Consider the following 72,089-nt stretch of genomic DNA (forward strand, 5'->3'; position numbering starts at 1 on the left):
TGATTTCTTCAATGATTGTATGATGAATTCATTTGCATGTGTTAACATTGCATGCAGTCTTTAAAAGAGGTAGAGAAATTGTCAGAAGTGGTACTTTAAAGAGAATCTGTCAAGCTTTATCTGTGAGAATTTTTACTTGAGCTCATTGCACAGCATGTCCTTCTACATCAGCTGCATCTGAATGGATTCTTCATGTATCAGGAAAAATATATAAATCAAGATTTTTATATGGTGAAAAGGAGTCTGCAATTTATATGCTGATTTGTCCTTATAATCTTCTTAAAGTAGGGTGTACAACCCCCCCAAAAAAAACCCCAATTAGCAGCCTTATTGCCAAACTGCTGTAAAATATTTGGTTACCATGGTTCAGTGTCAAACTTTATTGCAGGCTAACTGCAAATTTAGCACAGTATCTATTCCTATTGTATTTTATTGCACGTCAGTACCTGCTCACGATTAACTTAGAAGTATTCTATTTAGGTGGTTAGTCACTGAGGCGTCCTACAGCTGTTTAATCAGCCAATTGGGATGCACGTTTTTAAAAAAAAATGCTCCCCAGGCAGGCTGCCTATATTAAAGGCACCTCTGGGAGCCTAGGGAGGCCCGCAAGACCAACTAAACTCACCTAAGGGCCTTAGGCAAACCTAGGCAGCCCTACGTGTCTCCCTAGTAGAGCGAGAGATGCTTGCAATGTAGGCCAGCAAAATGCTGGCCAACATTGTAAGTAGACGCGACCGCTATACTTATCGTGGCAAAGGATCTCCCTGCTGGGATAAGTATAGCGGTCACCTATTGTCGTCCTCCGATCGCCGGCAGAAGGGTGCCCAACCTTTCCTGCCAAAGGATGCCCTCGATGCCCCTGATCACTGGCAGGAGGGTGCCCATCCCCTTCTGCCAGAGGATGCCCCCCTCCAAATCCCCCCACACTAACACCCCCCATGGACCCCCACCCCCTAACCTCCCCCTGCACTAACCTCTAATCATTGGCCAGCCAGCTGGGTTTTGCTGCCGGCCGGCAGACAGGCCTGCCTCGTCGAAATAAGGCAGGCCCACTCCTTTCCAGCCCATCCCTGCTAAGTCTAAGGCCTGATTGGCCCAGGCTCCTAAAGCCTGGACCAATCAGGCCTTAGGCTTAACGGGTCCGCCCCTTACTGGCCCATCCCTGTTAAGCCTAAGGCCTGATTGGCCCAGGCTCCTAAAACTTGGACTAATCAGGCCTTAGGTTTAGCGGGGATGCACTGGAAAGGGGCGGGCCTGCCTCATTTCGACGAGGCGGGCCTGCTGGCTGGGAAGTTAGCAAGACCCGGCTGGCTGGCCAATCATTAGAGGTTAGTTGGGGGGAGGTTAGGGGGCAAGGATCTGGGGAGGAGGTTATCACGGGGGGGGGGGGGTCCGGAGGAGAGGCGTCCTCCAGCAGGATGGGTTGGGCACCCTCCTGCTGGTGATCATGTGTGTGTGTGTGGGGGGGGGGGACAGATGGCCGCTATACTTATTGCGGCAGGGAGATCCCTTGCCGCAATAAGTATAGCCATGTCTATTCTAACCCGATTCTGTAACCGGCGTCTGTAACATGGATGTCGGTGACAGAATTGAGGTTAGTGTAGGCCTGATTCTGTATAGGATGCCCCTTCCGGGCGTCCTATACAGAATCCTGGCGTGATTCTATAAATGATGCCTATAGTTAGGCACCTTGATTGGCATGCCTAGCTGATCTTGTCACCTAACTTAATTTTTTTAATTGGCTTAAATGGCACTTATCATTGAAAGTGTCATTAAAAACCAATTAAACATGATTTAAATATAAATTAGACTATAAAGGGTAAATTTTGTAAAGGACGTCTAAATTTAGGCATTGTTTAGACATCCAGGTGAGCACGTTTCTATAATGCATAGATGCACTATAGAGAGCGCTGCTCAGCAAGTCTAGATGTATCTAAATAGTTAGGTGTCCTTTATAGTATTGGGTCTAGATAGTTAGGCATCCTTTACAGAATCTGGCCCTAAGCGCCTAACTTGGTAGGCGCCTACCACTTCAATGTAGGCATCTATACGAAGACGACTACTGGAGTCTACTGGCATGTAGGCATGATTAGGAATGGATTTGGGGCAGAGTTTGGGCATGGATTCAGTTAGGCACCATTATTTTAGGGCAAGCAAACCCTGGCTTAATATACCAGCACCTAAGGTGTACACATCTACCGACACCTAAGTCAATTTAGGCTCTACTAGGTACAGTTCTACAAGTGGCGCCTAACTATTTTATTTTATTTTTTATTTAAAAAATTTCTATACCATCTAAATCCTAAATGGTTTACATGATAATACATAAATTTATTACAAAAACAACAACAAAAAATCCCTCATGAACATAAATAGACAAATCCTCGGAGAATCAACAATAGAGGATTCAATGTCAAAGGAGGCCTATGCAGCTCAGAGATCAACAATCATAAAGAATCAATATCTAGAAAAAGACATTTACAAACAATTGTGTTTTTAGTGATTTCCTAAATGTGCCCTTTTCACAACATTTCTGTATTTGACTCACAATTCCACAATTTGACTATGATTGACATGCAGTAGATGCTGCTTTTCTGGGTGCCTACCAAGTTAGGCAATGTTTATAGAATCTGACCCGTATATGTGGCACCAAAAAATTAGGAACTGACTAGTGCAGGGCTAAACTCAATTCTATAAATGTTAGGCATAGAATCAAGCTTAGCGTTGCCTAATCAGCTTTAGGTGTTGCTAGGCATCCTAACTTTTAGCCATACCCTAATTATGACAGGGTTTTCTTGTACTAAATGCTTGTGCCTAAATTTGGTGCTTACTGTTGCCTAAGTCCAAGATCTGTACCTTAACCAGCCTTTGAAGTAGGCACCTAACAGCTAAAGAAGTGTAATTTTTTCCAAATTATTGGTGCCAATTAACCCTCAACAGGGCACCTGGGGTTTATATGGGCCCCAACCATGTATGCATGTCATTTGCATAAACGCCGTTCAAGACTGAACAGAAATATTTTATGTATTTGTCACTCTGGCATTCCTACATAGATTGATGCAAACCAAATTGACATATGACAGTCATTTATTTAAACAAAAACAAAAACTGTGGATACAGATGTTCTGGAGATAATTTATTAAACACTGACATATAAAACCATGAAAATTCAATTTAAAAAGTACAATGATAAAAAATACTGTGATAAAAATCCAACTGGACCCTACACAGTCCGTGTTTCGGCGAACACGCCTTCCTCAGGGGTCCAATGCTTTGCAAACTCACATATAAAGAACTGGACTGAAAACAGTCTATTGTCTTTAGACATGTGAGCAAAGAACACCGCAGACAAGCTGAAGTAGCAAAAAATGCTAAGAAAAATGTTTGTTTTTTTTTGTTTGGGGTCCAAAGGGACCCCAACAATTTTCAATAAATGAATGCTAAAACTTAATACTGTTGGCAGTCAGGATCAATGTACAATAAGAAGGAAACCCCCAAATTGAACTGTTGGGTAAGTGGCATTGTTTACCTATTGCTTTTTTGACGCTTTTTTGACAATTTCTTCTATGTATAAATATTCTCTGGCTTATATTTATGTTTACCTTTGGACAACTTATATTTTACAAATATCTTCATTAGATTGGTAACAGCATTACTTTATGTGAATTCAAACAGTATAAGATCACATGAATAATGGGAGTGTGACAATTGAGCAATTGTGCAGATATTTTGGATAATTTATCATCTATCACAATAGCTGCTGTATCAATACTACTACTACTACTAATAATAATAATAATAACAGTTTATATACCATAGGACCGTGAAATTCTATGTGGTTTACAATGATTAGAAAGGTGCTACAAATAGAGTAGAACTTACATAGTTGAAGAATAGTGGCTAGCAGTTTAAGGGAACAGTTGTGCTGGGGGAATTGAGGTAGGAGATTGTGATGGGAGAGATTGTGCAGATTCGCTACCTAGGTATTTCAAGAACAGGTATGTCTTTAGGTGTTTCCTAAATTCACTATAGTTATTTGCATTTATAATTAGTTTTACCAAGTCTGTGCCCCATAATGCCGCCTGATAAGAGAGAAGATGTTGATGGTGTCTTTTAAATTTACATCCTCTAACCGGTGGGGAGATGAACTTCGGGTGCGTACCTCTCTTGGTTGAGAAGTGGAAGAGGTCATTTATATATTGAAGGGCTAAACCGGTTAGTACCTTAAAGCAAAAGCATCCCAGCTTGAACTTCGCACGTGCCTCCATTGGTAGCCAGTGCAGGAGTCAGTAGGAAGGGGTTATGTGATCTGACTTCTTCAACTCAAGGATCAACCTGACTGCTGCATTCTGCACCAGTTGCAGTCTCTGCATGTTCTTCTGGGAGATTGCCAGATGGGCGATGTTACAATAATCGAGATGGCTTAGTATTAGGGATTGTATGAGAATTCTGAATGATGAAAAATTAAAATATGCACTAATAGACCTAAGCTTCCAGAGAGTAAAAAAACCCCTTTCTGACTAGGGAGCTCACTTGGTCTTTCATGGTTAGGCCTTGGTCCAGTATTATCCCCAGAACCTTCATTGTAGGTTGAATAGGGTAGCTGAGTTTGTTGATGCATAGTGGTGTTGTGGTGACAAGTGGGTGTGGCGAGGTCACGAAGAATTTAGTTTTTTCTGGATTGAGCTTCAGTCTAAATTCTGTTGTCCATTGTTCCATCAAGTTTAGTACTTCTGTAGCCATGGGGGTAGCTTCAGAGAGAGAAGTGGGGAACGGGATAATGATTGTAAAGTCGTCTGCGTAACTGAATACTTTTATACCTTGCTGGGCCATCTGTGCGCCTAGTGATGACATGTAAACATTGAAGAGAAGTGGGGATAGTGGTGACCCCTGTGGAACACCAGATGGGTTTCTCCAGTTATTAGAGAGGTTGGAATTGAAATGTATTTGATAGGTGCGGGACATAAGGAAACCTTGGAACCAATTTAGAACCTCGCCTCTGATGCCAATTGCGTCTAAGCATTGTATCAATTTCTCGTGATCGACTAGGTCAATCATATCATATCAAATTGCAAATTGAACTCATATCAAATTGCATTATCAGGGCATTATGGCCCTTGCTGAATAGGAAGCGTAAGTAATCCAAGATTGCTGCTATCACTGTTTCGGTGCTAAACAGAGGTCTGAAGCTAGATTGGGTTTCATGTAAAAGAGAGAACTGATCAAGGTATTCCATCAATTGGGTATGTACCAGACCTTCCATGATTTTTACAAAGAGTGGGATGAATGCTACTGGTCTATAGTTGGTTACCAATGGTAAGGATTGTTTACGATTTTTTGGAATTGGGGTAATTATAATGTGACCGTTATTAGTTGGAAATTTTCCAGTTTTAAAATTATCGGTCAGATAATTCCACAATGTTAGTTTAAAGTTTAATGGGGCTGCTTTCATAATGTCAGGGGGACAGGGATCAAGAATGCAGTGTGATTTAGTGTACTTGTTATATAGTTTGATGTAATTATTCCATTCTAGATCTTGAAAGGAATTCCAAATCATATTCACTGGTATTTCATTTTCTTGTATGTTGGCTATTTGTTGTACACATATGTTGTTTGTCAAACAGTTGTTTCTTAGGTTTATAATTTTTGAATTAAAATGTTGGGCTAGATAGTTTGCTGAAGGTGGCTTAGTATTATGCATGGATTGAGTGTGGCGTGTGGTGTCAAATAAATTTGTAACAAAGTTGAACAGTTCTTTTGTGTTGATTCCTTTAGAACTGTTATTGGATGTATTAATTTTGGATGAATAGAATGCTTTTCATTTTTCTTTTATCAATAGTTTGTAGTTCTTTACGTTGCATCTCCAATTGTTTCGGTCTGATAATTTTCCAGTTTTTTTTTCCAGGTCCTTTCTAGTCGTTTAACTAATTGTTTCATTTTTAATAGTTCAGAGTCAAACCATTTATTATATTTATTTGAGCAGTTTTTACTATTTCATTTAGCGGCAATTTTATCCAGAATGAATGTGCTTGTATTCATCCAATGATCCCAAAAATCATCCCCTTCTCCTATTTCCTCTCATAATTCGTAATGTGCCCAGTATTCCTCTGGGTTAATATGTCCCCTTGTGAGATGTTCTTTTTTTATCTATAGGTGTGTTTGGATTTTAGACAATTCCAGATTATGTTAAAATAGTAAGTAAAATGATCGGACCAGATATCATGACACCAGGTACCGTTGGATAGACATATGGAAGGATCTAGGATCTCCTATGTGGACATAGCTACCACGTCTAACTGATGGCCTTTTTCATGTGTTTGTGTGGGTAAAGGGAAATTGTAATTGAGCGAAGATATGAAGTTTTTAAAGTCCTTCTCGTCTTGGTTGTCCTCTTCTCTAAATGCAGGTTTATGTCTCCTGCTATAATATTATATGAAGGTGTAATTGAATTATGTAGAATGAACTCGTAGAAGTCCTCTCTAGCATTTGGCCAACTTTTTGGTGGGACATAAAATAGAATACAAGAGAGGGATTCTTCTAGTTCCTTGTTACTAATTTTGCATGCTAGTATTTCTAACTGGTTGGTTATTTTAGAGTCTAGTAAGTCAAGTTTGAATTCTTCCTTAAGGATGACTGCTAATCCTCCCCCTCTTCTGTTCTCGCGATTTAGCATATGGATTTTAAAGTTATCTGGTAGAAGGTAATTTAATATTGGATCCTCTTCAGACAGTAGCCATGTTTCCGTTAGAAAGAGACAGGCTATTTGTTTGCTGATGATCCAATCTTTGATTAAAAAAGCTTTGTTCCTTACCAATCTAGTGTTTAGGTAAGCGCAGGGAATGGAAGTGGATGTGACGGGTCTGGAGAGTGTGGTGGTTCTGATAGGTTTCACTTCCCTTATCCTTTTTTTAAGGGTGCGATGTTGTCTTCCGTTGTTTGTGATTACTTTAATTTGATTTACTCTTTCTTCCTGTTGGTTAATTAGACGTCTAATGGGTGCATCAGGGTGATATACAGAGTGAAGCTGTGGATGGAGTGAGTTAACGTCATTAATGTTATTGCTTATTAAATAGATCAGTAGAATCAATAGGAGATTAATGTTTGTAGATTATTGTGATTCTTTCCTGTGACAATAGTTATATTGGTTTCCCTGTCATTTGTTAAGTTTGGTTGAGTTTTGTTAGGTTTGGTTCAGGGCCACGGGGGGGGGGGATGCCGGGGGGTGGAGCTGGACTTCCACCCCGACCCGGTCTGTCTCTCCAGCCGCGGGATGCTGGAAATCCATTGGGGCAGCTCCCGATGGCAGTGGAACTGCCCTGAAGAAGAAAGAATTAGATTTGAAGCCGTGGGGGGCGTTGGGAGGTGGAGCCTATATCAGTTGCAGCAAATGATAGTAACGATAACTGCAAACTGATAATGTTTCAAAAGCCATATTAGTTATTGCTAAACTTTCATTTGATTCTGGGAAATGTTCATAGCACATCTGCAAAAGTATTACATTCCTGGTACAGATCTCACAATAGATGAGCAACTTGTGGCTTATCGTGGCAAATGCCTATTCAGACAATACATCCCAAGCAAGCCAGCAAAGTATGGAATCAAAATTTGGTGGGCTTGAGATTCGGCTACATGTTTTCCTCTGACAGGTGAAGTCTACCTTGGACGCCAGCCTGGTCATGATAAAGATAAGGGCCAAGGAGCAGCAGTTGTAAAGCGATTGACAAAGTGCTGGGTGAAAAATAGTCATAATATTGTGACAGACAACTTCTTCACATCAGTTACATTGGCAGAAGATTTGCTGCAAATGGACACAACACTGGTTGGAACTATTTGGAGAAATAAGCCTGATATTACAAAGGAGATGGCTGAAACAAGAGGAAAAGAAGAAAAGTCATCCACTTTTGGCTTCTGTAAAGAACTAACACTTGTGTCCTACGTCCCAAAAAAGGGAAAGGTTGTTACAATGCTGTCATCAATGCATCACGACAAAGCAATTGAAGGGGAAGATCGCAAACCACAAGTAATCCTTCACTACAACTCTTGGACAAGATGGCAACTATATATACTTGTCGACTTAAGAACAATCATTGGCCAATGGCATCGTTCTTCAATATGCTAGATGTTGGTGCTATTGCAGCCTTCATAACCTGGATATTCTGCCAACTGCAAAATGAGGCTAAGAAGACCTGAATAAGAAAATCATTTCTGGTGCAATTAGGACACCAGTTAACTGCTGATCATATACAGGAAAGGCTGCAGAAGGGAGCAAAGCAGTCTCTGATCAGGCTTGGTTACTGTCAGTCAAATCCTGCCAAAAAATGCTAGTTGGAGCCGCCAAAGAAAAAGCAATATTATATCTACAGTAGAACGCAGGACAGAAAAGTGAAACAGATGTGCATAGCATGCAATCACAATGTTTGCAATGAGCACAGCACACCGTCAGTATTGTGTGACAATTGCATCTGAAACTGAAGTATAAACATTGAAGCTGAGTATTATGTTGACATTTTAAAGATAATTGTTAAAGTTATTTATTAAAGTTAAATTCAGTCAGAAAAGTATGATTTAATAAATTTTTTAAGTTTATAAACTGCTTGTTCCTTGTCTGTTTCAAAATCTTATGGCATTTAACCTCAATAATTATTTACATTCAATTTATTTAAGCTGTAATATGACTTTATGGTGCTGGGGTCTATGTGGACCCCGGGTGTCCTTTAACTTAACTTTCTTAACATGCCCTGTTGAGGGTTGTCTATTAAGCAATTAAGTTAGGTGCCTACATTGACCTGATATAGATGCCTAACCTTAGGTACCATGTAAAGAGTTTTCTCTGTTAGTGCACAGTAAGTACTGCACATTAACTTTCAAATGCCTTCCATGACCATTAACTTTCAAATGACTTCAAATGCCACCCACTCACATTAATTTTCAAATGCCTTCCACTTAAGTGCCACTAGGCATGATTCTATAAATGGTGCCATGCAGTTGATTGACAACCTTGCTGACCAACACCTACAAGTTAGATTCTGTTTATAGAATCAGGCCCTAAGGCGCCTATTGCATGTCAATCACACTTAGGCATCCATTACAGATTCACGCTTAGTGGCGCCTAACTTAAAACTTAGGCACCTGTAATATAGGTCAGGGTTTAAAAGGCTTACATTATAGGCACCTAAGTTCTTTAGCGAATCACGCCTAGTGGTACCTAAGTCTTTCTCCACCTCTAAACATGCCTACATTGGTGTTAGGCACCGTGTGATAGGTGCCTATCTTTTGAAGAATGGTGCCTAAGAGGATAGGCAACTATCTCCCAATTATAATTATTTTTTTTTTCAATTATGATCTTCTTAAAGCTGATTATTGAAGCCAATTTACTAATTAAGTTAGGCATACAACTTTAAGCACATTTTATATAATTTCCCCCTAAGTGCTTAGCATGGTTTAGTAACATGGTCTCCCCCTTAGACTTAATCTAAATCAACATCAAAGTTGACTGAAAACCATTTCCTTACCAGTATCTAGTAATGAACACTGGCAGTAGCTCCAGCACAATTTTACTGATTTGTGGTGGAGATTTATTGATCATGTAACCAAGTTTAGGTGGGGATAAGATTATTAAAGGTTGCTGGCATATCATGAATGGTTCAGGCAGAGGCCCCTAACCACCTAACAAAAGTAGTTAAATTAAATAGAGGCTAGGTGAAAGTGGGCCTCCTAATGCTGTTGGCCCTCAGGCCCTGCCCTATTGCCCCAATGGTGAGTCCTTTGTTGGATTCTGGCTAGGTCTGCCAACAGATTGAATAAGGAAATTGAACAGATGACTATTGTATAGATGGCTCCTGGCATATTATTATTTGATTAGCCAATCAAATGCCATGTTACTTAGGATTAGTATATAAATGTTGCAGAGTATTGTGTTAATGGATATCAAACATGAATTCATGTCCAATGTATGGAATCAATTAAGGAATTTTTGATGTGGCTGCATGATTTTTTAATATTCACTCTATGGATATAGATTGAGACAAGACTTGCACGAGCATGGACTGAGATTTAAGAAACGTAGTAATAGTGTTTCTTGTCATTTTTATGAACATTAACACTTGAAGGATTTCATTTAAGATTTCATAAAATTGAAAGATATTGAAGATTTCTATATTCATGACCAATGATTGTATCTAATTGGAAGATAAGTCTTTGGTTTGATTCTTTTGTTGTTGACAACCATTGTATATGAGTATAATAATCAGCCGTGGTCATCAGTGTGCACACTATCAATTTAACATGTATTAACCTATGGATTTAGTTTGTTTATTTATATTTGTTATCCACCTTTACTACAAAATAAAGGCCAAGGTGCTTTACAAGTCAAATCAATATAAAGAATTCAATAAAACTAAAGGAAAGATTTATAAAACATTCATTACCAGCTTCCATACAAAGAGAATAAACTGTGTAAATTGTCTTAACAAGAAAGGTAACCAGTGTTTTTAGTTGTGTTTTAAAATTGTACAAAGATAATTCACCTTGAATCTTAGTGGACACATTATTCTACTTAAAATGTGCCTCAAAAAAGAAAGCACGTTTTCTGGTTGACTCCAACCTGTCAATCTAGGACCAGAAAGTACTAATCAATGTTCAGTGAAGAATATTAGGGTTCTACTTGGAGTATAAGGTATTGTTGCATTAGCCAAATAATAAGGGTCACATATTCTTAAAGCCTTAAGAATAAAGAGTTTAAACATTATCTGTTGCATATCTTAATTTTGTTTCCTATGAAATTTCTAAGGTTTCACTTTTTGTTTTAGATGTAATGCTTTCTGGTAGCTGAGATCTTTAAATAACTTGCATGCAAAAAAAAAAAAAAAACCACTTGTATTTCTTTTAAAATTCTACATGGTATCTTTAATCCACTTATTCCTTTATTTTGGAATGTTTACCAATTCTCCTTTGCAAGAGGTATCCAACAATTTAAACTCTCCCTTCCTTCTAAAAAAGGGATTAAAGGAGTCAAGATCTTCAGTCAATCTTTGGTCTTTAAATTCTCTCAACTCTGGAATGATCTCCCCTTTTTTTAAAGGAGTTCCAGTTCATTTTAATTTTTTCGTAAATTTTTAAAAACTACTCTATTTTGTCAAACATTTTGAAAACTAATTCTTTTGAAATTTTGCTATTATCTTCTATTTATCATTTGTAAATCATTCCCTGTTTATTTAATTGCTGTAAACCGAGTTAAGCCTTCTTAGAATGATGACTCGGTATATAAAGTTAAGCTTTAGTTTAGTGGTTCCTACAACCAAATCTTGCCTTCAGAGTTTCCACAATGGCCTGATAATCCTGCCTGATTATCTATGGGCAGCTCCACTGATTATCTGCTCTTATCACCCACTCAAAAACCAAGCAGTAGAGAGGCAGTCTGGAGACGGAGTAGGGGAGATGGTATTTAGATTGGCATTGGCCATATTCAGTGTGGCCATATTCAGTGTCTGTACCCATATAACTAGATAGGACTAAAGGCTGTCCTATCTTTGGTTGCTTAGTATGTTGACGTTGGCTCTAAATATCAGCCAGCAGCTACATAACTTCTGAATTGCAGCCTTCAAGTTACTAATCTAATACTTTCCCCACCCACCCCCATGTTATGAGCCTCCATCAACTCAGCCGTCACTGTTCTGATCCTCCCTTAATCTGATCCCTTCCAATGCATCACTCCTCAATGTTCTTCCAGCCACCCTTACTTCCCCCCAAGATGTACTAGGGTCATCCCTGGTGGTCTAGCAGGAAGGGAAAGGAGTGGAAACCTTCAGCTGCAGTCATGTCTGGCTCTGGGTGCAAAAGGCTTACTTCCTTATAAGGTAGAGGTGGTGGAAATGAAGGCTGTAGTTGAATTCAACAAAGCATAGAACAACCACATAGAATCTCTATGGAAGAAGAAGCATGGAATGGATAGGTAAAGTGAATAGGTCATATGGTTGTTATGAGTATAAGCCCATCTATATGTAGGGTTACCAGCCATCCGGATTTTCCCAGACATGTCTTGAGATTTGGATGGCTTTACAAAACCCGGTTCTTTGTCCAGGTTTTGAAAAACTTCCAACTAGCAGCAACGTAGGGAAGGCATCTGTGCATGCACATATGCAATGTGGTGATGTCACGCACATACCACATGCATGTGATGTCATCGTATCACACTAGCACATGCGCAGATGCCCTCCAGACAAGTGAACAGGTTGAGGGGGGTGGAGCTGATGCAGGGCCAGGGGCAGAATGGGGCATGCCTGGGGGCAGGGCCATGGCTCCGGATTTTCTTTCAGGAAAATCTGGTAATCCTATGTATATGTCCACCTATAAAATATGTACTACCTTCAGACTAAAAATTAGGGGTAATTTTGGCATATACCTTCAGACTAAAAATTAGGGGTAATGTGGCATATATGCCACAGATATGCCACATTCAGCAACTTAGAAAATGTTAAAAAATGTATTTATTAAGTATTTGTAGATTATGCTGTTGCTGTAATTGATCTAAATGTAATTCACTATTATTGTTTATGTACACTGCATTGAACCGCAAGGTATTTGTGATTTAGAAATACATTTTTATGTTATGTTATGTTTAAATGTTAGCAGCACCTACTTCATAGTTTACCCCCAGAGTGATCTAAGAAGGGATTCTCTATCTCCATGAAAGTTGTAGGACTAAGTTGAAAGTTGTTAGGTGCTATCGACTCGTGCTGAATACAGATCATAAATATACAGTATATTTTAGCCTGTAATGCTGAAAAGGTGAAAGAGACTAAAGGGGGGAGGGTTAGCTTGTGATTACTTATTTCATACTGGGCGAAGGTGATTCTGTGTGTATGAAAGACATGGTTTTCTGTTAGCATTGGCCAGCCATATTTGGAAAAATGCATCAGGTATGGTTCTTGGGAGCACCTTGAACGAACCTGATTTGAATCTCCTTATTGTCTGCTGATCTTTTGTTCCATGTTAGATTCTTTGGTGGACTGCTTGCCTTATTGTTTTGTTACAAGTTAATATACATGGAGTGGGATGTACTAGAGGAGTTACAGATTTGGTTGTTTATATATACATATGGGTTACAGTTGGATGACAGAGTGAGACAGTTGAGAGGAGTTGCAAACTTGGTTATTAATATAGACTTATGTTTCTGATAGTATTACTGCTTTACAGTGCATTTAAACAATGTAAAAAATTCTGGTTGTAGACCTGATTGATGTCCAGAATGAGTTTGACATGTAAGCAGTCTAGCATAACAAGTTAGCTTGGTTTGTAGAGTATGACTATTGACTTTAGTTTATAGATTGTAGATTTGTTTGTAGCGTTATATGGTTATTGGTTATATGTTTATATGATCATTGCTTAGTCTATGTGTATGAGTTCAAAGACTGTGATTGGATCATCGTAAGAGGTAGGTTTTACTGCTTTCCAGATGTTCATTAAACCTTCCAATGATCGGAATATAGCTCTGAGAACTGGGTTTACTGTTCCTAATATCCTTGCCTAGCAAGGACTGTGTAGAATTGGTTTACCATGATGGTTTTACTTCCTATAAGTGGAATTTTGAAAATGTGTGGTTCAAAGAAGGTTCAAAAGAAGCCTAAAACGTTACTGGACATGTTTTGACTGCTGTAATAAAGTAAAGCTGCTATTTATAGAGGTTGCTCTTGAACTTCCTACCTTTCAACCCACCTTCAACTTGCAGTCACTTGTATGGTGCTCCATCTCTTTAAACAATTGGTCTGCTTCTCCCTTCTAGCTTTGTTTTGCATATTCTGGTAGTCTTCTATATCCTGAGACAGTTCCAATAACAGAAATAAGACTGTGACTGAGTGCTATATACATTGAAATGATGTGTAGGAAACTTCACCTCACTGGATAGAGATGTGTCTTTTTGTTCACAGGAGACATATAAGAGCAGCAGGATACACCTTGCAAAAGTTACCCTCTAACAAGGATAGAGCACAATATGTCTCTCACGGGAGCAGCAAAGCGCATAAGAAAAAGGCAAGAAGAAAAGAATAAACGACAGCGGGGAGCATTGGAGCGATTTCTGTCATAGTCACCATGTTTAACAGAAAAGAATGAATCACAGGTTGATTTCCTGGTAAATGAATCAGACACAAGTGAGCAACATTCAACAGCAGAGGAGCAGGTCTCCATGGTAGAGGAGACAGAGGAGCAGGTCTCCATGGCTCAAGAGCAAGCTACAATTTCAGAAAGTACATGGGAAATTATTGATATACAGCAACCCTTTTCAAACAAAGCCATTGCTAGCTATTCTAGTGATCCAGCCAAATGGTTTGTTGATGAAAACCTGTAAAACTATTTTTCATTAAACCAACCTGTATGCCATATATATAAAATGGAAAGGACATTAGCTGTCCAAAAAGGAAATTATAGCAAATTTCAAGATGTGTGGAGGCCATTGACATACTATTGTAAAGATTAAAAATATTCTTCCCTGAATAAAATTTTAAGACAATAAGGGGGGAGGGAATATTTGATTATTAATGAAATAAATTATTTACATGTATTGAATGAATGAGGGAGGGGGATAATATTTTGGAATAACATGATCAATTGTAAAAATTCAAGTGTATTTGAATGTTCAATTGTTAAATGTCATTATTGTACTTGATTTAAGATATGAAATGAATAAAGATTTATAAAAACAAAACAAAAAAACCTAGTCAAAACATTGGTGATTTCACTGCTTCTTTGAAAAAATATGGAAACAAAAGAAGGAGCTTAACAAAGGAGCATTTCTATCTAAGAAAAAGAAACGGAGAAGTATCGTTAAGGGAATGGCTAGTATATTCTCCTTCTATAGAGTCACTTTATTGCTATTAATGCAAATTATTCTCTAAGAAAGAAACTGCCTTCAGTTCTGGATTCAATGACTGGAAAATAGCTCTACTTGTTTATGTGATCATGAGAAATCAGCTGATCATCGAAATGCTGTGCTTAGTATGTGTTCACATAGAGATGTCAATGCAAAAATAGATTCTAATTTAGTTAATCAACTAGAGGAAGAGAGAAGATATTGGCAAAATGTCTTGAAACAAATAGTTGCTACTGTTCAGTTTATAGCTGCAAGGGGGTTGCCTTTCTGTGGTCATAATGAACTGCTCTCATCACCGCATAATGGTAATTTTTTGGAGTGCTTAGAATTAATTAGTTGCTTTGATCTACTTTTGTCAAAGCATTTAGCAAAATATGGAAATGTTGGCAGAAAGAGCACTAATTATTTGTACTCAAACATTTGTGATGAGTTTATACACATGGAGGGGCATAATCGAAAGGAACGTCTAAGTCCGTTTTCGTCCAAGTCGCAAGTTGTCCAAAGTAAAAAATAGCTTAGGACACATTTTCAAAAAATACGTCCAAATTTTTTTTTCATTTAAAAAAATCGTCTAACTATACATCCTGCTGATCTGATCGTCCAAGCCGCTAAATCGTCCATCTTTATACCACATTTTCATCCAACATTTCATCCAAGTCAAAAATGCCTAGAACAAGCCCTGTTAGACGTGGGAGGGGTCTGCAAAGTGATGGACTGAATACCCAGACATGGCACCTAAATAGTGGGGTACCTTACAGGGCACTGCTGTGAACTTCACAGAAAGGGTGCCATGTCTTCATCTCACTACAACTCCCTTATAGGTCATGGTGAGCCCCCCCCCCCAAAACCACCTCCAGAATCCCCTAGACTCACTTATCTATCACCCCAATAGCCCTTATAGCTACAGAAGTCACTTATATGCTAATAAAAAAGGTTTTTGGGAGTGTATAGGGGAGTGCACATTTTCAGTATCAATGCAGTTATTACAGGGGCTTAAGGGCATGGGTCTACCTCTCTATTGGCCCCTAACCCACCCCCAAGATGGTTTAAGATGCCTCTGTGCAGCACGACTAGGCTTTCCTATGCTAGGCTGCCAGGTGATGTAATGGAGGCACAATTTTCAAGTTGTGATTAATATTTTTATGGAGGGGGGTTGGTGATCACTGGGATAGTGTGTGTGGGTCTGTATTATGTGTTTGCAATGCTTATTTGGCCATTTTAGGTGAGTTTTTGTGACTTAGACCATGTTTTAAATGGTCAAAGTCACAACGTCCAAGTTCCGTCGATCCTGTGCTATATAACTTTTGGTTATACATGCAGTATGACTAAGTCTAAGCCTGCCCATGTCCCACCCAAATCCCACCCTCGACACTCCTCCTGAAATGCCCCATTTAGCTATGGTCATTCAGCGGCACTATGAAGGCCTAGGTCATTTAAAAATATGTCCAAAACCTGATTTTATTATCGGCACTTGGACGTCTGTCAATTAAGATCATCTAAGTGCCGACTTAGGCCGGTTTTTGGACATTTTTCTCTTTCGATTATGAGCCCCATAATGTCTGAAAAAGTTTTGAATGCCATAATCAATGAAATAAAAAGTAGCAAGTACTTTTCTATAATAGTGGATTCCACCTCTGATATTGCTCATACCGATCAGCTCACTTTGATAATTCGATATGTCCAGCAGCAGAGTGGCGAGTCTGTTGAGCAATTTCTAAAATTCATATCCCTTCATAGTCATACTTCTCAACATTTAGCAAAAACTGCCATATCAATGCTGAAAGAACTGGACATTGTTTGGGAGACTGTCGTGGCCAGAGCTACGATAATGCCAGCAACATGGCTGGCAAATATTCTGGACTTAAGGCACGGATTAAAGATGCAAATCCTCTGGCTGACTTTGTTCCATGCTCTGCACATTCTCTAAATTTTGTTGGCTCATGTGCTGCAGAATGTTGTCTGGAAGCCATTTCATTCTTCAGCTTTATGCAGAATCTCTACAATTTCTTCTCTGCTTCAATTCAGTGCTGGGAGATTCTCACATCCCATCTCCAAAACAGCAACCAAATCATGTACCAATCGGTTTGTGACCCCTTTGCGATCCGATTTTCCTCCGGCCCGATTCACTTACCTCTCTGCCGACCATCCTCTGATCCACACATGTAAATGAGGGGAACGGCATGCAAAGTAGGCAATGACACAATTCACTAATCAAAACCCTGCAACTCAGACTGGCCTGTCTTTAACTAGATGGTCAGCTAGAGCTGATGTGACAAGGGCTTTAAGATATGGCTACAAAGCCATTCGGGATGCAGTGGCGAATATAACTTTTGATAATGGGCATCTCAAAGTAGCTGAGTATGAGGCACATCAGTTAGGAGCCATAATGGACAGACTGGAAACTGCAATTATGACTGTCATGTGGGATGCTGTCTTGAAAAGAATCAACTCTACAAGCAAAGCTTTGCAACAGGTAGAATTGGATCTGTGCACAATTTCTGTTTTGTATGACTCACTAATTAACTTTGTTGAACAGGTGAGAAATAACTTTGAAACCTATGAAATAGAAGCAAAAAAAACCTAACAACTGAAAGTTATAGGGCGAGAGCCAAAGGAGTAGAATCAGGAAAAGAATGTTTGATGAGTCTGCAAATCCAGAAGTGAAGCGCTCAGGATGAGAAGCATTCATTATTGAAACACATTATGTCATCTGCGACTGTCTAGTGCAGGAACTCGTACGACGAAACAAAGCTTACAAAGAACTAGAGAAGAAATTTGGATTTCTGACACAGTTTAAGTATTTCAATATTTGTGAAGTTTGTGCAGCTGCAGATAATTTAAAGTTACACTACATATAGGACTTGGAGGAAGACTTTACAGATGAGCTCAATGTTTCAAAATGAAGATACATCAACAGTGACCATGTACAAGAAGCTTAGAGAGCTAGGCCTGAGGGCCACATTTCCAAATGTACTATAGGTACATGCCTTCGAATGTACTCAGCTATACCACTCTCTAACTGTTCAGGAGAGAGGTCATTTTCTTTGTTGAAACGTGTGAAGAATTATCTTTGATCAACAGTGAAGGACGAAGAACTAAATGCTTTACTAGTAATTGAGAACAAATTTACAGTCTCCTTGGATTTTGACGACATCATTGATGAGTTTGCCAGGAGAAAAGAAAGAAGAAAGTTACTGTAAAGTAATCCTAGGTCAGAAAAAAACACTCCACACATCATTACTTTTGTTAACAGTCCATCTCCAGAAACTCCTGGAAACTGCAGGGTGCTCAAAAAACACTCCTTGATTTTAAATGGTTACAAAATCAAAACTTATGTTTATAAGATGACAGTAAATACAAGTCCTAAAAAGCATGGTTAGCAAGATCTTACAAATCCCAGAGTTTACTAAAGTGAAATAATTAACATACTGGTATGCAAATGGGTGTGGAAGTTTAAAATGTCATTGTATTGGTTTATCATTATATGGTATTGTATATTTAACTTTCCTCTGTTTAGTGGGACATGTGAAATCAAGTGGAAATCCTACCTGATGATGAATCAAGGTTGTAGTATACTTTTATATACGTATGGAAAGGGTTCAGAGATAAAGTCCTGGGAAGTAGTTGGGAAGATAAGAAAGAGAGGATTTGTTCAGAGATGTTTGGGGGTTGCATAGAAGAAAAAACTGTACACTGGCACTGGTATGGTAATCTTAGTTGTTTGTTTTGAATTTTAAAATAAAAGAAAAAAAGAAATACAAATGGAAATAAAGAAGTAAAGATTCAAGTTTATTAAAATTTTTATTGCCTATCTTGATTTCTAGGTGATGTAAAATAAAAAAGGGGATATATATTTATAATAATCATTTAATAAAAAGTATAAAAACAAATTAAACAGGTAAATAAATGGGAACAGGGCAGGGGTGGGGCCCAGTGTACTTGTGTGCCTAGGGGCCCTCAAAGAATTAATCCTGCCCTGAATGTGTCCATGTTATATTTAATAAATTGTATACAGCAGAGGTTTGAACATATCTGCAAGGAAATACAGTACCACGTACAAAAGACACATTTCTAAAAGTGATTATATAGCTGGTGTTTGAATGGTGGGTAGAAGTGGGCATGGAAAGGCATTTTGGGCCTGATTCTATAAACAGTACCTACGAGCGCCTAATTCAACTTAGACACAAGTAGGCATCATAATGTTAGGTGATGGTTTATTAGGCCAGTGTTTTCCTGTTCTAATTTGCTGTTGCCTAAGTCAGACTGGGCTGACCAATCACAAACAAGCGACTGCTGAGGACCAGTCGCTCTCAAGCCTTCTGCCACCCTGCTCGCTGCCTTGTCAGCCCCAATCTCCTACTGCCCCGATCTCCTGCCTGATCTGAACTGCATCCCCTGGCTATAATGAAAGGAGCTGGCTGTTCCCCTGCAGCCCCGACTCGTACGCTGCCCCGACTCTCCCACTGTCCTGATCTCCTACCTGCCCCGATCGCCTGCTACCCTGATCGCCTGCCTGACCCAAACTGCATCCCCTGGTTATAATGAAAGGAGTTGTCTTTTCTCCTGCAGCCCCAACTCTCCCACTACACCAACTCTCCCGCTGCCCTGATCTCCTCTCTGCCCCGAACTCTTGCAGCCCCGACTCTCCCACTGCCCTGATCTCCTACCTGCCCCGATCGCCTGCTACCCTGATCGCCTGCCTGACCCAAACTGCATCCCCTGGTTATAATGAAAGGAGTTGTCTTTTCTCCTGCAGCACCAACTTTCCCGCTGCCCTGATCTCCTCTCTGCCCCGAACTCTTGCAGCCCCGACTCTCCCACTGCCCTGATCTCCTGCCTGCTCCAATCGCCTGCTACCCTGATCACCTGCCTGACCCAAACTGCATCCCCTGGTTATAATGAAAGGAGCTGTCTTTTCTCCTGCAGCCCCTGACTCTCCCACTGCCCTGATCTCCTGCCTGCCCCAATCGCCAGCCTGCCCCGACTCTCCCACCCTTCCCTACAGTGCAAGCCCATGGGTTAAAGCCATGGGCTCCAAAAAGTTGAAAAAAGAAAAATATTCTCTGCCAGGCCCTGAGGTCCAGCGCATGCGCAGACCATCTACAGATGGTCTGTGCATACGCTGGGTTCGCTATAGAGCGATCCAGGCAGGCAGTTGGGGCGTGATTCCGATCGCCCTCATTTGCATGAGGCGATTCATGAATCAGCCCCCCCGGACACGGATCGGATCCGATCCATGCATTTAGTGGGCAATACGCCTACCAAGTTTTATACAGTGGTGCCTCACACAACGGACGCCTCGCACAGCGCACGCTGCGCACAACGAACTTTATGTCTTGATTCGTACAACGAACTTCGTTTCACACAACGAAGTCGCCTGAGCTGCATCCTTCCGCGCAGGCACTGCGCTTAACTGCCCTTTCTCCGCCTGGCTCCCTCTTGCCCCCCCGACTCCCCGACACGATCGGGGCAAAAAGGAGCCCAAGCCCTCTTGCCCCGCCGATCCCCCAACTCCCCGACAATATCGGGCCAGGAGGGAGCCCAAGTCCTCCTGGCCACGGCGACCCCCTAACCCCACCCTGCACTACATTACGGGCAGGAGGGATCCCAGGCCCTCCTGCCCTCGACGCAAGCCCCCCCTCCCCCCAACGACCGCCCCCCCCAAGAACCTCCGACCGCCCCCCCAGCCGACCCGCGACCCCCCTGGCCGACCCCAACGACACCCCCAACCCCCTTCCCCGTACCTTTCTGTAGTTGGCCGGACAGACGGGAGCCCAACCCGCCTGTCCGGCAGGCAGCCAACGACGGAATGAGGCCGGATTGGCCCATCCGTCCCAAAGCTCCGCCTACTGGTGGGGCCTAAGGCGCCTGAGCCAATCAGAATAGGCCCGGGAGCCTTAGGTCCCTCCTGGGGGCGGGGCCTGAGGCACATGGGCCCAACCCGACCATGTGCCTCAGGCCCTGCCCCCAGGAGGGACCTAAGGCTCCCAGGCCTATTCTGATTGGCCCAGGCGCCTTAGGCCCCACCAGTAGGCGGAGCTTTGGGACGGATGGGCCAATCCGGCCTCATTCCGTCGTTGGCTGCCTGCCGGACAGGCGGGTTTGGCTCCCGTCTGTCCGGCCAACTACAGAAAGGTACGGGGAAGGGGGTTGGGGGTGTCGTGGGGGTCGGCCAGGGGGGTCGCGGGTCGGCTGGGGGGGCGGTCGGAGGTTCTTGGGGGGGGCGGTCATTGGGGGGAGGGGGGTTTGCGTCGAGGGCAGGAGGGCCTGGGATCCCTCCTGCCTGTAATGTAGTGCAGGGTGGGGTTAGGGGGTCGCCGTGGCCAGGAGGACTTGGGCTCCCTCCTGGCCCGATATTGTCGGGGAGTTGGGGAATCGGCGGGGCAAGAGGGCTTGGGCTCCCTTTTGCCCCGATCGTGTCGGGGAGTCGGGGGGGCAAGAGGGCTTGAGCTCCCTCTTGCCCCGATCGTGTCGGGGAGTCGGGGGGGGCAAGAGGGCTTGAGCTCCCTTTTGCCCCGATCGTGTCGGGGAGTCGGGGGGGCAAGAGGGCTTGAGCTCCCTCTTGCCCCGATCGTGTCGGGGAGTCGGGGGGGCAAGAGGGCTTGAGCTCCCTCTTGCCCCGATCGTGTCGGGGGTGCCAGGGACCACACGGAGTCACCCACCGTACCACCCGATTCGGGTAAGCGCAGGTATCGGTGGGTGGCTTATTTGCGGGGGGGTGCCTTATTTTACATTTTTTTTCTAAAAAGGGGGGGCTGTCTTATTTGATGGCCCTGCCTTATCATCGGGGAAACACGGTAGAAAAAAAAAAAAAATGAACAGTTAAGTCCCAGTTTTTGCCGCTGAGACTCTGCCCTCTCTCACTGTAAAATTAGACTCTACTTAGTCTGTCTTTAAATTTAAAAAATGTGTGTTGTTTTAAAAAACAATTATGTTTTTAGATGTATCTAAATAAAAATAATAACCAAAAATTTATCTTTTTTTATGTCATCTTAGCATATTTTATGCTACAGAACGAATTATTTTTTTTAACATGTATTGTTATGGGAAAACGCGTTTCACATAACGAACTTTTCGCATAACAAACTTGCTCCTGGAACGAATTAAGTTCGTTGTGTGAGGCACCACTGTATATAACTTCTATTTGATGCCAATTAGCATCAATTAACAGGTGTTAATTTCTGTTTATCTGCACCGGTTAATCCAATTAATCGATTAAGTTCTATGTGCATATTGGTTACATACACCAATGTGTGCACACAACCTTGGCTACCATATACAGCATTTGTGGGTAATTGTTTGAGAACAAACATTTTTTTTTAATACCAAACTTGATATCTTTTCTAACTGTAAAAAACAAAAACAAAATATTTTTCTATCTGCATATTTCAGATTTTTGCTGGCACCTGTTAATATATTTGCTAATTTATAATGTATTTGCTAATTTTAAGATACCAGACTTACAATGCACATAGAGCACACAATACACAGTCACAGCTGGCAGGGACAGGATCCAAGTCCCAGTCACCTTGCTCTAAAGTCATTGTAACTCTTCCATATGGTTGTTTTTCAATTTAGCCAGAGTTATCTCCACTGACACCAGCATGAACACACAAAGCCTCAACGGTGTGAGGTATTTACCCTAGAGTTGGGAGCAATATCTTGTCCTAGTAATGTCACCAGCTGTCTTCTAACATTTAACCATGCAAAAATGAATTTATTTGAAAAAAGAAAAAAAAAAAGTTACCTAAACAAAGTGAGTTCAGTTTGACCATCAGGCAAATCCATTAGATAGCCATAATGTGCTCAGCTGGAAATTTGTTGAAATAGCGTTTGATATATTCACTGTTGTTAGCCTCCATATAATGAAATATTTATTACAGTATGGAGAAGCAGGAATATTTTTAGCTGCATCTGAGTAACTTATCACCATGGCAACACCTTACCTTCCTGCACTGTTGTCGTTGCATAAAATGTTGTCACATTAATAATAAATAGTGCACATGTAACACATTTGACTGCTTATTGGCTTTAAGCCATAGATTATTCTTTGTTTAAATATCATTTCTTGTAATTTAATAGCTTAAGAATATTCAAAACTTCTGAAACATATTCAGCTTTATTTTGACCAGGTTAGCAAAAGATAGTTTGTGATCCATAACCACATCATCCATTATTTTCTCTCTGGTTCACACATAAGTAAAGGCAGAACCATATATGACTCAAAACCATGAGATATTATAGACAAAAACTATTGAAAGCTAGAGAGAGCTAAATACTGTATAGCAAAGATTGCATGATAACTATTGTTTAGCATATCTAAAGATACAGGAACTTTATTTAGATGCACATTTCTTTTCCAACTTGCTATCTTTGCATTAAAACGGTTTCTTATGAACTACTTCCAGTGGTTCTTGGCATACCTACAGGAGGTTCTTAAAGAAGAGGCCCAGGAGGGTTTATTTGCTTCTTTCTCAAAGGAAAGGACTTACACCGGGTTACTCCCTTGCTCAATGAGATCAGCCCACATTTGTGCAATCTAAAAGACTTTGAGGAACATTTGCAATATGCCATCTAAATCATGGAAGCATATCTGCATATTACCATCTTTCCAAACCACAAAATATATCTGAGGTTCCACATACTTCAGCAGCATTTCCAGTTTGTGGCTCTTCCGTTCAGACTGGCAACAATCCCAAGCACGTTCACCGAGGTTATAGTAACATAGTAACATAGTAGATGACGGCAGATAAAGACCCGAATGGTCCATCCAGTCTGCCCAACCTGATTTTATTTAAAATTTTTTTTTTTTTTTTTCTTCTTAGCTATTTCTGGGCAAGAATCCAAAGCTTTACCCGGTACTATGCTTGGGTTCCACCTGCCGAAATCTCTGTTAAGATTTACTCCAGCCCATCTACACCCTCCCAGCCATTGAAGCCCTCCCCTGCCCATCCTCTACCAAACGGCCATACACAGACACAGACCGTGCAAGTCTGCCCAGTAACTGGCCTTAGTTCAATATTTAATATTATTTTCTGATTCTAAATCTTCTGTGTTCATCCCACACTTCTTTGAACTCAGTCACAGTTTTACTCTCCACCACCTCTCTCGGGAGCGCATTCCAGGCATTCACTACCCTCTCCGTAAAGTAGAATTTCCTAACATTGCCCCTGAATCTACCACCCCTCAACCTCAAATTATGTCCTCTGGTTTTACCATTTTCCTTTCTCTGGAAAAGATTTTGTTCTACGTTAATACCCTTTAAGTATTTGAACGTCTGAATCATATCTCCCCTGTCTCTCCTTTCCTCTAGGGTATACATATTCAGGGCTTCCAGTCTCTCCTCATACGTCTTCTGGCGCAAGCCTCCTATCAATTTCGTCGCCCTCCTCTGGACCGCCTCAAGTCTTCTTACGTCTTTCGCCAGATACGGTCTCCAAAACTGAACACAATACTCCAAGTGGGGCCTCACCAATGACCTGTACAGGGGCATCAACACCTTCTTCCTTCTACTGACTACGCCTCTCTTTATACAGCCCAGAATCCTTCTGGCAGCAGCCACTGCCTTGTCACACTGTTTTTTCGCCTTTAGATCTTCGGACACTATCACCCCAAGGTCCCTCTCCCCGTCCGTGCATATCAGCTTCTCTCCTCCCAGCATATACGGTTCCTTCCTATTATTAATCCCCAAATGCATTACTCTGCATTTCTTTGCATTGAATTTTAGTTGCCAGGCAATAGACCATTCCTCTAACTTTTGCAGATCCTTTTTCATATTCTCCACTCCCTCTTCGGTGTCTACTCTGTTACAAATCTTGGTATCATCTGCAAAAAGGCACACTTTTCCTTCTAACCCTTCAGCAATGTCACTTACATACATATTGAACAGGATTGGCCCCAGCACCGAACCCTGAGGGACTCCCCTAGTCAACTTTCCTTCCTTCGAGCAAATTCCATTAACCACCACCCTCTGGCGTCTGTCCGACAGCCAATTTCTGACCCAGTTCACCACTTTGGGTCCTAACTTCAGCCCTTCAAGTTTGTTCAACAGCCTCCTATGAGGAACTGTATCAAAGGCTTTGCTGAAATCCAAGTAAATTACATCTAGCATATGTCCTCGATCCAGCTCTCTGGTTACCCAATCAAAAAATTCAATCAGGTTCGTTTGGCACGATTTACCTTTTGTAAAGCCATGTTGCCTCGGATCCTGTAACCCATTAGATTCAAGGAAATACACTATCCTTTCTTTCAGCAACACTTCCATTATTTTTCCAACAACTGAAGTGAGGCTCACCGGCCTGTAGTTTCCTGCTTCATCCCTGTGACCACTTTTATGAATAGGGACCACATCCGCTCTCCTCCAATCCCCAGGAATCACTCCCGTCTCCAGAGATTTGTTGAACAAGTCTTTAATAGGACTCGCCAGAACCTCTCTGAGCTCCCTTAGTATCCTGGGATGGATCCCGTCTGGTCCCATCGCTTTGTCCACCTTCAGTTTTTCAAGTTGCTCATAAACACCCTCCTCCATGAACGGCGCAGAATCTACTCCATTTTCTCGTGTAACTTTGCCAGACAATCTCGGTCCTTCTCCAGGATTTTCTTCTGTGAACACAGAACAGAAGTATTTGTTTAGCACATTTGCTTTCTCCTCATCACTCTCCACATATTTGTTCCCAGCATCTTTTAGCCTAGCAATTCCATTTTTTATCTTCCTCCTTTAACTAATATATCTGAAAAAATATTTTATCTCCCTTTTTTACATTTTTAGCCATTTGTTCTTCCGCCTGTGCCTTCGCCAAACGTATCTCTCTCTTGGCTTCTTTCAGTTTCACCCTGTAGTCCTTTCTGCTCTCCTCTTCTTGGGTTTTTTTATATTTCATGAATGCCAACTCTTTCGCCTTTATTTTCTCAGCCACTAGGTTGGAGAACCATATCGGCTTCCTTTTTCTCTTGTTTTTATTGATTTTCTTCACATAAAGGTCCGTAGCCATTTTTATCGCTCCTTTCAGCTTAGACCACTGTCTTTCCACTTCTCTTATGTCCTCCCATCCTAACAGCTCTTTCTTCAGGTACTTTCCCATTGCATTAAAGTCCGTACGTTTGAAATCTAGGACTTTAAGTATCGTGCGGCCGCTCTCCACTTTAGCCGTTATATCAAACTAAACCGTTTGATGATCGCTACTACCCAGGTGAGCACCCACTCGAACATTAGAGATACTCTCTCCATTTGTGAGGACCAGATCCAATATCGCTTTTTCCCTTGTGGGTTCCATCACCATTTGTCTGAGCAGAGCCTCTTGAAAGGCATCCACAATCTCCCTACTTCTTTCCGATTCCGCAGACGGAACATTCCAGTCCGCATCTGGCAGGTTGAAATCTCCCAACAGCAGAACCTCCTCTTTCCTTCCAAACTTTTGGATATCCACAATCAGATCCTTATCAATTTTCTGCGATTGAGTCGGAGGTCTGTAGACTACACCCACGTAGATAGAAGTTCCATCTTCTCTTTTCAGAGCAATCCATATCGCTTCTTCCTCTCCCCAGGTCCCTTGCATTTCGGTCGCTTGGATATTGATCTTTACATAGAGAGCTACTCCTCCACCTTTATAACCATCTCTGTCCTTCCTAAAAAGATTATATCCCGGTATGTTTGCATCCCATCCATGTGATTCACTGAACCATGTCTCTGTGATAGCAACAATATCTAGATCTGCCTCTAATATCAGGGCTTGCAGATCATGAACTTTGTTGCTTAGACTGCGAGCATTTGTGATCATCGCTTTCCAGCTATTTTTCAGCGATAATCTCCTTTTTTGTATGGATTTTTGTGTCGTTTCACTTTCCGTTGCAATACTAAGAAATGAGTTGCTGATATTGCTTATGTTGCAGCTTTTACTACTATCACATCTTTTCTTTTGCCGGGGGTGGTCTCTATAATTGTCCTTCGTACATACACCACCCCCACCTTCTAGTTTAAATGCCTAGAAAAATATTGTCTAAATTTCTCTGCAAGGTTTTTTTTCCTGCTGTAATAATATGTAGCCCATCAGTGCAATATAGCTTCTTGTCCTTCCATGTATTTCCCCATCCTCCTATGTACCTGAAGCCTTCTTGATGACACCAGGCTCTGAGTCATCTATTAAAGTCCTCTGTGTTTTTCACTCTTTGCTCTCCTTTTCCACATGCAGGCAGTATCTCAGAAAAAGCTAAAGTCTTTACAAAAGGTTTCAAGCCCTCACCAAGCTCCCGAAAAGCTTTCTGTGCTGCAAGTGTGGAGTTGTTGGCCAGGTCATTTGTTCCCAGATGGATAACAACATACGTGTTAAAATCCTTAGTTTCTTCCTTAATTATAGTCAGTATTTGCCTGGAACTCCTGGTAGCTGAGGATCCTGGAAGACATTTCACTATTTTGGTCTCCTCGCCCTGTGTTCCAAGGTTAATGCTTCTGATGATGGAATCCCCCAACAATAATAGTTTTCTGTTTTTGGCTTTTCTATTTGTACTTAGGGTGCGCTTGTTCTCTTGAGTTACCTTCATTGGTTCCAGTCCCACCTCCCTTCTGTTTTCCTGAGTATCGCAGTGCACTAGTGGAGCGAAGGAATTCTGTAGAGGTAATATTAGTGAAGGTGGATGTTTCTGTGTTACATGTCGCAGTCTTCCTGAGCCTACTGTGACCCATTTATTCCTGGGCTGTTTTATTCTTTGAGGTAGAGGTGGTAAGTTGGTATGATTTTGTGGAGTGATGGAAGCTGCTTTAATTGTATTCAATTCCTGTTTAAGTTTGCAGAGCTCCTCCTTAATACTGGCAAGTTGAAGACAGATGGGGCAAGCCTTAAGCCTCCATATAGTATGTCTTGGAATTAAAGCACCACAGTGATTGCATAGAATAAAGGTCATCTTGATTGGTTGTGAAGTGACTTGATTTGAGTAGTCCTGATTATATGGGTCTCTATATATGAATAGTGGGGTTGGTGGGACTATAAGTAAGACTACTAGTAAGGCAGAAATATAGGCTCTATACTACCTAAAACACAGTATTTTAAACAAAACTGCAGGTTCTATCAGTGCTACCCTAAAACACAGGATTTATAACAGGATTTTCCCTACTTTAGTCACCCTGAGCCACAGGCACCAGAAATATAGGCTCTATACCACCTAAAACACAGTATTTTAAACAAAAATGCAGGAAGAGGAAATAAGATTTAACAGAGGAAAGAGAAGGATTTTTTTGTGCTTTTTTATATTTTTTTTAGTAAGAAACAGGGAGGAGAAGAGAAATTAAGCAGATATAATGCTGAAAACCAGTCAAAAGAGCAGAAAATGAAATGCTGAGTAACTTAGCTTTTAGATGTTTACAGGGCAGCCTTGTTTACAGCAATGTCATGTTATGCCATGTTATGATGGTGGTTGCAGCTCACCTCTGGAAGACAAGAATCCAAGTACACCCCTACCTGGAGAATTGGCTGGTCAGAGGCCCATCTAGGCAGGAGTACGGGCTGGCAGTATATCAAATGATAGAATTACTCCAGCATCTGGCCTGGATTGCCACTGTAACAGTGACTGAACGAGCCGTCTTTGAACGAGCTGTCTCCATGTGGAAACGGGGGACCTTCAGAAAGGCATTTAACAATTTGAGATCCAAGATGGGCCTCCAATCATCTGTGCCTTTTGTGGACATGATGAAGTATCTGGAATATCTGCCTGAGCCTGAGTTGTCACCAGAAATAGGTTCTATGTCCAGAAGTCTGACTTGGACCTTGACCTTCTTCTTCGGTCATCTAGCCAGAAAGTCTAGGAACAAATCCATAGGAGGGTGATAAAACTTGATCTAGTCACCTACTTGGATGATATCCAGCATCCACTGGTCTAAGGAAATTTTCTCCCACTCCTTCCTAAATGCCATAAGCCATTCCCCAATGTGTGGGGGGCACAGCCATCAATTTGGCATCATTGGGCTTTTTAGAGGATGAATTAAGATGAGCACCAGAGGACTGTTGGCATCTGGAGCTGCTGAATCGCTGTCTGTAACCCTGGAGGGACCTTTGAACATAGGGACCTGGGTCGTATTACTGAGAACAGCAGGATGACTCCCGCCAGGGGGTCAGTACAGTCTATTTTATGGCATAGACTTAGGGCAGTGATTGGCCACACTGACCATAAGATCATTAAGATCTTTACCAAAAAAGCATCTGTTCTTTAAAAGGGAGCCTGCTTAAGGTTGCCTTGGACAATAAGTTATCTGCCCACTGCCGGACTCAGAGCATCCTGTAAGCTGAGAATTCATAAGCCAACACCTTGCTCATGACCCTAATAAGGTTGTATAGGACTTCTGCCATGTAAATTTAAGGAGGAATTATGGCTTGATTTACTAAACAAATCGATCATGTACTGATCGGTTTGCGACCCCTTTGCAACCCTAATTTACTCTTGCCTGATTCACTTACTTCTCTGCCGATCCGATTCTGATCCGTGCATGCAAATGAGGGGAACAGCATGCAAAGTAGGCAGGGACATGATTCACAAAACAAATTTTGTAATCTGACTGGGCTGGACGATCAACTCAAGAAGCAACTGCTGGGGACCAGTAACAAACGTCCTTTCCAACTCTCAGCTCCATTGCCGTCCTGCTCTCTGCCCTGCTCTCTGCACGCCCTGCTCTCTGCTGCCCCGAATCTCTCCTGCCTGCCACCCCAATGTTCTGGCCAAAATCTGTCCTGCCTGATCTGCCCCAAATATCTCCTGCCTGCCGCCCCAATGATTTGCCCCAAATCTGTCCTGCATGCTCTGCCCCAAATCTCTCCTGCCTGTTGCCCTAATGCTCTGCCCCGAATCTGTCCTGCCTGTCACCCCGATGCTCTGCCCCGAATCTGTCCTACCTGCTCTGCCCCGAATCTCTCCTGCCTTCCGCCCCGATGCTCTGCTCCAAATCTGTCCTGCGTGCTCTGCCCTGAATCTCTCCTGCCTGCCACTCCAAATCTCTCCTGCCCTTCCCCGCACCGCGAGCCCATGGTTTTAACCCGCGGGTTTAAAGTGGGTTAAAACCACAGGCTCGCAGGCTACTAAAAGTAAAGTAAAAGTTTTTTTAAAAAGTTGCGGCTCAGACGGGTCTTAGATGCTTGCATTGGGATCGCACATGCGTCGGGATCGCACACTAGCGATCCGTGTTGGCGGATAGGGGCGTTCCTCCGATCGCCCCCATTTGAATATCGCCGATTTGTGAATCCATCGTTCCTGCCCGGACCGGACACAGATCGGTCACGATTGGGCAGGTTAGTGAATCTAACTTTTAGTAGGCATCTTTAGCGTTTAGCGCGTGCTAATGTGATTAGCACGTGCTAACGTGGTAACACCATTTGATGAATTTCTCCCTTAGCCCTATATTTTTTAAGGTGCTTCAATGAGCCAAATCCATGTCAATTAATGCATATCACTAAATGGAAAATTGTCCATACTGCTTTGGAAGAACCTTCTATCCATTTTATTTTATTAATTTAAACATACCTTAGGGCAGTGGTCTCAAACTCAAACCATTTGCAGGGCCACATTTTGGATATGTAGGTACTTGGAGGGCTGCAGAAAAATAGTTAATGTCTTATTAAAGAAATGACAATTTTGCATGAGGTAAAACTCTTTATAGTTTATAAATCTTTCCTTTAACTGTTAAAGGGATCAGGTTGCCCAGTTGCAGTTGCCCAGATTGTTCGGGTACTAGACCGCGGGCCGCAAAATAGCAGCCGGGAGACCGCTTGCGGCCCATGGGCCGTGAGTTTGAGACTGCTGCCTTAGGGAATACCTCCTAACAATCTGAATAACTATGCTATTTTTAGAACTCCATATCTAATTTTACTCACAAATTTTTTGTTCACAGGTTAAAAAAAAACAAAAAAACATTTTTAAGATTACCTTCTTCCGGTTTATCGTCAAACTATAGTTACTTAGAATAGTAATTTTCAAATTATTGTCTGCTTCCTGAGTATTTTGTCTTCATGATTCAGGCAATCTTGATAGCATTGGAGGGTTAAAGGCTTCATGTTACTCTACTGAAGTGCAGCATCAGAGCAAAGTGATAAATATTATATTAGACAGCTACTACCGCAGTTACCTGGCCATCTGTTACTGAAGCAATATAAATCAGTCTAAGTTTTGTTTCCTCCAAGTGCTGATATGAGTTTAACCAAATAAACCAAATAAATGTCTAGAAAGCATATCTTAGTGACATATATCCCTGAGATTATGAGTTAAGTGTAACTGCAGGCTTGAATTCAATGAGGCTATTTTCTTAGCAAAGTTTCAAAGCAGTGTCTTTCCAGACAGGCCTTCACCAGAAATAATGGCTTGATTCATTCCCACTGCCAATGTAGACATATTTCTAGAAAAAAAAAAAAATTAGCACAGCAGATGAATAAAACTATTTACATCCTATGTTTGGAAGAGGCTGTTACGAATCTTATTGCACATTAGAGAGGTCAAATAAACTGAAGAGCTTTTTTGGAAAAACATGGGATGCAGGGATGGATAATTATGGCTTTATCTTCTTCAAAAATGAGAAGGACTGAAGAAACAAACAAACTAATATATACACCCAATGTTCCAGAGTGTTAAGTGAATATATTAGTTTAATTTTGGCTTTATATATTGTTATAGGGTTAGAATTATCCATCTAAAAGGATGGTAGGATTTTGGACATTCTGGTGGTGGTGCCATTTAGAGGTGTAACTTATATCTAGGGCCCTTTTTTGCTAAAGTGCAGTAATATTTGCACTTTCTATATTTATACAGCAAAACTTAACATGCAGTTAATATAAAGCCTGTATGGTAAATTCTCATCTGCCCTACATTTATCACACAGAGCTGTCATTTATTGCAGTGCAGGCACCACATTATATGTGCTATCCTCCTATGACATACAACACCATGTAGGCCCCCTTAAGATTTAGATGCACTGGAGAGAAAATGACCAGAACAATTGTACATTTCTTTATAAAATCTTATATATGTCATGATCCCAAAAAAAGGACCAAGTCATAGAAATTGAGTTATTCAGCTGGCTAAGCAATCAAGAAGATGCTGATTCAAATGCAACAAACCACATCTTTCTATCATTTAATTTGCCAGAAATATACCAATTCAATTAACAAATTGTTCTATCTGATAAATAGAACCCAATTGACATTGTTGCCTCATTTCTCAGGTAAGCATGCACTAAGGCTTGGTACCTTTTCTTAGATTGCAACACAGTATCTAATGGATTTAATTATTTTTATTAACAGGCATAGCAGATCATAATTTTCGAAGACAATTGCATCTTTGTTGTCCATCTCCAAAGTCAATTAATTTGTTTAATCGTGCTATTGGTCATAGGAATGTAGGATAACATAGAAACATGATGGCAGATAAAAGCCAGATAGGCCATTCAGTCTGCCCATCCACAGCATCTATTATCTCCTCCTCTCTTTAAGAGATTCCATGTTCATGTCCCATACTTTCTTAAATTCAGACACAGTCTGCAAGCCCTGATGTTAGAGGCAGATCTAGATATTGTCGCTATCACAGAGACATGGTTCAGTGAATCACATGGATGGGATGCAAACATACCGGGATATAATCTTTTTAGGAAGGACAGAGATGGTCAAAAAGATGGAATAGTAGCTCTCTATGTAAAGATCAATATCCAAGCGACCGAAATGCAAGCAACCTGGGGAGAGGAAGAAGCGATATGGATCGCTCTGAAAAGAGACAATGGAACTTCTATCTACGTGGGTATAGTCTACAGACCTCCGACTCAATCGCAGCAAATTGCTAAGGATATGATTGTAGATATCCAAAAGTTTAGAAGGAAAGAGGAGGTGCTGCTGTTGGGAGATTTCAACCTCCTGGATGCGGACTAGAATGTTCTGTCTGCGGAATTGGAAAGAAGTAAGGAGATTGTGGATGCCTTTCAAGAGGCTCTGCTCAGACAAATTGTGACGGAATCCACGAGGGAAAAAGCGATATTGGATCTGGTCCTCATAAATGGAGAAAGTATCTCTAATGTTCGAATGGGTGCTCACCTGGGAAGTAGTGATCATCAAATGGTTTGGTTTGATATAACGGCTACAGTGGAGAGAAGCCGCACAATACTTAAAGACCTAGATTTCAAACCTACAGACTTTAATGAAATGGGAGAGTATCTGAAGAAAGAGCTGTTAGGATAGGAGGACATAAGAGAAGTGGAAAGACATTGGTCTAAGCTGAAAGGAGTGATAAAAATGGCTAATGACCTTTATGTGAAGAAAATAAATAAAAACAAGAGAAAAAGGAAGCCGATATGGTTGTCCAAACTAGTGGCGGAGAAAATAAAGGCAAACGAGTTGGCGTTCGTGAAATATAAAAAAACCCAAGAAGAGGAGTGCAGAAAGGACTACAGGGTGAAACTGAAAGAAGCCAAGAGAGAGATACATCTGGCGAAAGCACAGACGGAAGAACAAATGGCTAAAAATGTAAAAAAGAGAGACAAATTTTTTTTTTGATATATTAGTGAAAGGAGGAAGATGAAAAATAGAATTGCTAAACTAAAAAGATGCTGGGAACCAATATGTGGAGAGTGATGAGGAAAAAGCAAATGTGCTAAACAAATACTTCTGTTCTGTGTTCACAGAAGAAAATCCTGGAGAAGGACCGAGATTGTCTGACAAAGTTACACGAGAAAATGGAGTAGATTCTGTGCTGTTCATGGAGGAGAGTGTTTATGAGCAACTTGAAAAACTGAAGGTGGACAAAGCAATGGGAGCAGACGGGATCCATCCCAGGATATTGAGGGAGCTCAGAGAGGTTCTGGCGGGTCCTATTAAAGACTTGTTCAACAAATCTCTGAAGACGGGAGTGGTTCCCGTGGACTGGAGGAGAGCGGATGTGGTCCCTATTCACAAAAGTGGTCAGAGGGATGAAGCGGGAAACTACAGGCTGGTGAGCCTCACTTCAGTTGTTGGAAAACTAATGGAAGTGTTGCTGAAAGAAAGGATAGTGTACTTCCTTGAATCTAATGGGTTACAGGATCTGAAGCAACATGGCTTTACAAAAGGTAAATCATGCCAAATGGACCTGATTAAATTTTTTGATTGGGTGACTGGAGAGCTGGATCGAGGACATATGCTAGATGGAGGCTGTTGAACAAACTTGAAGGGCTGAAATTAGGACCCAAAGTAGTGAACTGAGTTAGAAACTGATTGTCGGACAGATGTCAGAGGGTGGTGGTTAATGGAAGTCACTCGGAGGAAGGAAAGGTGAGTAGGGGAGTCCCTCAGGGTTCGGTGCTGGGGCCAATCCTGTTCAATTTGTTTGTGAATGGCATTGCTGAAGGGTTAGAAGGAAAAGTGTGCCTTTTTGCAGATGACACCAAGATTTGTAACAGAGTAGACACCAAAGAGGGAGTGGAAAATATGAAAAAGGATCTTCAAAAGTTAGAGTAATGGTCTAATGCCTGGCAACTAAAATTCAATGCAAAGAAATGCAGAGTAATGCCTTATCTTTATCAGCTTCTACATATTCCTTCCCTTCACCTTTGAGTCTCACAATGCCACTTTTGCACTTCTTCTTCTCACTAATTTATTTAAAAAGTGCCTGCATTCTTAATAAATGCATAAACCCTAGTTGACTAGTGAAGAAAGCCTAACATTTATCAACACATAACCCCACCATCACCACCACACAAGCACAAATTTTCCCATGCACACATTCTAGAAGATTATTGTCTCCTTGTTTGGGAATTTACTTGCTCATACTAATACAATACTGGTTACTTCAATGGTGAATGCCATCTTCCCATTACTTAAAATAATCCACTCTTCCAATGTTTGAATGCCCTGACTATTCACAATATTTTTTATAGAGAACTAAACAAGGAAAGGTGGGGGCAATGAAAAGGTAGTATCATCTGCTCCACATAAGGGTACCAACATCATTCTGAAGAGGGTCTTCATCTGAAACACAGGAATAAAAAGGGAATGCACTTGAGAAATTCTCTAAATACAGATATTATTTGAAGTATGATGTTCAGTTATGCATCTACATAAAGTAATTTTATAAGGGATTGAATAGTTTAGAGGACATGTATATGCCTACTCACGTGCTATTTTATAAACACTAGTGATGAGCAAGCAAACAATTTTTGTTGTGTTTACTGTACAACACACATAGAAAGGGAATCCAAATATACAGCAAAACACAATAACACCCCAAAAGAAGTGTAAAGGCCTGCAGAACTGGGACAAATACTTCTTTATTTGAAATGAAAAACCCAACACTGCCAATGTTTTGGCTCTTGGCCTGCCTCAGGAGTCTTTTTAATTATCACGCAATTTTCTTTTTTGGAATTGCTCGTCCCAATTTCAAATTAAACTGCTTCCAGCGACCCACAGCAACAAATATTTACCGCAGTCTCTATTCAATCAGTACTGTCGCCATGGGTCGCTGGAAGCAGTTTAATCTGAAATTGGGACGAGTAATTCCAAAAAAGAAAATTGCATGATAATTGAAAAGACCCATGAGGCAGGCCAAGAGCCAAAATACTGTCAGTGTCGGGTCTTTCATTTCAAATAAAGAAGTATTTGTCCCAGTTCTGCAGGCATTTAGGTGCAAAACTGTTTAATGGTCAAAAGCACAATCAAAAACCACAATAACAATAAGACGACATAGACCAAATTTTCAAAAAACATAAAAACCACCCCCTCCACCCACCCAAAATAAAAAAATAAAGAGGCATGGTGCAGCAGGAGAGCAAATGTCACAGACAGTACAAAAAAAATGGCAACTGCACAGTCAAATATTCAGTACATGGCTACGAGTATATCCGGTCAAAGAGCCATGACTTAACGGAATCCATCTCAGGAATGTCACAATGTTCCATCTTCAATTGACAAATCATCAATGATCTCCATTGCGACAAGGTAGGAGGATGTGCATCCATTCAGTGGACTAGAATAGACTTCTTTCCCAACAATAATGCACACTTCAAAAAAGTACGTAGGCCTCTCGGAACAGGATGAGCCAAGGCTAAAGTAGTGAAAAGCATCTTTGGAAGAGGCAAACAACGAGTATTCCAAAGCTGACAATGTGATGATGAAGAATCTTCCAAAATCGCAAAACAACAGGGCAAGAATAAAACATATGCCCCAAAGTTGCATTTACTCCTCCACATTTAGGACAACAGGAACCTGAATGAAGAGCAGCATGATATGCCCTGGCAGGGGAAATGTAAACACGCATAAGTAGTTTATATTGCAATTCAATCAAGGGAATTGAAGTCCAAGACTGCTTAAAAGACTTCAAGGTGCCTTGTAGCGATTCTGCAGAAATAGAGAGTCCCCAAATCAATAGACCAGCGCTTACTCAAAGAAACAAAATCAAAACCAGGGGCCTCTTCCAACAAAAATTTATGATGGAAGCGCAGAGGAATTATAGACTGCGCCTCCAAACAATAGGCATCCTTCAAGGAGTCAAAAACGGTCTTAGTTAAGGTTGCAGGTGGTAAGGTACGTACATAATGTTGCAACTGCAAATAGGGAAATACATTATTAGGCATGAGCCCAAACTTCTGGACCAAGTTTTGATATGAACGCATCTGTCCAGCTGAGGTGAGTATATGGTGTAAATATACCAGTCCTTTATCTGACCAAGAGTCAAATAAGGACGTCTCCATCCCAGGATGAAATTGCGGGTTACCCCTGATCATTAATAAAGGGGAGCTGACTGAAGAAAAGTTCAAATATGCACAAGTCCACTGCCAAGCTTTACAAACTGAATAGTAAACAGGGTAGCTAGACAACACAAAATGCAAACGCTGTTCCGGAGCATGCAAAAGTGTACTGACAGTATAAGGATCAAGAAGGTCCAATTCCACTTTAGTATAAGAAAAGTAGGATGTCCCTCGATACTAATCATTTAAATGATGCAATTGGCAGGCAATAGCAAAATTATGAATATTAAGCAGTCCCAATCCTCCCTTATCCCGAGGCATAGTAAGAGTCACGTAAGAAATACAAACACGTATGCCCACTCACAGAAATCGCTGTACTGCCCTACGGAGTCGAAGATGATAATCAGCAGAGCACAGTAATGGCAGCATTTGAAAAAAATGTAACCATTGGAGTACTACAATCATATTATATAAAGCTATACCCCCATCAAAGAGAGGGGGAAAGATTGCCACACACGTAACTTAATTTCAGTAGTCTGAAGCAACAGCTCCAAGTTAAGCGAAGACAAAGCAACAAGTCCCCGGAGAGCCAAATTTGCAGGCATTTATTTATTTATTTTTATACCACTTATATCCTAAGTGGTTTACATTCAGGTACTTTATCATATTTCCCTATCTGTCCCGGCGGGCTCAAACTCTGTCTAGTGTACCTGGGGCAATGAGGTATTAAGTGACTTGCCCAGAGTCACAAGGAACAGCGAGGGATTTGAACCCACAGCCTCAGGGTGCTGAGACTGTAGCTCTAACCCTGTGCCACACACTTCTTTTTGGGTGTTGTTGTGTTTACTGTGTCATGTGCAGGTTTTTTTTTTCTAATTGTGTTTAGTTACAAATTTTGTTTATTTTTGTTTTTATAGATGTTCATATCAAAAACATTTGGTTAATTATGGGCCGACTGCAGCTGCTGCCTAAACAAAAAAAAAATCAACTTCTGGCAGACTCTTCCAACCACTACCACCACTACCACACAACTTGAGTATGCATTGACAGTCTTTATGCTCTCAAGAGAATTCACTCAACTAGTCCTAACTCTTTCCAATCCCCCTCAGTATCAGCATTAGGCAATGTAGTACCTTCTCTCCACCCGATGTGTCAGTACCCCATCTCTGAAAAGGCAGGGCATTGTATGTGGCATATTACCAGGCCAGAAGTAATCCCTTTCACTTTCAACCCCATTGCCAACTTTGATTGGCAGCAAAGAAGTGCTTTTGTATGGTATCAAATGCTTTGCAGCTGGTACTAAGGGATTCCCTAGGCTTGGGGGAAGAAGGAAAGTGGCAGTACTATCTTGAAGCTACTAATTAAGATGATCTGAAAAAATTATTTCCAATTGAATTTGAAGGCTCTTCATTAACTGTGTCAACTGCAGGAAGCAATAGGGTTTTTTACATAGCACATCTCTGTCTGTTAGACTTATCATTCATTTTTCTAGATTTGTGAGCCTAATTAAGGTGCCTAGAGCTTTAATTCAATGCTCTGTTGTGAATTTTTATTTCTTTTCCTTAATCTGCTCCTGTAGGCACCCAATTTTTAGGCCCCCTTTTATCAAGCCACGGGTAGAGATCATTTTAGTGCTGGCTGGTGAGGTAAATACTCCGAAGCTTATTTAATTCCTATGAGCATCAGAGCATTTACCCCACCGGCCAGTGCTAAAATACTTTACCACAGCTTGATAAAAGGGTGTCTTTGTTTCCTAAATTTAGATTACTGAAATTTTGAGCCTAAATTTAGCACTCAACCCTAGTGAACTTGAGCCTTACCACTCAAAATTAGGAGCATAAACCCTTTGAATATTGACCCCTCTAATTTTGAAAACAGCAGAGATTTTTTTAAGAGCCAGTTTTATATTTTGAGTGCAGTGTAGTAATTAGTTGGAACTATGATTTTGGTATTAATGTAGTCATGAGAAATCATTCTGCAGTGACTCTGCAATAGCTTAATAGATGGATTTGTATTCAGGTAGTAACATCCAAAATCAAGCACAGAACTGTTGTACTTTTTAAACCAATTATAAGCTGTTTAAAATAGATATGCCTATGCAATGTGATTACAGGACTATTTACAGTAACATTAACAAGTAAAAAAGCATAGTGATCATCCTTTAAATCATAAACCAAGAATTACATCTCAAGTGTGTGATTAATGTGTAATGCAAAAATTAAATTCTTTTCCCTTGATATATGTAATAGAGTAATATTGAAATAGCACAATTATCTTCTAGGTTAATTAATAATTTTAATCATAAACCATATTACCTTCATTTCATAGAAATAAGCACTAGCTATTGATTAATCCATGATTGTGTTGCTCAAAGTACAAAATAATACATATTTATATGCTTCCAGTTAATTAAAACTTTTTTTTAGTGTCTCAATAAAAATGTGACAAATAGCAAATGAAGCAATTAATTAAATATCTAGCTCAGTGAGGTTTAGAGAAAACTGTATGGTAGGTTGTTTAAGATAACTTGGAGTAAATTAATATTTGGTTCAAGATGATTGATAAAAATATTGTTGGAATGCTGGGGTGCAAAGGCAGATACTTACTGGAACTGTTAGGAAAAGGACGTGATTGTGCTTTTGTGTAGGCCACAGGTGTCAAAGTCCCTCCTCAAGGGCCGCTATCCAGTCACGTTTTCAGGATTTCCTCAATGAATATGCATGAGATCTATTTGCATGTACTGCTTTCATTGTATGCTAATTGATCTCATGCATATTCATTGGGGAAATCCTTAAAACCTGACTGGATTGTGGCCCTCGAGGAGGGACTTTGCCACCCCTGGTGTAGGCCATTGGTGAGATCTCAGCTGGAATATTTTATCCAATTCTGAAGGCTATGCCTCTGAAAAGAAATAAGTTGTAGATAGTACAGAGGAGTGTTACCATAATGTTGAAGGTTCTGTAACAAAAATTCCATGAGATGATCCAAAAGGATTTCAATACATATACCCTGTGGCCTTGGTTTTTATTCTAAATCCTCAAGGGCCACCAATAAATCAAGTATTCAGGATTTTCATAATAAATATGTATGGCAAAGATTTTCATGCTAATAACCTCCATTGTATGCAAATCTCTTTCATGCATATTCATTAAGGGTATGCTGAAAACCAGATTTATTAATGGCTCTCAAGGATTGGAAAGAAGGTCAAGGCTCTAGAGGAAAGATGAGTTAGAGGGTAATCTTTGACTTCTCTCGCTCTTTCTCTGCTCACATCCAACAAACCCCTAAAATCTGTCACTTCCTCCTTTATAAAATTACTAAAATCTGACCTTTCCTCTCCAAGCACACTACCAAAACCCATATCCTTGCATACATACATATATTTGAAAGAAGCTTGTTTCAATCAAAAGTGCTGGCAAGCGTGTGAACAGTACCAAGTAAGTTTTTCAGAGATAACAGTTCAAAGACATCGCTCATTTGACTCCTCCCTTTTTGAAGTGAATGAAACCACTGACATCATCACCAAGGAATTTATCAGAATCATCCAAGGGCTGGATGTTAATGGACTGACTGGATCAATGGAGAAATGCCCACCACTCAATCTCCCGATTGAGGCCAAGTGGTGCAATAGTCTCCCATCTGAAAATCACTCCTGTTCTTTTTGTCAAGGACATGCCAGAAGGTTTACTCCCTGTGGTAAATCAATGGATTCTAAAACCACATAACGAAGATCTGAAACACTTAAATTTATGCTTGTAACTTGTAATTGATGTTAATTAGCATTGTTAAGAAGCTAATTATTGGTGCTGCTTAGCTTGTTATTTAATTAAATTACACATGCAATATGTTCGAACCAAAATTGTGTGTAAGCATTTTAGTGCTTTTTATAGAATTTAGGAGTAAGCGCACATAATTCTGTTTTATAATTTTGTTGGAGGGAGTGTGTCAGGGACAGAGAATGAGTGTGGATGTGCTAATCAACTAACACATCTACAGTATATTACCATTATGATAATGGAGTAGCACATCAATAGCACGGGAGTCCTTAGACCCGGATTCTGTAATCGGTTTTGTTGTCAGCAGCCGCCTTAAATGCAACTGCCAATTGTGTGTCAATCACATGATATACCGGTTGCAGAATTACACCTCTGGCAAAGGTAAAACTAAGCTAAACTAAATCTTGGACTTATATACCGAGTCATTCCTAAGAAACAAGGCTAGACTCAGTTAGCAGGTAGGTGCCAGAAATGAAGGCCAGGGTTTTTAGGCCTACATTTCTGGTGCCTACCTTTGATGTGAATTGCACCTATGTAGGTGCTTTAGGACACCCAATGCCACTTCCAGCATTAGCCATGCCCACAGTGCCATTAAACTGCCTAATGAGCCTAAGGAGGTGCAATTCTGGTGCCAAGTTTTTAGGCACCAGTAGGCGCCTTGAAAATCATCATTAAAATATCATTTAAATGGCATTTTTGATTGAGCTTAGGCACCTACCAGTGCCTCAAAAATCAGCACCGGTTAGAGAAACCGGGGCCTAGTTTTTCCCAAATAGGAAGTGGTAAGCGCTCCCATGGTAATTTTTTTTAGACAGCCACACACTAATGCTAACATTGGTGCATGACCAGAAATAAAACAAATTGAAAAAAAAGCTATTCTTGATGGCCACGCTAGAAATGGGGAAAGGTCCATGTAAGAATGTGCTAAACCCATTTTTTTCACACGGCTTAGTAAAAGGGTTCCTCAGGATATTAATAAATTCCAGCAACTGATAAGTAATCATTTTTTTTCAATTACCTTACCCATGGGAGATTCAAAATAGAGTGATAGTTGTTCCAGCACCCTCTATCCTTCTTCTCTTAAACCTGTCTTATTAATAAAAAAGAGAAGGGATAATCTATACTGCTAGTGGGATGTATATCAACAGTTCCCTCCATAATTCATGCTTTGTCCATGGTCTGAAAGGAATACCACAGAATCAACTCCAACCCTTTTCCATTCCCCTAATCATGATGCACCACTTTCATTACAATATGGTCCTTCTTCCAAATTGAAAGTATCTTGTCTCAAAAAAAAAAAGTCCACATATGTATTATTTAAATCAGGTTTTCTATTCCACCTTTACCTATTCAGTTCAAGGTGGGATTACATTACAAGAAGTTGAGTCGGTTACCCAGGAAGTTGCAATGGACAGTTTGACATGGACATTTAATTGAGTTGCTAATACAGGTAGATCAGTATAGTTATTAATATAATTAGGTTATAGTTACAAATACATAGTTACAAATTTAAGGGCTCCTTTTACAAAGGTGCGCTAGGGCCTTAATGCGTGGAATAGCGTGCGCTATATTGCTACAGGCGCTAGCCGCTACCACCTCCTTTTGAGCAGGTGGTAGATTTTTGGCTGGCGCACGTTAATCCGGTGAGTGCTCTAAAACTGCTAGCGCACCTTCGTAAAAGGAGCCCTAAGTAGGTCATCTTTGGCTCATCGTTATGTACAGTTAAGAAATGGCCTTTTACAATTACCATTTCAGTTACTTTTGGGTTGGCTCAAAAAATTGGAGACATGGTTCTAAAGAGTAAATATTTCCTCTTTTAGGTTTTTACTTATTTTTAATGAAGTCTGGATTACCTTATACTGACGCTCAAGAGATATGAAGACAGGAATCTATAGCCTTTAATATGTACAGATCAAATTAAACATTGAGCGGTTCCCCATTATTAATCCTAAGTTTGATCCCTAGAGTTTTCTGTAAAAAAAAGCATTCCAGATCACTTGTCTTAATTCTTTGATAATTCATATGGGTGAAATAACCTTAATGATTTCTCATTTTGGCAATTAGTTCCCATGGTCAAGGACAAAGTAACATGTTATACTTGCTGTAGTGTCCCGTGATTCACATTTTCCAACTTACATGAAAAGAATTCAAGGATAAAGAACCGAAGCCTGAAAATTCATATGCATATTGTCCTTTGGATTTTTTATATATATATAAGATTATCATCAGGAAGATTTAAAAAGAACGGGTCTCTAATTTGTCCTGAGTTTTATGTAGACACTTCCTACCATTTGAACATTGCAGAAAATATGTTATGTTATGTCTCAACAAATCCTCCAGGGAGGAGTTTGAGGCAGGTTACAGAACAGTATTTATATTACATAGGTACAAACAGTGTAAGACAAAGTTTGTTATACTCCTAGCAAATATTTCTGAGACTGCAGATTACAAAGTTTGTATAATGATAGGTACATTGTATAATGGATTTAGGCTATTATCTAAAGATTTTTGATACAGTAGATTAACAACAGTTTTTCATTTTACTGTATTACTGAGACAGCAGTTTATATAACAATTGTTTTCTCTAACAAGGAAGCATATATTGTAAAGCCGGGGTAAAAACTAGGCCCCTAGTAGGTAAATAATGAGATTATCTAGAAATTGGAAGGAGGAGAAACAAAAGATTATGGAAGGGTAAATAAATCACAGAGGATAGCAAGGGGGTAGAAGAAAGGAAAAAAAAACACCAGGGAGACATTGAATGAAGTTACATGGAAATACTGTACCTTTAAAACAGGATTTTTTTCTTTTCACTCAACAAATAGATGAGCTCTGGAACTCATTGCTAGGGGATGTGGTTGGTGTAGCTAGGTTTAAAAAAGGTTTGGGCAAGTTCCTAGATGAAAAGTCCATAGAGTGCTATTGAGACAAACACTAGGGGAACCACTGCTTGCCCTGGATCAATAGCATGGAATTTTGCTACATTTGGATTTCTGCCAATTACTTGTGACCTGGACTAGCCATTATTGGAAACAGGATACTGGACTACCGGTATATATATTATAGTAGATATATAATTATTTAAGGTAATATATAGAAATAAAACAATAAAAAAGGAAATAAGGTCCTTTTTATTGGACTAACTGAATGCATTTTATGATTAGCTTTTGAAGGCAACCCTTCTCAGAAAAAAGCAAATGTTGACAAATATCAGTATATGTAAGGAAGACATGAAAACATTTCAGGGATAGTTTTATAGCAAAAAGGAGGGGTGAGTAGGTGAGCAGGAGACATAGAGCTGACAAAGTAGTTTTAAATGTCCTTGTAGTGGGAAGGAAGCCCAGATCTTATGTTAAGTTCTGTCTGGTAGGTGTCAATATTTCACCATTTTAATTTCAAAGGTTTTACATTCTTGGATTGTCTTAAAGTTCCCTTTTTTATACAATTTGCATTGCAAGCCACTTAGACACATTGTGATTTGCAGAGTATCATAAAAATAAACTTGAAACTAGATGGCCCATTGGTCTGATCCAATATGGCTATTCTAATGTTCTAATGAGATCATGCCTCGGATGTCAATAGCTGAGAATAACCAAGACAAGCTAAAGATAAGCTTTTAGTGTGGCTTTAAGTATGGGAAAGGATGGTTCCTTGCAGAGCTCCCCTTTTTGATTATGTATTAGTATGTTACCCTATTTCATCTTTGTAAACTGCCTTGTATTCTGATTTGGCGGTATATCAAGTTTTAATAAAACTTGAAACTTGAAACATTCCAAAGGGAAAGAGTGAGAACAAGCAACACAGATTGTTGAATGGAGTAAAATTGACCTTATGCTAAAAGGGGATTGAATGAATGACCATCAAGCAGAGAGCGTAAAGTTCTGGCAGTTGTGGTGGAATTATTGAAGGAGAGAGATGAGGATGTATAATAAATAACTTTATATGAGCAAGAATGGTATTTTAAAATAAATCCTAAACTCTATTGGCAGCCAGTGTTGTAGGATCAAAAGAGGTAACATGGTCATAGACATCCCAGAAGCCATAGTCTCCTCACGCTTTCAAATTTAAATGAAGTGCTCCTTATCAAAATTTCAGCTTCCTCACAGAGGTCTATCATATCAAGTTTTCCCTTGAATCCTTCACAGAGAAGCTCCAGATACCAAGTAGCAAGTCCAATTCAGCATCTCCACAGTGAACCATGTGCTGCTGCTGTGTATCATAAAGCCCCAGGTAATGCATGATCTCCTTCAAAGTAAACGTTTCTCCTTGTACACCAGCTGCCCATAGCACCTTCAGAAGTAGCAGTTTTGATCGTACCTGATTTCTTTGTCCCATTGGTGCAATCCTTCAGGGATTCATCTCAGCTGCAGGATACTGCATGGAGGTAGATGAAGTCATTTTGACAATGATTGAACAGCTTATGAAAAAAAAAATAATCTATTGCCATGCCATGGGATTCCTCCCCTACAGGCCGTGCGGTTCCATCTCATGGCAATAATGATTTACAAAATTTTTTGAGGCACTATAAAGATGGATTAGATAGATCTATCTATCTATCAATCATCTTTAACGAGGAAGGACAAGTCATGTAGCAAGTCAATGATTCTCCAACTATGGTTGAGCTCTTGAGCCAAGGGATATATCAAGCCATAGAATAAGTAGTATCTCATATAACTGGTATGTTTTGTAGAAAATGGCATTGCAGAGAGGGAGCATACCTTGTCCATTTAGAGAGCTATGCAAAGTGAGAAGAGCTGATATGCAATGCATCAGAGTTTGCTAGTCATGCCAGTGAACAATGATTTTCAACCTAGTCTTCGGAGGCAACTCATTCAACAAGGTTTTCAGGATATCCACAATTGGTATGAATGAGACACATTTACATGTCCTGTCTCTGTTAAATGCAAATCTCTTTCTCATCAAGACTGGGTTGAAAAATACTGCAGTAGAGGAAAAATGCCAGTATACTTATCTGACCTAGCTTTGCAACTTGGTAATCATAGCTATTTGATAGTTTTCAATACTATAGGTACTTGAGTTGCATGAAAAGTGTTATTTTCCTTCACTTACAATACAGCTTCATCCTCATTTTTCCAACAACAATGTATGCTGATGGATTTGGCAAATTGTTCAGGGAGGAGGAGGGACAGTGAAGAGAGTAATCACATTATTCTCATGTTGACTAATTGTTAAAGCCTGTTTTCCTTTTCACAGTTCCCATATGGTATTTTGAGTATTTTCAAATAAGCAAATGCCAATGGATGATTCATTTATTTTAAAACAGCTCTAATCACAGCAGACTATGAGTGCAATAATAATTAGTCATGTATCTGCCCTATCTCAAATAATCAATTTGTGTGGTAAGTGAGTCATATGAGAGTAAATCAATCGTGGTTTCACAGAATTAAAAAAAGAATAAAGAAAACCCCCCAGAAAACTTTTATAACTTTAGATAAGATATTCAGAGGCAAAAAAAATCCATTTGAATATGCTAAAGAGATGGTTAGTGCCGTTTAGTTGACAAAACGTTTGATTTTCCTGATAATACTTCCAAACATCTTTAGGGTTGATATTTGTGTAGCGACGGTCATCGAATTTTAAAGTACTTACAGCCTCAGACTAAATTAATCAGAGATAGTCGATGGCAGGTCATGTCTGGGCTCCGGAATTAAAAATCAGTGTATGTGCACTCACCTGGAAGTTAACTGGGCACTGGCTGATATTCAGACTGGCACCCATTTAGCTTGGCAGATACAGTTGGGACAATCTTTTTGCTGTTCTTTCTTTTTCGTTCAGTCAAGTTTCATTAAGTTTTTGCAAAGGCAAAACAAAGAAACAGAACAAAGGAACAATATCTTAATACCATACAATAGAATCATAAACCTTGAATGGAACAATCAATAGAAATAAAGTGAACAGTATATAAAGAGATATCTATAAAGATAGACAAGCTACCACCAAAGACAGTATAGCATAAGAGTAGTCAAGAAGATCATTAAATTTTACCAACAGTACAGTAGGTAAGCAGTAGGTGCTCAAAACCCACCTCTTCCAAGACCAGGATCCTTAATGCCCCTTCCTAACTAAATAAACCTCCCCCCCTCACTACCTCTCCCCCTTCCCCCCTGGCAACTTTGATCAACTTGGTCTTGAACCGCTTGTTACTCTGTTTAATTGATGTGAACCACTTGTAACTCTGTTTAATTGATGTGAACCGCCTAGAACTCTTCTGGGTATGGCGGTATACTAGAATAAAGTTATTATTTTATTTTTTTATTTTATATATGTTTGTACTTAGTAATCTGATTATCTTTATCTACTAGATGATATTCAAATTTGGCAATATAAAACATTAGCAGCATTTTTCCAGTGTTGTAATATAATTTTCAATGTTACCGCTATTAATAAACCAAATAGTTTCTTTTGGTCTTCATAGAGGGTGTCTGGCAAAACAGCAGAGCGAAGCATTATTAAAGAAAAACTTTTAGAAGACGAACAGGAGGTCAGTGTTACAACAGTATCCCAGACCGATAACCATAGCTAAGACAGTAATGAACGATCATAAAGAAAATGTTGTAAAGTACCAGGGGTCATATTACGATGCCAACACAAAGCAGAGACTTGCACAATTTTACATAGACTGTTGGTTCTGACTGGAATCCATAATATCTTATGACTGATATAATATAAGGTTTGTTGGAGCAGAATTCACCAGTTTAACACCGTGTTTCCAAAAATATCACCATTGGGATGGGGACATCCACCATTTTGCTGTTCTTACATTATCCACTTTCTTAGCTGGTTAATGGATTGAAAACCATTGCCAACCAGTTGATTTCCATCTTCACTCAGGCTCCATCCCTAAGATCACCCCATCACTAACTGTTACAGAGCCTAGGGAGTCACAGGTAATATTCAGTAACATACAATGTTAAGTATCATTGCATATTGCAATTGCTGGATGGCCAGCTCGGCAGGGCTTAAGCAGGCAGGAGTCTGTCCTGCATAGCTGAACCCTTTTGAATATTAGGAAACCTATTATTTATTTATCCAGATGTATTTAACTACCTTTATGAAGACATTTACTCAAGTTGGTGTACAGCATGTATAGCTTTACATAAACAATTTACAATTGTGTTAATGGAGTAACAATAATACGTTAGTAAGCATGAGATACAAACACTGGTATAAACTTTGAAGATAGGTAAATTTAATCCTAGTGATAGTGTGAGTGGGTATAGGGTGTGGACCATCTGCAGGCATTAGCAAGCACTGTTCCCTTTAAGCTAGGTGGGAGTCCTGCAAATGTATCGCTGCCGATGGGGAGCAGTGCTTCAATATTGTGTCTTCAATCACTAGAAACAGGCAAGACAGGTAGATTCCCTGGAGTCCTGAAACGCTTGCCTGTCTCTCGCTATTGAAATGTCACAGTGAAACAGTACTCTCTACTGGCAGGACTCCTGCTCAGCGTAAAGGGAACAGTGCAGTCAAGCCACAATGTACAAGTGAAACAAAAAATTTTAATTGGGTTGCTCATTAAACATATACCAAAATCTGTTCATTTCACAGGCCTGGTAATGCAGGACTAAGGGCTGTCACACCTGTACCCTCAAAGAGCGTAACTGGCAGTTAGGTAGTGACATGTTGCTCCAATCTGGCATGGTCCCCTTAGAATTAGGGTACCTTTCAAATTCGGTACCACTAGGCAGTTGCCTATCTTAGCTTATCTCCAAGGTTCCTTTAAAGAACACCATGTAGTCAGAATGGCCTTGGTAAAAAAAATCATAAGCTTTATTTGGCCATTGGCCTCAAAATCACAGTCCGTCACAGGTTTCAATGTGAGCATGAAAATATGACCAAAAGAAAAGGTTCCTCAAAACTAACTTTAACTCTAATGCCAGCTCTGGACTTTAGTAGGCGAATTATATACAGTCCTCTTCACCAGAGTCTTAAGGTTAGGCATACATTATGAAGGAAAAAGAATATTGTATAATCCTTTAGCTTAAATGTTTTACTGTTGTACAACAGCGGAAATAAGCAGCTCCCTATTCCTGAGCAGCAGGAGGGGAGTTTATGGCAGTAATTAATGAGCCAGCACTACTGGGCTGCTGGTACAGGTAGCCATGAGAAAGAGACCGAATCATTTATACTTCTGGAAAGCAGGTTCCTTAGCAAGGCACACACAGCATTATAGCATTCACAGAAAATATAGCAGTTTTACACTCAGGTCTGTCACAGGGACTCTTTTATTAAACTGCGCCAGCAGTTTCTAGTATGGGGAGCCGTGCTTAATGGCCCGCGCTGCTCCTGACGCTCATGGAGTTCCTATGAGCATCGGGAGTAGCGCAGGCCATTCAGCATGGCTCTCTGCGCTAAAAACTGCTAGCGCAGTTTAATAGAAGAGGGGGTAAGTGTCATCATCTTGCAACTCAGTTCCCACTTTAAAAGTGAAAGATCTCTGCCAGGCTACAATTAGTAAAAAGCGGCTGCCAATCACATATTATTCATGCCATGGTGCTGTATACAGAATCGCGCCTCTGAGACAGATAGACACTAGAAATGTAGGTCAGGGTTTTCCAGGCCTACATTTCCGGCGCCTATCTATGCCATAAATTGCACCTACATAGGCGCTTGAAAGTGCCTAATACTACTTCCGGTGTTAGCCACACCCATAGTGGCATTAGGAAGGAGTGGCCTAGTAGTTAGAGCTACAGCCTCAGCACCCTGAGGTTATGGGCTCAAACCCCACGCTGCTCCTTGTGACCCTGGGCAAGTCACTCAATCCTCCATTGTCCCAGGTATAGTACTCCCCCGATATTCGTGGGGGTTCCGTTCCAGGATCCCCCGCGAATGTCAAAATACCACAAATATGGTTTTTAGGCAGGGGAGACAGGAGATGGCAGCTGGAGAGGCATGAGAGGGCAGCCAGAGCACCGGCAAGTGAAGGAAATCACTCACTGTATGCTCTGACTGCCTCTTCCTGTACTAAAGTTGGACCTCACCAATCAGGAGCTGCTTTGACACGCAGCTCCTGATTGGTGAGGCCCGACTTTAGTACAGGAAGAGGCGGTCGGAGCATATCGCGAGTGATTTCCTTCACTCGCCGGCACTCTGGCTGCCCTCTCCTGCCTCCTCTTCGCAGTCAGAAAATACCACGAATGACCGGGAGTGCAAATTTGCGGGGGAGCACTGTACATTAGATTGATTGTAAGCCTGCCAGGACAGATAGGGAAAATGCTTGAGTACCTGACTGGAAACCACTTAGATAATCTCGATAGGCGGTATATAAATACCTAAATAGAAAGTAAAGCGCCCAGGTTGGTGTGATTCTGGCACCTTTTATTTAGGCATCAGTAGGTGCTTTAACCTTGCTGTTTTTTTGCTGTTTCTAACGGCATTTTTAAAATTAACTTTATCATGTCCTCTTGGCTGCGCATTCTGAAGCTAACCCCCTTCTTCTACAAATCCGCGCTAGCGGCTGCCATGCTACAACAGCCCCTAAGCCCTTTAAATCTCTATGGGCTTTGGGGCTGTTACCGCATGGCAGCCGCTAGCGCGACTTTATAAAACAGGCCCTAAGTCTCTATTAAATTGCCTTTTGAGGGCATGCACTTAAGGGTAACCAGGTTAATTCTACAAACTCAGTTTCATATACTACCCCCCCCCCCCCCCGGTGTAACCTTCTCAAGGTGATTGCTTTCTCTTATAAGAACTACAGCATTGGGGCACCTAGACCGGGGTGGGCAACTCTGGTCCTCGAGGGCCAGAATCCAGTTGGGTTTTCAGGATTTCCCCAATGAATATGCATGAGATCTATTTGCATGCACTGCTTTCAATCCATATTCATTGGGGAAATCATGACAACCCGAATGGATTCCAGCCCTGACCTAGACTATCCCCCTCTTCTACTAAATTGCGCTAGCGGTTTTAGCACGGGGAGCCACGCTGGTCCTATGAGAGTCAGGTGCAACACTGATAATTCAGCATGGCTCCCCACGCTAAAACCACTAGTGCGGTTTAGTAGAAGAGGGGGTATGCACCAATGTAAAGAATTGTCTTTAAAATGTCATGCTATTTTTTCAGCAAAGAAAAGAGTGAGGCCTAAAATAACCATAGAGTCTAAGATATAAAAGAGAGTCTATTTATTTATAAATTGCAGCAGTCATATAGCAGGTTGGTATATAAAAAGTCTTGTTATATACTGACCTTCTATTTGACTACTGCAATTTATAAATGAATAGATGCCCTTTTATATCTTGGACTCTACATTTATCTGGACCTCACTCTTTTTTTTATTTTTTTTTGCAGTTGTTCACCCATGAAGCTTTCTCACTCCGTCTTATTCATGCTTTTTTTTTTTCTGATCATTTTCATTATTATTAATGACATGCAATGACATGGAATATGTTGTTTTCATTTTCCATGTCAATGAAAATGACAGCCATTTGCTAGTGCATAATACTTCAGCCAGATTACTAATGTGTAAAATCAGGAGTGAGTACATTAGTTCAGTTTTGCATTGCCGTCACATATGGACAGTAATTTCATAACATGTGCCTATATAGAGAAAGGCTTATAGGCACATAAGTTGTACCTATTTTATAAAGGCAGCGAAAGAGATGCCAAGTTTCACTCATTAGGAGTATGTCATGCTTATTTGAAAGCTTTCTTACTCTCACACTCTTGAGCCCTGTTTCTCGCTCTGATCTTGATCACTGCTTTCGTGATCTTGCTCACTGCTTGCCCTGTCCCTTGTCCTTTTACTGCTCTGAAATCAATGCACATACTTTTAACTACTGGGTGGAAGACAATTTTCAGCTCCAAAAATTTACCCAAACTGCACCCCACTCTGTGTTCTTTCAGGGGCGCCAAAGAAAAGCCAATATCATTTAATGCTGCCTTGATTTTTTTGCAAAACAATATTACACTTAAATCCATCTAGATTTATACTCTGAATGGACTGTCTTAAAAATCTCTCTTTAGCCTTCAATCTCACACCTCGGTATGGTAAATCTCACTCTTTGGAATGATAACCCTTGGCACCTCTATAACAAGTGTATCTGTGGGACATGATCTGAAATCTCCCACACCAAATTATTTATTTTATTTATTTAAAAATGTTAAAGCCCGCTACATCCACTGTTCTGAGCGAGTTGCTTAAAATCATTTATAATAACTGCTATGAGCCAGGAATATGTTTGTGTATGTGTGTGTGTTGGTAGAAATCAGCACCTTTATGAGTATTTAATAAAATGCATACGAATGTGGTGATGCCACACTTGTTCCACCTATTCTCTAATCCCAGAAATACCTACCCATACAAGGGACATTTCCATAAACTAGGTGCTAACATGTACATTGCATTACACCTATAAATGTTTGCAATGCTGGCATTTATTTATTTTAAAAAATGTATATTCCACCCAAAATCTTAGCAGTTTACAAAACAAAACAACAATACAACATATACTCTACAAAATCTGCCCTACATCCTCCATTACTAAGAGTCTCAATTTTAATTACCAGTGTTGTTTCTGGAAATGATACACCAATACAGTAGGCTGAGTTTTATGTCATTCTAATTTTAATCAATTGTGAACCGAGTCAAGCTCGTTCGGGAGATGACCCGGTATATAAACTGGAGATTAGATTAGATTACTCATTTCATTCACATAAATGCATTAAGAAATAACTGTGTCTTTAAGAGTTTAAAAATATATATGTATATATATCCCTGGGTTTTCATAATTGTAACTGACCTGTCAGTTAGTTCCAATTTAATTTTTATACCTCATTAAAAAACACTCGTAATAAGTTAATGTTTATGTACCCTTCAGTTAAGAATTGTCATTACAAGAAATATTTGAATAGGCAAATTGAACTCTTGGTTAAGCCCGCTTATTTGTCAAACAGATTCTTATACTGTTTTTAGAAAATTTTTATAAACATACTTTTTGATAAGTTTGTTAAATAACTATGTAATCTTCTTCTTGTCACGCATTTTTATTACCGATGTACCTTTCACTGATTGTACAGTTCTTCTTTGTTGTTAACTGCCCGGAACTTTGTGGTTGTGCGGTATACAAGAATAAATTTATTATATTATTATTTATTTATTACTGCTATTGAAAACATAGAATTCCCAACCATCACATGTTTCACAATATATGCCAGCACGCCACTTAAGCCCTATTCGGCAAATACCTGCTTAACTTACATAGCACATATTTGCAAGGATAGCCTAATAAGGAATGGAACATGGGTGGGACACAGGCAGAGTTCCCACTTATGTGCATAACTTACAGAATACTGAAATTTATGCAGATATCTACCATACATAGATAATCATACTTACAGCAGCTAATGCATAAATGCTGCATGCGTGTATATCCATTTCAGTGGTGTACCTGGCTTGGTTGTCACCTGGAGCAGAGCACCTCTACATCCAGATACATCACCTCCTCTCCTCTAGGCAGTGAGGAGGGAGGGGTGTGGAGCAGTTGTGAGACCGTGGTCTCTGTACATGCTTCTGTCAGCTCTGCCTGACCCCTGCCCTGGAAAAGGAAGTTGACATCAGATGGTTCATCTGACCAGTGAAGTAAACGGCTGTGCGCATGTGGACTGCAGCTTCTCCATTACACCCCCTTACTGCCTGCGCCTGGGGTATGCTGCACCCACCAACCTACCCTTATACACCACTAATCTGGATATACTTGTCAGAGGGGCAGGGTGGTGGGTGCAGTCTGTCCTGGCTTCAGGTAGTGTGTGTGTGTGGGGAGGGAACAGAAAGACACTGTCCACATGCACATCGGCTCTGCTGATGGTCCTGACCCTCTGATGTCAACTTCTTGTTCTGGGGCAAGAGACTGGCAGAGCCAACGGCTCCTTCCAAAAGACGGGGTGCTCTATCCCGGGTGGAAACCATGCAAGGATGCTAGTGATGCTAGTACTCTATAAAGGAAAGAAGGCACCCACGTTCTTTTATAGCACAAGCTCCTATTGCATTCTGTCCAGATTCCTGGAATTAAAAAGATAAGTGCCTCTTCTAAGTAATCTTGACTGAAAACATGCTTGAACCTATGCTGGTAAAAGTTTGAGTAATTCCTGTGTGATTTCTGAGTCCTGTGGTTGCTCCTGAACAGAAAAATGTGAGGCTTGGAGTCTGATTCTTTATTTAAAATAGTTAACTATAGCTGTACTTTGGAAACACTCCTGGAAGAGAATCCTCTATTCCCCTGCCGAGTGAAGTTGCTGCTAGTGTTGAAGCAGGAATTGTGAAGCAGTTTAAGAACTTTGGCAAAGGCTGCAGCACTACACAAAAGTGTAGGGTTTAAACTTTCCTGCATTGAATGGTGTAGGCAAGTGTGCTGATTGAGGACTAGAAGACTGAACCTGAATGAATGATTGGAAGCAGTGAATGTGAGCACTGGTGTTAAAGGGAACTAGTTAAGGTTTTTCTCTGAAATTATATTTTATTTTTTTTGTGGGGATGAGCCAGACTCATATTAGAATCCTGCAGAAGGAGGACACACTGAGACCACACCACCAAAGAAGAATTGTATTCCTTTGGTTTATTAAAGACAGGTAGTAGGTACTTACCTGGGAAGGCGCTCTTGTGCCTGGTTCCTGATCCAGCACTGGTGGTGGTTCCTGTTCTGTTCCTGGTATATGATCCAAGGCCAGTGCTATGGTCCTGGTTCTGTGGTGTTCTTGGTTCCTAATCTAGCCTAGACAAGAAAGTTGAGGGCCTGAAGACAAGAAAGGTTTTACTCAAATTCATTTTTACTCTTGTGTGCACACCTTTTGATTTTATAAAAGACTTATTTGTTAAGGCTGAGTACTTTAGACCAGTTTTTCAAAAAAAAAAAAGAAAACTAATATTCTTATCTTTGTTGAGTCTTTTCTAGGTCCGCTTCAGCGTCCAGAGGAAACAAAAAGTTAATGTATTCACAGAGTACAGTAGTGGTAGAGCACATATGTAGAATATTGAGTTTGGAAAGAAATATAAGATACTTATCTGACAGTTCCTCTTTATAGTGGTAGGTCATTAGGAAGACCTGAAAGAGGGAGTACACACATTGTTAAGCATTTTATTTCACAGCTAAGATTTTTAATGAGATTTTTAATTGGTTTTAACTGAGTACACTTTAACTGGTTTTAAACTGATTTTAACCTGGTTTTAATTAATTTTAATTGAAACAGCCCTTTAACCAGAAAAAGTTCCCAGAATTGTTACAAAGCTAAAGTTAAGATTTTTAATTCTTTCATGTTCAATAAATACTTGTTATTTTATCATAAAACTGTGTATGAGTCTCTTCCTACCTGATTCTCACTTGGTACCACACACCCAGGTATTTTTGCAGTCTTTTTTAAAACACCTGTCGTGAAGATTGGTGGAAGTGTGCTCTGCCCCAGGGGAATCCAACTTACCAACTAGCACTGTGACCTTCAGCTGTTTGCTGTTGTTCTAGGACAGGGTAGTGCTGAAACCTAGGCGGTGCTTTATATACAAGTACTTATTTTGTACCTGGGGTAATGGAGGGTCAAGTGACTTACTCAGAGTTACAAGGAGTTGCAGTGGGAATTGAGCCTGGTTCCTCTGGTTCTCAGGTCATTTCACTAACCATTAGGCTGCTCCTCTATTCCTCCCTCCCCTCCCCCCAAAAAAACTTACATAAGTTGACTTATGTAAATGCCAAAAACACTAAGAAAAGACTATGAGAAACCTGGTCTCACAGGAGGAAGAAACAGAATAGAGGCAAGGAAAATGAAGGCAGGTGAACTTGCTGAAAAAAAAAAGTTTCAAGTGTATTAAAATTTGATATCTGGCTTGTCAAATTTCTAAGTGGCATACAAAGTTAAAATAGTTAAAATGTAGGGGAAACACATACAAATCTCATAAACAGACGTATATTATCTATCATACAATAGGTAAGGGGTTGAAATACAATAATTGATAGGATAGTAAGACAAGGATGGTAAATACAACAGGAAGGGAATGATTTCATCAGTTTAGTTAACAGTTGTTGAAAGATTATAAAATGAAAGCGTCATTAAATAAGAATGTTTTTAGATTTGATTTAAATCGATCCAGAGAAGATTCCTCACAAAGATGTGAAAGCAGAGAGCTCCATAGTAAGGCGGCACTTACAGAGAAAATTGATATATGTGTTGTATTATAAACAATTTGCCATAATGAGGGTATGACTAAGAGATTTTGATTATTTGATCGCAATGTTCTAGATGAGTTATAGGGAATGAGTAGCTTAGCTATGAAATCTGAGAAGTGAAAAGTTCTGGATTTGAATGTTAGAAGTAAAAATTTTAAGTTATTCTGTGGGAAAGTGGTAGCCAATGTGCATTAAGCAAGAGTGATGTTACATGGTCAAATTTTATAGCCTTGGATAGAAGTTTAACCACTGTATTTTGGATTATTTGTAGTCATCTGAGTTCTTTTGGGATTATTCCCTTATATAACGCATTGCAGTAATCTAATGTAGAGATGACTAGTGAATGTATTAAAATGTTCAAAGATGAAATTTCCAGAAGATTTGTAATGGAACAAATCATGCATAATCTATGAAAGCATTTTTGTACAACAGAACTAATTTGGTCCTCGATCTGGCAGCTGGGCTTCAATGCCAAGAAATGTAAGGTCATACATCTCGGTAACGGAAATCCTTGCAGAACTTACACCCTGAATGGAGAAACTTTAACCAGGACTACAGCAGAACGAGACTTAGGAGTAATCATCAGTGCTGACATGAAAGCAGCCACTCAAGTGGAGAAGGCTTCATCTAAAGCACGGCAGATGTTAGGTTGTATCAAGAGAAGCTTCGTCAACAGGAAGCCTGAAGTCATGATGCCATTGTACAGAGCCATGGTGAGACCTCATCTGGAATACTGTGTGGAATTCTGGAGGCCACATTACCGTAAGGATGTGCTCAGAATTGAATCGGTTCAGCAGATGGCCACCAGGATGGTCTCGGGGCTAAAGGGTCTCCCGTACGAAGAAAGACTGAGCAAATTGCAGCTCTACACTCTCGAAGAACGCAGGGAGAGGGGAGACATGATTGAGACATTTAAGTACATCACAGGATGGGTCGAGGTGGAAGATGATATCTTTGTTCTCAAGGGACCCTCGACCACAAGAGGACATCCGCTCAAACTCAGGGAAGGGAAGTTTCGTGGAGACGCCAGGAAGTACTTCTTCATGGAGAGAGTGATTGAGCATTGGAACAAGCTTCCAGTGCAGGTGGCTGAGGCACGCAGCATCCCAGACTTCAAGAACAAATGGGATACCTATGTGGGATCCCTACGAGGGTCATGCCAAGGGATAGGGTCACTAGGGTATGGACTTGAATGAGCGGGTCAGTAGAGTGACAGTATAATTTCAATTATACTTTAGGGGGTCAGTAGACTTAAGAGGGTGGGTAAATAGTGTGGGCAGACTTGATGGGCTATAGCCCTTATCTGCCGTCATCTTTCTATGTTTCTATGTTTCTAATTTGTTGGTGGTAAGTTTGTTTACTGTCAAATGTTATGCCAATCATTTTAATGGTAGTTACCATTCGAAGGGGTGTAAATTTAAGACAGATAGGAACAATTAGAGAGTAGGTTTGATTATAGGGAAATAGCATTGTTTTAGTTTTAGATATATTGAGAGCTAACGTTATCATTTAACCACTGTCTGATCTTTTCAAATTTGAGTTTAATATCTAGAATGTCATTTGAATTGTTGGGATCAATGGGGTGAAGTAGCTGAATCTCATCAGCATATGCATACATGGTAAATTCAAAAGAGGAGCTAGAAAAATATTAAATAGGAGTGGAGAAAGAATTGACATCTGAGGTATTCCATGATCTTGGGTGAATGAATTTGATGAAACCATGGGCCTCTTCTATCTAACTGTGCTAGCAGTTTGTAGTGCAGTAAGCCATGCTGAATGGCCCGCGCTGCTCCCAACACTCGTAGAGTTCCTATGAGCATCGAGAGCAGTGTGGGCCATTCAGAGAGGCTCTCTGCGCTAAAAACTGCTAGTGCAGTTTGATAGAAGAGGTCTTATGTCAATAGTAACTTTTGAGAAACCAAGCCTAGATGGTACATTTAAGGTAGAGATCACAAACAGTATCCTTTCTGCTCCATGGTAGAAAAATAATGCCTGTTCCTTCATTGTGGTAGGTATGATTGTGTGTGCACATGTGTGATGGATGGCCCCAAAAGCATTTAGAAACAGCACACTAGGGAGAGTTTCAACTGAGGTCTCCATTAGATGATGTTCTGCTATTCTTGGAGAATCCCTTCCCTCCTTCTCTGAGATATTTTACTATCTCCCTGTTCTCTTCCCCTTCTTCTATTCTCTATATTTTTCCTTTCTTTCCTGCACCCATCACTAGGACCTCTACCAAAAAAAAACCAAATTGGTTAACTGTCCAATTCATCTTTGTTCTGTGCATTCCCGTGGCAATTACATGTTTAATAGTGTCATGTAATATTCACTTTTGTGCATGTGTAATTGCAATGCAAGAAATTTAAAATGATCTCCCTATAAATATTGTTCTTTTTATTAAAATAATGGTAGATACATTGTTTTAAATAAATACTATATATGCATATGTACAGTATATTCCTGTTTTATTCTTGATTTCAATGGAAAGATTTAGAATTGCATTCTGCTTATTATAAATTGTGGCTTAAGGTGCTTGGAAAACAACTCCTCCATTTAAAAAAACAAAACCCTAACCTTTTGCATTCATATGTGTATACACTGAAAGTGTGAATGGGTTTGAGGTCCCCAGGACAGATTTGAAAAGCCCTGCACTAAAATCTTCACTATAATATTTAAATCACAATTTAAAAGTGAAACAAGGAGTAGAACCCACAATCACTGGTGCTCTGATGCTTAAAACTTAACGCCAATGCAAAAGGCACTAGTGTACTGCCTGATGCTCTAATGGTTTCAGTGTGGGCAGAGAAACCATTAGCATAGACCACATTTAATGCATTTAAATGATGTCATTTCATATCCCCGCTGCACGTTAAAAAAGAAAAGCTATCCAGCATTTTTAATGCCTGACAAATTAATGCCAGTTTCAGGGCAGCATTAGAAGGGTTGGTTGAGAGACAACATTCTCTCCCACCAACCTGACCACCCTGCTCCAAATGGGCTTCTTGTGCCACCCCCATCATCCTGCTTTGCCCTTAAAAAAATGTACCCAGCCTCCTGACAAAAGGCCCTGATGGTCTACTGGACTCTAACCCTCCCCCTCCCCCTGCCAAATCTAGTCAAAGCCAGGGCAGTCCAGTGGGATCCCTAGCCTGACCAGGCCAGGCCAAGCCCTTCCCCTGGAGTCTTCCCTGATGGTGGAGGGTAGTCCTGCCCTACCCCCTCCACACAGCCTGACATACCATAACTAGTAGGGAGGACGGAATAGGCATCCTTCCCTCCTCCCTCCTGAGTGGTATCATTCAGCCCCACCCAATGAATTCTGGGATGCACTGGATGGGGCCTAACTACCAAATAAAGGAAGCACTCCTTTATTTGGTAGTTGGGTCTCACCTAGCACATCCCAGAATACACTGGGCAGGGATGGGAGATGTCGTTTTGGATGACACCACACAGGAAGAAGAAAGGAAGGATGCCTATTCCCTCCTCCCTACTATTTAAGATATGTCAGCAGGGCTACCCTAGGTCACCAGGACAGACTCCAGGGTAGGGTAGAGTTTGGTCAAGCCTGGTCAGGTCAGGCCTGGCCAGCAGTCCCACTGGACTACCAAGAATTTGGCTAGGTTTGGGGATTGGGGTCCTGTGAAAAGTCTACTGAATCACCAGGGAATTTATTTTTGTTTTAAGTGGGAGGGGTTGCCCAATGTTGGAGAGGGATAAAGAAAGAATTTGGGCCCAATTTTTTTATTTTTGTTTTTTTTTTTTGGGGGGGGAGAAATTTCAGGACAGGAACATGCTTTTTTTTGTTTAACTTCACTGATTCTGTCAGTGCCTGAGCCAAACAGTGCTCAGGCACTGACAGAATCACTAGTGCAGAACAGTGAGCAGATAATTAATACCGCAATTTTAGCATTGGATTAATTTGCATGCTCATTATTCTGAGAATGCCACAGTAATTTTGTGGCACAAGATTTGCAGTAGAATTTGATTATACTGCGAACCTTTGAGCATCGACCCACAGGAACTTTCCATGCTTTACTAATTACTAAACTGCTAACATCTTAGAAGAGAAGAGACTTTCACATTCAAGAACTTTATATAAAAGAAGTGCCAGTTTGATGGTCAAAGCTAAGGTGTTCAGTAAATTCATCCATTTACTAGCTTTCATTATTTGATGACATACAGTACGTGACTGTGTGAGACTGCATCTTTTTCTTCAGTCCCTCTGGGACCTGCTTGAATAAAGTAGGTAATTTAAATGCTTTCAAAAATAATATATATCTTCCTGGTTTCTATTAAATTTTGAAACATATAATTTCTGATAATACCCAGGAAATGCTGAACAGATTTGTTTCACATAAGAAAAGACATCCTTTGACATCCTAATTGCTTCAGTATAACCATTGCTCAATAGAAATTTGTTTGTGGGCTAACAACTTATCTACCATATTTTCCTTAACATAATGCATCTGTTTAGTTTGTCTAATGCTATTTCCTGCCTTGTTATCTATTATAGAATCCAACATAGCTCACTTATGCAAAGGTTATTTTTTTTAGATATTTAGAAAAATATATGTTATTCTTTTCCAAATTAGTCAGGTCTAACTTAAGCTTATCCTCTATACTAACATTTACAGAACTAATCAAGTAAAGTTGTTAAGTTTAACACAGCTGTGTCAAGCTTAATGTGGCTGAATTAAACTGAAATTCAACACCTTTAACTTTGAGAGTTATGGATCTGATATTTAAAATGGTTTTAATAGGTTAATAAATCTAGGCAAATGAATACATTTATAAGCATAACTTTTAAGGAGATGATATTCAGAGATTGTTTGTACTCATATGAAAGACTCCTGCTTGCTAAAACCACACTATGCTAAAACCACACTGACCTGATCAACCGCCAATATTAAGTGGCATTTAACTAGTATTGATGTTGAATTGGTTCTGACCACCCTGGCTAGGGTTACCATACATGTCTGGGAAAACCCAGACATGTCTTCTGTTTACAGGACTGTCCTGGTGCCCAAAGAGCTTTCCAAAACCTGACAGTTTGTCCGGGTTTTGGAAACCTGAACTCGGAGACCACGTTTGGAAGCTTTTAAATTTGCACGGCCATCATACATACCCATACATCATACATACCCATGCATGCATCCAGGGAGGTTTATGTGGGGGCAGGGGAGGGGAGGAACAGGGTGGAGCCAGAGGCATAACAGGGTGGGGCTGGGGCAGAATGGGCAGGGCCAGGCATCCTCTTTTTTTGAAGAGGAAATCTGGCAACCCCAGCCCTGGCACAATTTAGACAGGGCCAGGGCGGTCCAGGGGTGCAGTTAGGGTGAACCTGGAAGTTATGCAGGCACCAGCGATGCTGATGCCTTCTTTTCTAGCAGTATATACTGCAGTCAATAGTGAGATACTGTCAATAATCACTCTTATAGACATTCAGGGCTCCTTTTATGAAGCCGCAGTAGCAGATTTAACGCACATGACTTTTAATGCGCTAACCCCCTCGCTCGGAGAGAGCGTGAACTCGCAGGCCTTGAGCATGTGCAGATGCTCAAGGCCCAGCAAAGAAGAGGAGGCAGATCTTCGGGCACCGGCACCAACACACAGGACATGCCGGTGCCGGTGGCCAGATGGAAGTAAGAAGCCTGTTCGGGTGGGTCTGGGGGATTTCAGATCGCGGCAGAGGGGGATGCAATGCGTGCGGGGGGGGGTGCTGGATCACGGGGGGAGGGTGCCGGATTGCGGGGGGGGGGGGCACTGCTCGCAAATCGAGGCACGCTCGGTTTCCGAGGCACTGATTTTGCGAATGTTTTGCTCGTCTTGAAAAACACTCGCAAACCGGTGCACTCGTAAACCGAGGTACCAATGTACCTACTTTTCCCTTTCCTGTCAGTAAAAAAAATTAGCCTTTTTATGTGAAATCTAAGACCTCTGTTCTAATTCCTTGTGTATAGTTCTACTCATGTCCTCACCTATTATTAGTGCTGCAGTAGTTTATTTTATGCCTTCAGTCTGCAAAATGTGTTTATGAGTCTGGGATATACAGTTTAGCGCATTTCTTTTCTAGAAAGATCTCAAAGATAAAAGGGTCCTTTTATCAAGCTGCGGTACAGGTTTAACGCACATAATACCGCGCGTTAAACCGCCTGCCACGCTAGCCGCTAACGCCTGCATTGAGCAGGCGTTAGTTTTTTAGCTGGCTGCAAGGGTTAGTGCGTGATGAAATGTCCAAAGCGCTAATCCCGCTAGCATGGCTTGATAAAAGGAGCCCTTAAAAAGATATTACAGATAGATTCAAAGGCCCAGAGTCTATAAATAGCACCTAGCCGATTTCTGCGTGAAATGTATCAAAAATAAGCAATATTCAACTGGCGACAGTCAATGCTTTTTGGCTACCACCAGCATTATTCCTGTATATTTAATGCCAGGCCATATCTTAGCACCAGCACAGAATATCTGGGCACAGGTGGCCAGGTAACATTTGTCCAGTTAAGTGTGATATTCAGCATAAGTTAAGTGTGATTAACTGCATAAGTTCAACTAGAAAAAGATAGGAAGTTTTTTTTAATCCAGTTAACTAATGCAGTTAATGCTTTCAGCACTTAACTACATTAACCCCCCCTCTTTTACGAAACTGCAATAGCAGTTTCTTGCTTAGGGAGCCACACTGAATGGCCTGTGCTGCTCCCGACACTCATAGGAACTCAATGAGTGTCGGGAGTAGCGCGGGCAATTCAGCGTGGCTCCCCGCACTAGAAACTGCTATCGCAGTTTCGTAAAAGGAGGCCTAAGTGTTGACTCTACCCCAAACCACCCACAAAATTTCAAGTTTGGGTTTAGGGGCTAACCAGGTATATTCAGCTGCACTATCCAGTTCAGCACCACTAAATATGTCTGGTCAGCCCTGGACAGGCCATTTACCCCCCTCCTTTACAAAGTCACGCTAGCGTTTTTAGCACTGGCCACGGCGGTAACAGCTCAGACGCTCATAGGAATTCTATGAGCATCAGACCTGTTACCGACACGGACGGTGCTAAAAAGGTAGAAACATAGAAAATGACGGCAGAAAAGGGCCATAGCCCATCAAGTCTGCCCACTCTAATGACCAACCCCCCTCAACTTTACCCCCCTAGAGATCCCACATGCGTATCCCATTTACTTTTAAAATCTGGCACGCTGCTGGCCACAATCACCTGCAGTGGAAGTTCATTCCAATGATCAACCACCCTTTCGGTGAAGAAATACTTCCTGGTGTCGCCATGAAATTTCCCTCCTCTGATTTTTAGTGGATGCCCTTTTGTGTCCGAGGGTCCTTTAAGAAAGAACATATCATCTTCCACCTCGATACGGCCTGTGATATATTTAAATGTCTCAATCATGTCTCCTCTCTCTCTACGTTCCTCGAGTGAGTACAGCTGCAATTTATTCAGCCTTTCCTCATACGGGAGATCCCTAAGCCCCGAGACCATCCTGGTGGCCATTCTTTGAACTGACTCGACTCTCAGCACATCTTTTTGGTAATGTGGCCACCAGAATTGTACACAATATTCCAGGTGAGGTCTCACCATGGATCTGTACAACAGCATGATGACTTCGGGCTTCCGGCTGACAAAGCTTCTGCGGATACAACCCATCATTTGTCTAGCCTTGGATGAAGCCTTCTCCACCTGATTGGCAGTTTTCTTGTCTTCTCTGATTATCATTCCTAAATCCCATTCTGCTACAGTCTTGGCTAAGGTCTCACCATTTAGTGTGTAAGTTCTGCACGGATTTCTGCTGCCAAGGTAGTGCAGCTTTGTAAAGGAGGGGGTTAAATTGCTTTGAATATTGTCCTCAAAATCTTTAATTAAATCTCAAAATAGCCTTTATAAATATTTCCAAGAAATTTGCACCTGCTATCAAAATATAAAAAGATATTACAAATCAAAGCCCCCTGAAATATGCATATTTGTTCTCTTTGCACAGAGAACTAAATTTTAGTCTAATTACTTCCTTACATTCCTGTTTCAAAAAGATTCCTACTCCTTAACTGAGGAATCAATCCAGTTAGCTAGAGTACATATGGAGGCTTTAAAAGTTTTAATTGCCTTCCCCTCTTTGAAGTTCCAAGTTTAAAAAAGTAAAGAAAAACCTTGACAGCAAAAAGTCTTTCCTATAACAGAAAAATTTATTTTTTTAATTACAAAAAATGTTGCAAACATAAACCAGAAATATAACAAATTATAGCTAAAATAACCTCCCTCCCCCTTTATTTTTTTATGAAATCTTATGCACATGTCTGGAAGACAAAAAATTAAGGAGCCCTTTTACAAAGCTACAGGAACGAGTTCCAGAAAGCAAATGCAACAGAGACTTTTGCATTTGCCTCATCGGTACACGCTACTGTGGCATTGTAAAAGGAGCCTAAGTTTGCTTGAAATAAGTCCCTCTAGGAATGGGAATACACTTCCCCCTCCGTATTCGCGGTAGAGGAGAGAATCCTGCATTCACCGTGGGCCTCATCTGGGGCAGCCTCCTTGGAGCGGCTGGGGCACGGGCAGTGTGTCTGGGAGGGAATGCATGGATGGGAGAACATCGCAGGGGAGGAGACATAGGCATCCTGGGACTGTCTGCCAAGTTTCTTCCCTGAAGAAGCCCTTTCTGGAAACGTCAATCGCTCCTCCTAAACTTACTTGCTCCACTTCATCACTGACGCTGAAACCGTGGATTGAAAACAAAGTTTTTATTTTATTTTTCTTTCCAGCTTATGATTTATCTTTAATCTTATCTATTGTTTTGCCTTTTGTCTTTGTTTTGTTCTATTTCTATCATTTAAATTTCTCCAGAATTCTACTGTTCAACGGCTCCCCCTTCTGCTTCTATTCCTTTCTCTCCTCTCTTCTACCTTCCAAAGTATTTAGATCAATGCTGTCTTGTTAAAATGTTTATTTTATTTTTATTTTTCCTCTAACTCTACTTTTCACTTCTCTATTACCCTCCAGGTACTTTAGTTAGATTGTGAGCCTTCGGGACAGTAAGGGAATTTTTCAAGTACCTTTCTTATTTCTAATCTTAATGTATATTTTCTGTAAACCGCTTAGAACCTAACGGATGTAGCGGTATATAAGAAATAAATTAAATTACATTACATTACATAGTTAGGGGCAAAGCCAGGCCGCAAATATTAAAAAATCGCGAATAATATTCGGGCCGGTTCTGCCCCTAACCCTTGCTTCCCCCCCTCCCCCCCGGCTATTTTAAGCCCTGTAAGCCTTACCTGGTGGTCTAGCGGATTTTCAGGTAGGAGCGATTTGCCCACGCTCCTGCCCCGTGCAGATCGCTCACAGGAAATGGCTGCCTTGAGCTACCGTTGTTTCCCAAGACTATGACGGGAGCTCAAAGCAGCCATTTCCTGTGAGCGATCTGCAAGGGGCAGGAGCGTGGGATGATCGCTCCTGCCCGAAAACCTGCTAGACAACCAGGTAAGGCTTAAGTGGGGGGGGGGCTCAGAGGGCTTAAAATAGCCCAAAAAATGAAAATGATTTTTTTGGCAGAAAATCACAAATAATCGAAACCATAGATACAGAAACCGGGAATACAGAGGGGAAGTGTAATGAAATCAAGAGCACTACTATTCTCTCAATGTTCATGGTATATGTTAAGTGATTAGAACTACCACAAATGTGGTGCTCAGGCATCCAGGGTCATCACAATTCATTTATCCTGCATTGGAGTATTTTGTTCCAAGAATGTGAGGCAGACAGGTTCAGCAGCAGATGTTAGGTAAAAACTGTGTTTTTTCTCACCTTTCTGTCTAGCTTTTCTCAGCCAAAAATCAACTGTTCAGTTTCATCGGCTACTGCACACTTTCATCCTTGATCCTTTCCAACCCAGCACAAACATCCTGTTAAAGTTGCCAGCATGCTTTCTTCACAATTTCAGGACTGCATGATGCTCTCCAAATCTGATCCTACTACCTTCATGGGCTTGTCATACTGACTTTTTTTGACAATCTAACAGCTTGACTTAGATTAGATCAAGCTGTTCAGAACAATTGCAGCCAGGTGATAACCCAGCACAGCCACTAGCCTTAGCTTAGGTTTTCTATATGAGACACACTTCATTGGAATATCCTACCTGATGGCATTTAGACTTGGGAAAACTTGGGCTTTAGTAAGTTATATCATTGTCTTTTTTTAACTTTCTTAGTTCAGTACTCTGCTTTTTCAGTCAATTTAGACACTAGTATAGTCTTTAGAAGCTCTGTTAGGGTTTTATATAAAAAAGTATTCTAGTCTAAGTTAGTATTTTAGGTTCCAATTGAGGAAAGTCTCTGTTTAATGTTTAATTCCCTCCCATCCTCTCCAGTTGTCTCCTCCCCCCCAGCACCATACAAAGGCTGATCTTTTGATTTATAGGCACTTCAACTAATCAGGAAGAGAACATTGCTTTGGGTGCCTACCCCCACCCGTATAGATGAAGATGAGTATTTCTATTTATTTATTTAATTATTTAAAATAAACAATTTAAAATATCTAAAGTATGTCTTATTGAGACCGATGACGACTAGGGGTACCTGAATACTGTATGATCTAAAAGTATAGTGGCATACAGGTGGTATCACTGAGGTCTATAAGTTAAACAAGATAAATAAGTTCAATAAGACTCTACATGTGATTTATGGAATCAGGCAGAGCAGAGCAGGAGAATTTACTTTTGCTGTCTGTATTTGCCACTGTAGAATCATAGAAGGAAGGTGGGGATGCTTTATGCGATTAAAATTTTTAATTGTGATTAATCAATTTGCAGCCTAATTTAAACAGTTGGAAATCTAAGGCCTCAATCATCAGCACATCTGATAGTTCCCCTCATACTAAACTTTTGGGCCCAAGGCATGTGACTAGTTTGCCTATGTCTTAATCCTGCTTAGCCCATGTCTTAAGCCTGCTAGACCATGTTCTCTAAGCAGCTCCTCTGTATTGAGTTTTCCAAGGTGTCTAATGTATAAAGAATCACTTGGTTGCCTATAGCAAGGTCAGTTATTATTATTATTTTGGAACTACTTAATCTCTCTATAGTATTCACACAGGTACTGCAACTTTCAGATTCTATAGTTGTTCCAAACAGTAGAGGCAGTTCTATGTAATGAAATTTGTGATGTAAGAAAAATAGAATACATTTCTGAATTCCAGGTATCAGTTCTATTAATCATAAGCCTGTAATTTTACTGTAATGCAATTTTTGTTAATGATTATGGATGCTTTCCTATTTGACGGGATATTTAATCTTTCTGGAATAATTATGAGGCTCGGCGTCGGAGAAGAGGAGAGGGGCAGGCGAGGAGAGGGACAGGAGAGGAGCAGAGAAAGAGGTTTTCTTTTTTCTTTTTTTCAGCGGGCCAGCGCGAGGGGAGAGCCGACAGGCCAGCAGAGAGCCAGGGGCAGGCGAGAGGTAGCTCCGCCCACCCCTACCGCGTCAGCGGCTTCAGCCCAGACTCCCCCTTAAGAGGGGGTGATCCGCGGCAAGGGGCTCACTGCTTCGGCGTCGGAGAAGAGGAGAGGGGCAGGCGAGGAGAGGGACAGGAGAGGAGCAGAGAAAGAGGTTTTCTTTTTTCTTTTTTTCAGCGGGCCAGCGCGAGGGGAGAGCCGACAGGCCAGCAGAGAGCCAGGGGCAGGCGAGAGGTAGCTCCGCCCACCCCCACCGCGTCAGCGGCTTCAGCCCAGACTCCCCCTTAAGAGGGGGCGAGCCAACGGCGCGCGGCCGTTCGGCGCGCGGCGAAGGCGAGCGGCAAAGGCGCTCGCCTTAGCGAGAGCGCCTTTGCGAAGGAGCCTTAAGAAGGAGCCCAGGCAGCCCAGCAGCAATATCTAATAATTATACCACAGGTACTTCCCCCCCTCTTCTCACTTCTCATTTCTCTTTCTCTTTCTACTCTTTCAGCTAGCTGCGCGCCGGGCACAATCCTTTCACACCTCGGGACATAGGAAAGAGAAAGGAGCAATGGAGGATGTGGGAACCCAGCAGAGCTACCCAGTATACTGCATCGGGTGCCATATGTATGACTACCTCCCCTCCGGGAGGCAGGCATACATATGCGGTCGATGCCAGGAACTGGACAGCCTGAAACAGGAGGTCGGGAGACTGAAGGTTAGAGTCCAGGAGCTGGAGGGACTCTGCACCATGGAGGAGCAATGCTGGGAAACTGAAGACACCACCAGAGGGAGCCACATCGCGGAACAAGTTAGGGAGCTCGAGATGTTCATTGAGGAGGCCTGCAGGATGGTGGAGGCACGAGACCACCAACACACCAGGAGAGAACCGACAGTTGGACGACAGGAACTACCAGACACCATGGGAATAGGACCTTGCGGAGGACCTGGGCAGACAGAGGAGGAGGAGACCCATCAGAGCCAGGAGAATGGACTAGCGGACTGCGCAGAGGACACAGACCTGAGACCAGGGGCGGAGACACAGCTGAACCCAGACGACGGACGAATGGACTGCACATATGACACAGATCTGAGACCAGAGAGACAGTTAAAGAAGGGGAAATCAGCAATCGTGGTTGGAGACTCAATCCTGAGAGGAGTAGATAGTCACATATCCGGAGGGAGAGAGGACCGACTGGTAACATGTCTCCCGGGGGCAAGAACAAAGGACGTCATCAACAATATCGAGAGGATCCTGGAGGGAGCCGAGACGGAGGAGACAGCAATAGTGATCCACATAGGAACAAACGACATCAGCAGGAGAAACTTCAACAGGACTACACTAACTGACCAGTTCAGGATCCTGGGGAGGAAACTGAGACTAAGGACAAGGAGGATAGCCTTCTCAGAGATCCTGCCAGTACCGAGAGCGGACACAAGGAGACAGAGCGAACTACAAGCAATTAACGCTTGGCTGAGGAGATGGTGCGATGAGGAGGGTTTCCACTTTGTTAGGAACTGGACTACTTTCCTGGGGAAGAACAAGCTCTACAGAAGAGATGGACTACACCTTAGCACAGCTGGGACGAGGATGCTGGCACGCAACGTCCAGAACGCCATAGACTTGGCTTTAAACTGAAGAGAAGGGGAAAGCCGATAGTCGAACTGACCTCGACACATCGGACATCAGTACCTGACAAGGATACTGACCTGGGACATTGGGAAGGAAAGCTTGGGACTGAGTGTGTATGTTTTGAAAAAGGACATCGGACATCAATACCTGATAAGGATACTGACCCGGGATATTGTAAGGGAGGACTTGGGACTGAGTGTGTATGTTTTGAAAAAGGACCTAAGGACGCATTGCAGGGACCGAGGGCACAAATGGAACTCGTAAGAGGCACCAACATGGAACAACAGGAGCCAGAGGAGCAAGGACCTTGTGAAATAGAGACCAGAACTGAGAGAAAATTACAAGAACAAGTGGTGCAAGGGAAACAGGCTGAGGACGTCACAGACACACAGCAGCAGGAGGAGGATGAAACTCGGGGGCTGGCAAACCATGAGGAGGACTGCAGGAGTACCAAAACACGAGGAGAACAAAAAGAGAGGGCAAAAAACTGGGTCTTAAACTGCCTGTACACAAATGCTAGGAGCCTGAGGGCCAAAATGGGAGAACTAGAAATCACTGCTAGCAAAAAGGACCTAGACATAATTGGAGTCACAGAAACATGGTGGACTGAGGAAAATCAATGGGATGTGGCCATACCAGGGTACAAACTATACAGGAGAGACAGGGCACATAAAAAGGGTGGAGGAATAGCGCTGTACGTAAAAGACTCCATACCCTCAACCAGGATGGAAACAACAGTTCAGGCGGATGGCTTGGAATCACTATGGGTTAAGCTACAGGGAGGAACTGGGGCAGACATTAAAATGGGTCTGTACTACCGCCCACCAGGACAACCTGAAGAAATCGACCAGGACCTGGAGGCAGAACTGAGGCAGGTATGCAGAAGCGGAAAGGTGATGGTGATGGGGGACTTCAACTATCCAGGGATAGACTGGAGTATTGGGCACTCAAACTGCGCAAGGGAGACCAAATTCCTAGAGGTCATGAGGGACTGCTTCATGGAGCAACTGGTCAAGGAACCAACACGGGGTGACGCCACTCTTGACCTAATCTTCAACGGACTAGAGGGGCCAGCAAAGGAGGTGACAGTATTAGCCCCGCTAGGTAACAGTGATCACAACACGATCCAGTGCAGGCTAGAAATTGGATCATCAAAGGGGAAAAGAACCACAACGACAGCACTCAACTTCAAAAAAGGAAATTATGATGCCATGAGGGAAATGGTGGGAAAAAAACTCAAAGGTAACATAGGGAAGATGGATTCCGTAGAAAAAGCCTGGACCTTACTCAAGGGAACTGTGCACGAAGCGCAAAACCTGTGCATCCCCAAGTTCAGGAAAGGGTGCAAAAAAAACAGAACAAAAAACCCAGTGTGGATAACAAATGCAGTGAAGAAGGCGATAAGCGACAAGAAAGCATCGTTCAGAAAATGGAAAAAAGACAAAACAGAGGAGAACCAAAAAGTGCACAAAGAACACCAGAAGGAGTGTCACCGAGCGGTTAGAAAAGCAAAAAGAGAATATGAAGAGAGACTGGCAGAGGAAGCAACAAACTTCAAGTCTTTCTTCAGATACGTCAAGGGGAAGCAACCGGCAAGAGAAGAAGTGGGACCATTGGATGATGGAGACAGGAAGGGAGTGGTAAAGGAAGAGAAAGAAATAGCTGACAGGTTAAATGAGTTCTTCACGTCAGTTTTCACGAGGGAAGATATAACTAACATCCCAGAACCTGAAAAGAGCGGAAAAGGAGACCAAGATGTAAAACTGGTCAATTTAGAGGTAAGCCAAGAAGATGTACTCAAGCAGATAGACAGACTAAAGAGCGACAAATCTCCAGGTCCGGACGGCATTCACCCAAGGGTACTCAAGGAACTAAAAAACGAAATAGCGGAGCCACTTCGACAAATATACAGCCTATCCTTAAAAACCGGAGGGATCCCGAAGGACTGGAAAATAGCAAATGTCACGCCCATCTTCAAGAAGGGCTCAAGGGGAGACCCAGGAAACTACAGGCCAGTGAGCCTGACCTCAGTCCCAGGAAAGATGATGGAGGCACTGATTAAGGACATCATCTGTGAACACATCGAAAACAATGAGCAGCTAAAACCGAGTCAGCATGGCTTCTGCAAGGGTAGGTCATGCCTCACAAACTTATTGCACTTCTTCGAGGGGGTAAACAGCCAGGTGGATAAAGGGGAATCTATAGATATCATTTACCTTGACTTCCAAAAAGCCTTCGACAAGGTACCACACGAAAGGCTGCTTAAGAAGATATGGAACCACGGGGTACAAGGGGTGATCCACCGATGGATCAAAAACTGGCTGGCGAACAGGGAACAGAGGGTTGGCGTAAAGGGCCATTACTCAGACTGGAAAGGGGTCACGAGCGGAGTTCCGCAGGGGTCGGTGCTGGGACCGCTCCTGTTCAATATCTACATAAACGACCTAGAGGCGGGAACCAAGTGTGAGGTTATTAAATTTGCAGATGACACCAAACTATACAGCAGGGCTCAAACCAGGGGAGACTGCGAAAATCTCCAAAAGGATCTAACGCAGCTGGAAAAGTGGGCCGAAAAATGGCAAATGAGCTTCAACATAGGGAAATGCAAGGTCATGCACGTGGGGAAAAAGAACCCGATGTTCACATACAGAATGGGGGGAACACCGCTAGGGGTCAGTAACCTGGAGAGAGACCTGGGAGTGATGGTAGACGCAACACTGAAGACATCGGCGCAGTGCGCTACAGCCTCAAAGAAAGCTAACAGAATGTTGGGTATCATTAAGAAGGGTATTACGACCAGGACGAAGGAAGTCATCATGCCGCTGTATCGTGCAATGGTGCGGCCGCATCTGGAGTACTGTGTCCAGTACTGGTCGCCGTACCTCAAGAAGGACATGGCAGTACTTGAGGGAGTACAGAGAAGAGCAACTAAACTGATAAAGGGAATGGAAAATCTCCCATATACCGACAGGTTGAAGCAGTTGGGACTTTTCTCACTGGAAAAGCGGAGACTTAGAGGAGACATGATAGAAACCTTCAAGATCCTGAAGGGCATAGAAAAAGTAGACAGGGACAGATTTTTCAAATTAAGGACCACCACAGGTACAAGGGGGCACTCGGAGAAATTGAAAGGGGACAGGTTTAGAACAAACGCTAGGAAGTTCTTTTTCACTCAGAGGGTGGTGGATACATGGAACGTGCTTCCAGAGGCTGTTATAGACAAGAAAACATTAAATGGTTTCAAAGAAAGTTTGGATAGATTCCTAGAAGAAAAAGGGATTGAAGGGTATAGATAGATATAGACCACTACTCAGGCGATGGGCCTGATGGGCCGCCGCGGGAGCGGACCGCTGGGCAGGATGGACCTATGGTCTGCCTCAGCGGAGGCAACTTCTTATGTTCTTATGTTCTTATGAGCGATAAAGTTTTGCTAGTAAGAACATTGGGATTTCCTATCACTTCCTAATATGAAGTTAGACAGTCATTAGATAACACAATTTATTAACAATACTTCTTGCACATTAAAATTGGGCAGAGCATATGTGGCTGGCATTAGAGCT

The 72,089-nt window shown here is 41.3% G+C and overlaps 1 pseudogene; it reads left to right on the plus strand.

The window, feature by feature from the left end:
• The first annotated feature begins 14,993 nt into the window (after positions 1 to 14,993).
• On the plus strand, positions 14,994 to 46,859 carry LOC117360406 (annotated as a pseudogene).
• Positions 46,860 to 72,089: the final 25,230 nt, after the last annotated feature.

This window comes from Geotrypetes seraphini, chromosome 5 (assembly GCF_902459505.1).
Source record: "Geotrypetes seraphini chromosome 5, aGeoSer1.1, whole genome shotgun sequence".
In the NCBI taxonomy this organism is placed as follows: domain Eukaryota; kingdom Metazoa; phylum Chordata; class Amphibia; order Gymnophiona; family Dermophiidae; genus Geotrypetes; species Geotrypetes seraphini.